Below are 72089 nucleotides of genomic sequence, written 5' to 3' on the forward strand. Positions count from 1 at the left end.
TTTAAATAAAAAAAAATTTATAGAAAAAAACTAAAAAATTTAAAAAAACCCTAATCATTAAAAAAACCAAAGTTAAAAAAAAAAACCCTAAAAAATAAAAATTAAAAAATTTTGATAAAATTCACGTAATATTATAGATTTTAAAATAAAAATTAAAAAAAAACCCTGTAAATCAGTTATAGATAAAAAATACAAAACGTTTAAAATTTTAAAATAAAATTTTTAAAGTAAATGGTAAAAATAAAATAAAAAAACACATAAATTAAAAAAAACAGTAAATAAAAAAATCAAATTTTAAAAAAAAAAAGAATCTTTAGAAAAAAAAAGAAAACGTTTGAAAAAATCAACAGTTTAAAAATAAAAAAACCAAAAACATTATAGTAATACACAATCAGTTATAAAACTAACGAAAACAGTTGATAAAAAAACAGAAATCATTTTTAAAAAAAATACCGAAATATAAAAAAAAAAAACATGTCAATCTTAGGATAAAACTCACGAAAAATTAAAAAAACAACCAATTTTTTTAAAAAAAAAAACCCCTAAATTTAAAAAAAACCAAAAATTTTAAATAAAACAATAAATAATTTTAAAAAAAATATAGTTAAAAAAACTCCCTTTTTAAACAGTTATAGATAAAACTAATAAAACAGTTATAGATAAAAAAACCTCATTAAAAAAATTAAAAAAGTAAAAAAAAAACAAAATTAAAAAAATAATCAATTAAATAATAAAACTTTGTTTAAATAAAAATTTAAAAAATAATAAACATAAAATAAAAAATAAAATAAATAAAATTTTAAAAAAAATTAAAAAAATATAGTAAAAAACAGTCAAATTTTTAAAAAAAAAACAAAATAAAAAAAAGTAAAAAATTTAGAAAAATACAGTAATCAGTTTGATAAAAAAAATTAAAATTTTGTAAAACTGCAAAATTTAAGAAAAAAAAAATAATCGAAGTAAAAAAAGGCAACAGGGAAAAAAACACATAAACAGGGAAAAAAAAAAGAAATGTTTAAAATAAAAAAACGTTAAAAAAATTTAAAAAAAAAAAAAAAAAATAAAAAAAAACAAGTCAAAATAAGAAAAACACAGAAAACAGTTTTGATAAAAAAAAGCAATCAGTTATAGAAAAACTACAGTCAACAGTTTAGATAAACTAACGTAAAAGTTTAGATAAAAACCCAAAACAAAAAAAAAAAAATTTTAAAAAAATTAAATTTAAATAAACCCTAAACGTTATAGAAAAAAATTCACGCAATAAATTTAAGAAAAACACCAACAGTTTGATAAAAAAAAATTAAATCCAAATAAAAAAAACTAACGTAAAACATTAGATAAAAAAATAAAAGAAAATAAAAATTTTTAAATAAATAAAATAAAAAAAAAACCAAAAGTTTAAAAAAAACACAGAAAAACTTTTTAAAAAATACAAGTCAAACAGTTATAGAAAAAAAAAAAGGGAAAATAATCAATTTAAAAAAAAACCAATCAGGGTTATAAAAAAACTACACGTAAAAAAAGTTAATAAAAAAACCCAAAAAAGGTTTTAAAATAAAAACAGTCAATCAGTTATAGATAAAAACAAAATTTTAAAAAAAACTACATTTAAATTTTTAAAAAAAATTAAACATTTAAAATAAAAAAAAAAAAAAAAAAATTTTTAAAAAAATTTTAATAAAAAAACTAATCATTATAGAAAAAAAAATTTTAAAAAAAACCCAAATAAATTTAAAAGATAAAAACAAATTTTTGTAAAATGGGATAACGGAAAAAAAAAAAATAAAAAAAAATTTAAAAAACATTTTAAAAAAAAAAACTACCCTAAATAGTTTTAAGATAAATACAGTCAACAGTTTTATAAAACTAACCTAAATGTTTTAAATAAAAACAGTAATAGTTTTTAAAAAAAAAACAGTAAAATTAAATAAAACGAAACAATCATTTATAAAAAATACCCCCTTTTTTTAAAAAATGTAAATCGTTTTGTAAAATCACTTTAAAATTTAAAAAAAAACCCCTAGTTAGGAAAAAAAAAAGGGAAATTTAAAATTTTTTAAAAAAAATTTGAAAAAAAAAAAATTTTTAATAAAAAAATCCCCCCTTTTAGATAAAATACACAATCGTTTAATAAAACTACACGAAATCAGTTAAAAAAAACTACACGTAAAAGTTAAAAATAAAACTTTCTCGGGAAAAAAACCCCAAAAAAGTTAAAAAAACTACCCTTCAATCAGTTAAGGGAAAAAAACCGTAAACAGTTTAGATAAAAAATACATAAAGTTATGATAAAAATACACGTAATCAGTTATAAAAAATAAAAAAGTTATGATAAAACTACAATAATCATTATAGATAAAAAAATTTTATTAAGATAAATAAGCAATCAGTTTAATTAAAATCAAAATTAGTTTAAAAAAAATACATCTATTTAAAAAAACTACCGAAAAAAGTTTGATAAAAATACGTAATGTTATTAAAAAAAAATTTAAAATTTAGTAAAATTCATTAAAAATTTAAAATTGTTAAAAAGTTTGATAAAAATCCGTTAAAGAAGTAAAAAAAATTAAAAAATTTTAAAAAAAAATATAAAAAAAAAAAAATCAGAAAAATTATAATAAAACAAGTTATTAAGTAAAACCCAAAAAAAAAACTAAACAGTTTGAAAAAAAAAGTTCGTTAAGAAAAAAACACCAAATTTTTTTTAAAACTCATAAAGTTTAAAAAAACAAAAGTCAACGAAGTTTAAAAAAAATTTAAACGATTTAAAAAAACAGAAAAATTTTAAATAAAATACCGTAAATTTTTAAAAAAAACAAAATGTCAATAGTTTAAAAAAAACAAAATTTCGTTTGAAAAAAATTTTTATTGAAATAAAAACCAAAAATTTTAAAATTTTAAAAAAAGTTTCTTTTTAAAAAAAATTTCCGATGAAAAAATAAAAACTTTGATAAAAACCAAAAAACAGTTTAAAAAAACACCCAAAAATTTATAATTTAAAAAAAAATAAAAAAAGTTTTTTAAAATTAAAAATTTTAAAAAACTACTACCCCTTTGATAAAAAAAAAAGGAAAGGTTTAGAAACATTTCATCCCCTTTTAAAAAAAAAAAATTATTAAAAAATCCGTCAACAGGGGGAAAAAATTTTAAACATTTAAAAAACGAATTTAGTTATGATAAAAAATGCGTTTTTAAAAACTTTGTTAAAAAATTAAAAGTTTTTTTTAAAAAAATTTATAACAAAATAGATAGTTTTTTTTTTAAAAAAGATAAATTTTAAAAAAGGCCCCTTTAAATAATCATTATTTTCCCCTTAAATTTTTTTTTTTTTGGGTTTTTTGAATTTCCCACAGTTAAAAAAGTTATAGCAAAACTACACAAAATTTTTTTTAAAAACAAATTTTTATTAAGACAAAAACATATAACCATAGTTTCGATATAATGAATTAAATGTTACGCAACACGTAAACTTCATTATTGATTTATTTATTTACCTGCGATATGTTAGAAAAGTGCATCCCATCCCAACAGTAACACCGGAACAAGCGGATTTTATCTAAATTTAGAACGGGGATTTCTGTACGCACAGAAATAAACTACGTATATACGCATAAAATCTCTTCGTATGCATTCAAATGAATCTGAATTATGACATTTTAAACAGAAAAATACATATATTCCTCGGGGTTCATATAAATAATAAATTCATCTTGACTTGCGACTTTATACACCCAATATTTCAAGTTTGGTACAATATTAGTTTCTTATAGATAGTACCCTGTCTTTTGATACTTCCGATGAGTATGTACCCAGACTTGTGACTTCACACCTTATATTCTGAGTTTGTTACAATATTACTTCCCACGAGTTAGTATCCACACTTGTGACTTCACACCTTATATTCTGAGTTTGGTACAATGTTACTTCCCACGAGTTAGTACCCAGACTACATACTCATCATTGTTCTATTTACCTGGTATGTTTGTGTAGATAATCTATGTTCATAACTGTTACACAAGGAAACTTATCCGACAAAAACAACTTCGGCGTCATGGACCGGTTACTGTTCTTCTATTTCTATATCATATCAAAACTTGAAATATCTGTAGGCATTAGTGATCACGAATGCGTCCAAATTTCTGGGATTTTTTAGAAAAAAAAGTTTGATTTTTGTTGTTGTTGTTTTTAAAAAATTTACTTAGATCTTATCAAGTGTAAACGGTAAATGAAAAAGAATAAATAAAAAAAACTGATTGGAATCTGATTGTAATAAAGTTACATTTAAAACTAATCATTAATGTTTCGGGATTTTCCCATGATATTTTTTATCTAAATATAGAACGGGGATTCCTTTTCAGAAATAGCCTACTAACGCTTTCCACGGTAAAGATGACACAACACTGCCGTATTTAAACGAGCCTGTTTATGTTAAACAAGTATTTATCTAAAGTTCTATGACTTATTTCATAGTAAAATAGTTTACAATCCAAAATATGTATATTAAACCTTGGTATCCAAATGTCAACAAGTAAGAATCACTCGTTCTGTAAAGTTTCACTAAGGTCATCTCATTTTTCAATGCGTCATATGCGAAAAGGAAAACCCACTGAAAACCGCGGTGTCTATATATAGATATACGAACGTATAAATAGGGAAGAGTACAGGGATGCTATATCACAAACACCACTGATACCAGACATGAATACTATTAGTAGTGTAACCAGTAAAGTCGTGAGACCCGTCGTCAAATACACACAGGAGACATTAACACGGGGTCTACAGTCAATGTAAATAGTAACTTTAATTCATTGACACATATTTATTTTATTTGTATTCAAATCCTCAGCTTTTCATCACTTCAGTAAATTATTTTAATATTATATTTAGGGAAATCCCTCCATGTGCTGTATATTTGATATTTATCTATTTCTAATGTTTAAATAATTACATATATTACCGTCTGTATACTTTAATACTGTTATATATATGATAGCTAGAAATATTTCTACATTAAGGACAACGTGTTAAAAAAGAATCGTCATCCTTGTAAGTGTCTGCCTCCTTGAGAACTAGCTAGGTAGAATTTCCCCCTCGGTCTATTACCTCGTCAGACTAAATATTAAATCAGGGGTCACGTATTCGATCTTTAGTGGAGATACTGAATAAAATAATGACCCCCTGATACACCAAGTATACTTGAAAGAGAGAACAGCCATTTTTATTTACGTATCGATTGTATAACAATACATTTTGAAATAAAGTTGAAATATTTTTTTTACTGTAGGACGCAAAACAATGGGCACATACCATCCGCCACAGGAACCCCGCCCCCCTCTGCTGGCATGTTGAGGGCGTGGCAAACGCTACAGGAGGATAGCTGGGTCACCACCCAACGTCATTTGAGACCCCAACCCACGGAAACATTCAATACGATGTCGGCGGAGAGAAGTATACTAGGTAAGATAACATTTCAACTTTACTTGGTGACATATCACACAGCTGAGGACGCTTATACTTCAGAAACGCGTGATCGGATTATCCATATTTCGTTATTGTATCCTCATACTCTGTTGATTTTGATACAAGTCAAATATTTTTCTGCTGTTGTATTGCCAAAATTAAAACGAAATCGATAGTTATTTCACCTTAAATGGATTTTAAAACGTAGTTTACGAAACATTTTAAGTTACATTTCAGTATGAATATTGAAATAGAGAATCGGGAGATCGCAAGATTTATCAAAATAATATCTTTATGTTCATATTACGTCTGATCTAACCCTTTGTTAAGACTCCATCCTCACCACAAATATTTCAGTTAATAGAGTCTGTATTGTGTCTATTTTAGGATCAAGGAATCTCGGCCTTTTTGAGAAAAATTCGAATTCCGAGGATGTGCAATCCAGCGTTCGAGCATTGTTGAAAGGCTTTAAATTTGACTAGAGGACAGTGTGGTATCTTCTCAGGCTTCCACATGGATCTTCAAAGGATTCCACATTGGTATTCCCGGGGTTCTGCGTTGATCTTCCTAGTATTCCGCATTGGTTTCCCCGGGGTTCCATATTGATCTTCTCAGGATTCCACATTGGTATCCCCGGGGTTCCGCGTTGATTTTCCAAGGATTCCACATTGGTATCCCCGGGGTTCCGCGTTGATCTCTCCGGCAAAGGACATTGATCTTCACAGTATTCCATATTGATCTTCCCGGAATTACACATGAATATTCCCAGGATTCCACAGCGATTCTCCCAGGATTCCCCAGTGCAGGCTCCTAGACTCTGAAGTAATATGAATAACTGCTTTGTATTCAATGAATTCTTGTTTAGGTTGTAAGGTATGGAATAGAAAAAATGTTTGTTTTGTATGGAAATGTCTCTGTAGTATTGAGAGTAAATTATTTTAAGTTGTGAATGGGATGATTGTTATTGACGATTGTCGTTATTTATTGTCGTAGACTGATAACACTTTAAATGTAGAACTCTCCGATGTTATCAAAGGAGTCCTATGTGTCAATAGGTTGTGATGGAGTAAACAACATGGCCGAGTATGTTGTGTTTGTTATTGTTCATAAAACGATTGTAAGAAAATGTAAATAAATTGTAATGAAATATAATCGATATTCTATGTTTTCATTATAATGAATCTGTATGGATGCTGAGTATTTAGCCTCGTCAACAGCCAAAAACATTTTGTTTTAGGTGGAATGTCCTTGTAACAAATAACAAATGGTGGAAGCCTCACGGAATACCGTCCATAGCAATCGGAGTTAAATGTCTTGCTCAAGGTCAAATTCACAATCGAACAGGATAGTTAAAGGTCTCAGCCCACTATAAATATTGCGTAAGAATTGTACTAGCTGCCCCAATTGCTTAAATAGTGAGAGGCGACTAAATTTGAGATATTTTCTCTTCTTTCGTAACGACTTTCTTCTTCCTAATGTCTCCCTTGAAAATACCTCACTTCTGGCCTTTAGTTGAGCGTTTACTCTTACTCGAAACGTTTTGGTTCTGTCCCCTGATAAAGTTACAGTTACAGATAAAAACTACACGTCAATCAGTTATAGATAAAACTACACGTAAATCAGTTATAGATAAAACTACACGTAAATCAGTTATAGATAAAACTACACGTCAATCAGTTATAGATAAAACTACATATAAATCATTTATAGATAAAACTACACGTCAATCAGTTATAGATAAAACTACACGTAAATCAGTTATAGATAAAACTACACGTAAATCAGTTATAGATAAAACTACACGTCAATCAGTTATAGATAAAACTACACGTAAATCAGTTATAGATAAAACTACACGTAAATCAGTTATAGATAAAACAACATGTAAATCAGTTATAGATAAAACTACACGTCAATCAGTTATAGATAAAACTACACGTCAATCAGTTATAGATAAAACAACATGTAAATCAGTTATAGATAAAACTACACGTAAATCAGTTATAGATAAAACTACACGTCAATCAGTTATAGATAAAACTACACGTCAATCAGTTATAGATAAAACTACACGTAAATCAGTTATAGATAAAACTACACGTCAATCAGTTATAGATAAAACTACACGTAAATCAGTTATAGATAAAACTACACGTAAATCAGTTATAGATAAAACAACATGTAAATCAGTTATAGATAAAACTACACGTAAATCAGTTATAGATAAAACTACACGTCAATCAGTTATAGATAAAACAACATGTAAATCAGTTATAGATAAAACTACACGTAAATCAGTTATAGATAAAACTACACGTAAATCAGTTATAGATAAAACTACACGTAAATCAGTTATAGATAAAACTACACGTCAATCAGTTATAGATAAAACTACACGTCAATCAGTTATAGATAAAACTACACGTCAATCAGTTATAGATAAAACTACACGTAAATCAGTTATAGATAAAACTACATGTAAATCAGTTATAGATAAAACTACACGTTATATTAACAATATCACTAGTTATATTAACAATATCACTAGTTTTATAAACAATACCACGCGTTATATTAACAATATCACTAGTTTTATTAACAATATTCCGTTTTGTAATTTTGCTATTTACGATAATTGTAATAAAGGCCAGTCTTATAAGTAATGCGAGTTAATTCTTCAAGCCCGACATTCAATTGAACTGTACGAGGTATTTTTGTTGGTAATGTCTGGACCTAAACTTCTCCAGTATATGAATCTTAAGACGCAAGTTCACTAATATTGTTTCTCAAAGCAATGAATTAGATATGATATATTTTCATGTTACATTAATAAAATAAAACATGGTCTTTATAGTGGTAACGACGGTTAATAAATAAGACAAAAAACATATAACAATGGTTTCGATATAATGAATTAAAGGTAAAACAACACGTAAACTTCATTATTGATTTATTTATTTACCTACGATATGTTAGAAAAGTGCACCCCATCCCAACAGTAACACCGGAACAAGCGGATTTTTATCTAAATTTAGAACGGGGATTTCTGTACGCACAGAAATAGACTACGTTTTAACAATAAGGATGATGCAAGTCTTTCTATTGATAACAACGGAAATATGTTGATATTTGAGACCAGTTTTGTACCAAAGTATCTTCTAGTATGAAAATATCTTCGTATGCATTCAAATGAATCTGAATTATGACATTTTAAACAGAAAAATACATATATTCCTCGGGGTTCATATAAATAATAAATTCATCTTGACTTGCGACTTTATACACCCAATATTTCAAGTGTGGTACAATATTAGTTCCTTATAGATAGTACCCTGACTTTTGATATTTCCGATGAGTATGTACCCAGACTTGTGACTTCACACCTTATATTTCAAGTTTGTTACAATATTACTTCCCACGAGTTAGTATCCACACTTGTGACTTCACACCTTATATTCTGAGTTTGGTACAATGTTACTTCCCACGAGTTAGTACCCAGACTTGTGACTTCACACCTTATATTCTGAGTTTGGTACAATGTTACTACCCAGACTACATACTCATCATCGTTTTATTTACCTGGTATGTTTGTGTAGATAATCTATGTTCATAACTTTTACACAAGGAAACTTATCCGACAAAAACAACTTCGGCGTCATGGACCGGTTACTGTTCTTCTATTTCTATATCATATCAAAGCTTGAAATATCTGTAGGCATTAGTGATCACGAATGCGTCCAAATTTCTGGGATTTTTTAGAAAAAAAAGTTTTGATTTTTGTTTTTGTTGTTTTTAAAAATTTTACTTAGATCTTATCAAGTGTAAACGGTAAATGAAAAAGAATAAATAAAAAAAAAAAAACTGATTGGAATCTGATTATAATAAAGTTACATTTAAAACTAATCATTAATCTTTCGGGATTTTCCCATGATATTTTTTTCCAAATATAGAACGGGGATTCCTTTTCAGAAATAGCCTACTAACGCTTTCCACGGTAAATATGACACAACACTGCCGTATTTAAACGAGCCTGTTTATGTTAAACAAGTATTTATCTAAAGTTCTATGACTTATTTCATAGTAACATAGTTTACAATCCGAAATATGTATATTAAACCTTGGTATCCAAATGTCAACAAGTAAAAATCACTCGTTCTGTAAAGTTTCACTAAGGTCATCTCATTTTTCAATGCGTCATAAGGAAAGGAAAACCCACTGAAAAACCGCGGTGTCTATATATAGATATACGAACGTATAAATAGGGAAGAGTACAGGGATGCTATATCACAAACACCACTGATACCAGACATGAATACTATTAGTACCGTAACCAGTAAAGTCGTGAGACCCGTCGTCAAATACACACAGGAGACATTAACACGGGGTCTACAGTCAATGTAAGTAGTAACTTCTCTTTATTTCACTCACATGTTTTTGTTTGTTTTTGTTTTACTTTAAAGCTGTTTTAATTATTCCAGATCATAAGCTTACCATCACTCCCGTTATTTATTTAGATAATATATATATACATGTATATATATATATATATATATATATTGTACATGTTGAAAAATCCTTCCATGTGCTAATATATAATATGTATTTATATATTTTGATTTCTTGAGAATCCGTAGATCCGTAGCTTATCATCGATTCCGTTATTATTTAGTTCAAATATTTTAATGATTATAGTTTCAATATATTGTGGTCTATGTATTAAAGATATGATAGAAATATTTCTAGATAAGAAATGTTAAATAATAAACGTCACCCATGTAGGTATCTGATTTTACAGAACAAGCTAGGGAGAGCTTATCCTCTCGCCATCCGACTATAATTTATTCCAGAGGCCCCGTATCTCTAGTGGAAACGATGAGATAAAGTATACTTTCGTGAGAGAACACTCGAACATACATTTTATTTCAATGCGTCTTTCTGTGAGTTTTATTTCTCTTTGTCTTGTTAATTTAGAAGTATAAATTGTACGCCACGACAATATTAAATAAATCAAAATTATATTTTTTCAACTGTAGGGCGCATCACAATGGCCATATACCGTCCGCCACAGGGACCCCACCACCCTCTGCTGGCATGTTGAGGGCGTGGCAAACGTTACAGGAGGATAGCTGGGTCACCACCCAACGTCATTTGAGACCCCAACCCACGGAAACATTCAATACGATGTCGGCGGAGAGAAGTATACTAGGTATGATTACATTTCAACTTTACTTGGTGACATATCACACAGCTGAGGACGCTTATACTTTAGAAACCTCTGGTCGGATTCTCCTAGTTTCGTTATTGTATCAGTATTTTCTGTTGAGTTTGTTTTGTATAGATAAATATTTTTCTGGAGTTATAATAAATGTTACATTTCAGTATGAATATAGAAATAGGGAATCGGGAAATCTAATTAATAAAAATAATAATATTCATGTTCCTGATACTTCTGAATTAACCCTATGCTAAGGCTCCATCATCACCGCAATCATTTAAGTAATTAGAGTCAGTAGCATGTACAACCAACCACATTTTACAATGTATCCATCTTATTTACTGTGATTATCTATTTTAGGATCACGGAATCTCGGCCTTTTCGAGAAAAGTTCTAATTCTGAGGATTTGCAATCCAGTGTTCGAACATTGCTGAAAGGATTCAAATTTGATTGAAGGTGCTGTGGTATCCTCCCCAGAATTCCTCAGTAATCTTCCTAGGATTCCATAATGATCTTCCGGAGATTTCGGAATAATCTTTCCAGGATTCCACATTGGTTTCCCAGGGATGTCGCGATGATTTTTACAGGATTCCTCATTGATATTAAAGGGATTCCAAAATGACCTTCCTAGGATTCCACAATTGTGGGATCAAACTGGAATCCCTCATTGATCTTCCGTGAATTTCCCAGGATTCCCTAGTGCAAGCACTTGGACTCTGAAATAATACAATATATGAGGATTGACAGTGTTATTGTTAAGATATCAATGATTCTTTGAATTCAATGAGTTCTTGTTTAGGATGTATAAACTTGATTTATATTTGGTATGAATGAAAAGAATTCTTTAGTGTTGAGAGTAATTTATTTCAAGCTGTGTATTGCATGATTGATGTTGATATGTGTGGTTATTTTTGTATCCGTAGTGGATAGATTGTATTTATATATGATAATTGCTATTATTACATTATACCCAACCGATAACTTTATAATGTAGATGTATAGAAAGTTGTATTAACAGGAAATAACTTGAAATGGAATCGGAAACTTTAATTTCATATACGGATCAGTAGATTCCCAAGGTTGTGATGGTTACGTCAGGTCGTTATGGAGATAGGAGTTAACAACATGGCGGTTGTGATGGTTACGCCAGGTCGTTATGGAGATAGGAGTTAACAACATGGCGGTTGTGATGGTTACGCCAGGTCGTTATGGAGATAGGAGTTAACAACATTGCGGTTGTGGCATTGTGTTATGTTTGGTTTGTTAATAGAAACGAAAGTGACTTCAAATAAAATTGTAAATGAAATGTGATAAATACAATCAAGTTCTTTGTTTTTACTATGATGAATCTGTTTTTATATTGGGTTTGTAGCCCCGTAAACAACAAAGGTGGTTTTGAGGAAGATTTTCCTTAAAGCAAATGATGGCAGTCTCACCGACCAGTTCCCGTCAAAGTTATCAGCTGTTCAAATGATATTATAAAAATAAGTACAAATAATAGATTTCGATACTGTATCTGAACCAAACCTGGTCTCGTCAGTGATGCAAAATGTTCAATCCTAAGTGGTAATTGAGTAAATTGAAATAGATCGAATGTAAATGGGGAGTTGTTATAACCCACATGTTCGGATAATGTCTTAACATTCAATTTTGGATTTCAATAGAACGTGTGAATATTCCAAACCGTGTCGCTATTATAATGAATTAAATTTGTGATACCAGGTTATGGAAAACCTTGGGGATTAAAGCCTACCAGCAGTGGCTATCACCTGTAATATCTTAGGATTGTACTAAAGACACACACACATTGTGGTTTCTTTTATCTCCCTTATTTAACCGGTCAGTTTAAAAGAGTTTATTCGGGATTAATTGACCTCTCGTTCAAGAATTAAAAACAATCATTGTTTCTAGACAATGAAAAAAATAAATAAATAAGAAAACGGATGGTTATCCTAAAATTATTCTCAAGATATGGGATTGTATGATATTAAGCAAGTTATGTTTCAATACGACACTTTTAAAGTGCTGACTAAAACCCTATAGAGTTAAGTGTTGCACGACAGCACGAGCATGAAAACCGAACAATATACACAATTTAACGGAAACGAGCATTTCCTTTCATTGAGAAAAACGAGCAGGTCACTTGTGGATGTTACAACACAAACAATACCCATCGCTATATCGTACGATACAAAATTAAAATAACACTTTACACATCAAATGACGTCAGTGAGATGGTAATACCACACATATATCTTTGATGGTATATATGGCGATCAACGACACACCACGTGGGTTTCCCCCGGACATTCCCAGTTACTTCTAACAGTGATACCCCTTCGACCTTCCATCCGGTTAATACACACGAGCAATATCATGTTTTACCTCGTTTTATAAATGTTGTCAAACAAATAATAATCATTAAATTTTATTCTATAAAGACATTTTAACTGGCCTTGACAATGGTTTTTTAAACTTGTCATGTCGATATTTCAGATCACGGTTCATTAATTCAATACCACTCGTTATACCAACAATACCACTCGTTATACCAACAATACCACTCGTTATACCAACAATACCACTCGTTATACCAACAATACCACTCGTTATACCAACAATACAATTCGTTTTATCTTTTTGGGGGATATTGCGACACAAACACTTTTATATTCCAAATGCCCTTTATTCCAAAGGTCTAATAGTTCGAAGGCCCGATATTCAGAAAAAGCTGGTTATTAATACATGTTGATTGATAATTTCATGTCAGCATTACTCGAAATTGTTATTTAAATAATTATTTTAATCTTATTTTTTAAAAATCAGTTATTAGTGTATTACATATTCAATGTCAATTTCTTCAAAAGAAACGTTCACAAAAGGTACCAAAACATAAAAAGAAATGGCGAAAAAAAAAAAAAAAAAGTAAAAATCATGCATGGCCTGCGTAAGAAGAGTTCCCGACATGAGCATCGCTCCGTAATTCAACGCATCGCAACACAAATTGGCCCCATAACAACCACCGTCATCAAGATGGGAGTGGATGGAGCGACAACTCTGTGTAGAGACTGTATATTTCAAATCTTAGCGATGGTCGAACATGTGGTTATGTTGCTTTAGATCAATATTCCTTTTTTATGAAATGCTCACGACGTCAACTATTATACTACTGATCCTCACGACGTCAAATATTATACTACTGATCCTCACGACGTCAAATAGTATACTACTGATCCTCACGACGTCAAATATTATACTACTGATCCTCACGACGTCAAATATTATACTACTGATCCTCACGACGTCAAATATTATACTACTGATCCTCACGACGTCAAATATTATACTACTGATCCGCGCGCTTTAAGGCACATAGCCTTTTTCTTTCGGGGTTAAATTTCATTTTTTCGTATATAATTATCATAATGGTGATAAACATGTTATACTCAATGGGAAGCCATTTATATATGTATATAATGGATAACTATTCATCCTTGTTACAATGTTAACTATTTTCGGACTATCGGGCCTTAGACTATCGGGCCTTTAGACTATCGGGCCCTTAGACTATCGGGCCTTTAGACTATCGGGCCTTTAGACTAACGGGCCTTTAGACTAACGGGCCTTTAGACTATCGGGCCTTTAGACTATCGGGTCTTTAGACTATCGGTCCCTTAGACTATCGGGCCTTTAGACTATCGGGCCTTTAGACTATCGGGCCCTTAGACTATCGGGCCTTTAGACTATCGGGCCTTTAGATTATCGGGCATTTGGACTATTGGGCCTTTAGACTATCGGGCATTTAAACTATCGGGCCTTCGTTATATAAGGCGGTCACTGACATTCGTTATGTAAACAAGACATTACTTTATATCAGTGATACAGATTGTTTAAGTTGTTGTTGACGTCGAGTCCCTTATGCTCCACTTCATCTCCAGGGTTGAAGTGTTGCGTGACAGCGTAAATATTGAAAACACAGCAATATACAATTTAACGGAAACGATCGCATCCTCTACAGGGAAAAAGGAGACGGTCGCTTGTTGATAAATACCGTTCCACAAAGGGAATAGAATACTTATTACACCGTACGATACAGAACGACTATACACTTGGTACACTTCAAATGATGTCACGGAAATGTCTTTTCAGCTTCAGCACATTTTCCTCCATAAGGATGACTTTCCTGTTGATGTCATTAAATTTGTGAAAAGGTTTATGACCAGCATGGATTCATGGTATATAATAATCTTTAAATAAATCGTTATTGAAAAAAACGTTGTTTCACTGAACTTTATTGAAATTTCTTCCATATCGCTGGGATACCGTGATACTTATGTAATGCGTTCATTGATACTATGAACTACACTAAAGGTTCAGTTATACTTTCTGTCTTGTTTGTCACAACATTACACATATCACCAGAGATTTGGTTTGTTTGGTTTGTTTTTGTTTAACATCCTTTTAACAGCAAGGGTCATTTAAGGACGTGCCAGGTTTTAAAGATTGAGGAAAGCCGGAGTACCCGGAGAAAAACATACAACCAGGAAAACATTTCATGACTCATGTGTGCTGCAATATCACGTAAGACTAACCCAGGTCCCTAGAATGTTAACATTTCAAATCAAAAAATCAGTTTTATAATTGTGGTCTCTAAGATATGACTTAAACTAAGTTTTAAACTATGGGGAGATAATCTAGTATTATAATTCAGTTAAAAAATCCTTTATAGAAATCACAACAGTATCCTTTACCTCGGTTGATGTTTGTGTGAGAGACAATTCCCTTCAAACTCTGTAACATTTTCTGATAACCAAGCTTACAAGCTTACATTGTTATACGATTGCTTCCTAAGATAAAGGATCATATACAAACTTGCTTGCATACAAGTTAATCAATGTTTTCATAATATTCATTTACAACATAAGGTTATCTTACTCCCATATATGTAAATCATGATCAATACATTAATAGTGTAGTCAATGTGGTTCTGTAAGTTATAATTTGATATAGCCATTTATACTCTGTTTGCGTATTATATCAAGAATATATATATATTGAAAAGTTCTTCTGATTCTAAATAATTTATGACAAAGGCACAAAGTGAACCAATAATGATATATTTCAATGCACTCATAAATAAATAAAATTGAAATGAAATGGCTTGGACACGATGTACAACCATCGGAAAATCCAGCCGTGATCTGTCGCACTCCAATTAGGCCGAAACTATATGGTAAAACAAGTTCCTAGAGTCCCAGTTAGTGTAATGGTAGTTCGGACATGGAAGTGTTATATTCTTTTCCACGGTGATTTTACTACACCAAGTATTCCAGTTGACAGGTGGCGAGTTGTTATACCGGGTGAGTACAGTAGGTTATATAAATAATAGTGCGTGTATTATCATATCATTGTCTCCGACTCTGACATAATATGGAAACAGTTCATATTACAAAATAATACCTGGTGTTGGAATCACATTAGGCTGTAGTTGTTGATAGAGATGAAGACGTCTCTTCGGTATACAGTATATGAACATAACAATGGATGTAGTATATGGAATAATGTGTCTTCTGTTGAAGATAATATCAATGAAATAAAACGTCTCTTCTCAGATGTTAAAGATGATATGACGTTTTTTCTGTTGTAAATATTGGAACTTCTGTTAATGATACTCCAGTATATGGGAAAACACAGCACATAAACTATTAAATTAAAGTCGACAAAATGTTACAATAAGGATGGGTGTATTACGAATCCTCTTCGAAAACCGGAGGTGGCTTTATGGATTGTAACCGTGGATATATTGGTGTTTGTTGGTACGATGGTGGTATGTCAGTGGGACTGCCGCTGGTGAAGGAACTGGTGATAAACTGGTGACCTGAGAAGAACTTCTTTCATATTTTTCTTGTTTAAAATCTCAAATACTACTATATATAGGCTCTGCTGTTGAGAGTTCTTTAATCGAGGATTCCATAGATATTTGTCCATTTTTTTTGTAATTTACTTGGAATATTTACTCTGGAATAATTTGGATTTTTTTGTTGAAAATTGTGCTCAAATGAGTAACAAGTGATATTTATCCAGATTAAAAATCACTATTCTGTTGCAATTAAACAGAAGTAACTTGACCAAACGTGCAATTTACGCTTGTTTTGCCGAAATTAGCAGGTAGCTTTACAAATTAAATGTCAAAATCAAGACCCAAGGATAGCCATGATATATATTAACAATTGGCCAATTTACTTCTGTTTAACTGCAACAGAATAGTGATTTTGAATCTGGATAAATATCACTTGACTTACTATTTACATAAACCTTTAAAAAGTGCTTTGAATCCATTTTTCGCTCGTCTTTTAACTTGCTCACGAATCGAAATACCGATGGTGCAATGAGGTGTGACGAGTCAAACAGATCTAGAGGTACACACTCGTACGATGACAAACCTTAATTTGTTTGCCCCGATTTAAAACGTTTATTTTACAATTATAAAATCGCTTTTAATATTTTTAGAAAATGTAAATATACAGATATTCACAAAAATCATTATTGATAAAAGAGGTTGTATCAATCGGAAGAAATTGCTAAGAAAAGAAACTATATTAGATTTGAAGGGGACACGTTGGAATACATGAGAAAGTTCGGAATTGTGACAAAGTGTCATCACCTAAAGCTGGTCCCGAAATTAGTAAAAAAAAAAAAATACATAATCATTTTAAAGGATTGGCCGCTGAGGCTAGCGAGGTAACTGGTGTTTGTGAATGATAATTTTGCGCCATTGTTTGAATAATTAGACTGTCCTATCGTAAAAAAAATAAAATAAAGAATCGCCTGATTAAAAATACTGGCAAAAATTAATACAGTTATGCAGTGTAAACAATATCGTTTAGGCATTAACCAAAAAATCCGATCTGTATATCTCTAACCCGTACTCCACGTTGTATCTTAATTGCTGTTTTATATCAATATGATGTATTGTGTTGTTTATAGTATGTACTTATGGCCCGTATGGTCCACCGTCAATACAGAAATTGAAAGAAAACTGAAAATTGTTAAGAATGATACACGGACACAGCCGAATGACGCCACGCGGGTACGAGTGACGTGTCCGCCAAGCGTTCTGCTTACGAAACGGCACTGTACTGTTTATTGGAATAAACAATTGTCATTGTCAATCGAAACATATTCATTGTTGTAGGACCTAATGAATTGTAATGTTATTGATTTGCACTAATTTAGGCATTAAATAAAGAATATTTGTATATGCCATCATGTGACTATGTTATTGTTTATTATTTTGTTATTATTATGGGAGAAGTTGTTTACAATTTGGTAAAACTTGCTAACTAATCCCTTTGTCATGTTTGTATGTCAATAAAATATGTTTAAACTAAAACAATTAAAAATTAAATAAACAGAGATGCGGATAGATTTTCGTCCTAGTCCTAGTTTTATGATATATTAAAGAATGGTATCTATTGATTAATATGTTATAACCTGAAATAGGTATTGCTCGAATAAAGAAATGTAGTCGAATTTGAAATGTATCTCGTGAATCAGAAATGGTGTGAAACCGTGAAACGAATTGATTATGTATGAATAGTGTGTATTTTTAGTTAAATAACAGATGGGTATACAACGACATGTAACTATAGGGACGGGTAAATCACACATGCTGTATCACGCGGAGTCACGGATAGTACTCTGTGAAATCTTTGAGACAGCTGTCTTGCTGTGATCTAACGGTCTATAAAGCTCCCTAATCATTGTTTATTAGTAGCATTACAGAGATACACTTAAAACCTAAACATAAGATGCATGATAAAGTCATAATTTCAATGAACTACACTCAAGTGTAAAGTAATAATCAACAATATTCAACAAACTCCATTGAAAATTTGATTTAATTTGTCTAATTCATTTATCACACTCTCAAGTTATATCAATCACCAGTCATCAGTTAATTCGTCATTTACCAAAGTTATGACACGTTAATTACAAAAAACATACATTTTCACGTACACAATTTAATATAATAATGCTGCTTCTCTGGACCTGGCTTCAAGTATGAAATATTTTCATGTTTATATTGTCGACTTAATAGAGATCCAAACAGTACCGTTACTAGTTACGATAATAACCCTAATTAAGATATAATACTACGATGGCCGACAAAACACATTTTCTGAAATTGGTTTTTGTCATGACAAATGATTAAGTACAAATAATTATGTACAAAGCGCTTTTTCTGAAAAAAAGTTTTTGTCTTGACAAATAAATATGTACAAAACTGACCATGTTGTTCCCCAACCCTCTGTTTTAAAAGAAACCTCCAGATCTGAGGTGTGCAATTTATCCTCATGACCAGGAATTCAAGAATGTTAGAATGAGGCCGCATGGTATTTACACGCATGTGTTTCCTCTGTATCCGTGTGTGTTAATGTTACAATAAATGAATATCGTACGTGTAATTGCGTCTCGCTATATCGATACTTTGTTTCATAACATTACTTATTAGGTCTACATCTGGTCATGATGATAAATTGCACAGCTCATATTTGGAGGGTTCCATTAAAACTAAGGTTTGGGGAACAACCCTGACAGTTTTGAAAATGTTTTCTGTACATAATCATTTGTACATAATTATTTGTCATGACAAAATATGTATTTAGAAAACGTGTTTTGTACACAATTATATAGAATATTTAGGTACAAAAAACCAGTTTGTAGCAGTATGTTTTTGCCGGCCGCTGCCGGCAATCGTATAATACAGTCATTTAAAGACAAATATATGTAAAATGCTTCATTAATTTATTTGTCTATGACGTGTTAAGAAGTATAACCTCACACCATATGTTGGGATTTCCCCGCCATTTCTCTGATCTAAATTTAGAATGAGAATTTCTTTTTAAAGCTGTTTCCCCTTTTCCCCATGCAAGGATAACACAAATTTATATTTCGTATCTCTAAATATTTCAGAAAATTTGAGTTCATATATCTTGTAATAATATGAAATATAGAGATGAGTTTTAATCATTTAACACATGGTGTTGATTTCAATATTAAACTGACTGAATCGATTTAACAGAAACCCACTCGTGATTCACTCGAGTGTAAACTTTCAGTGCCTCAAGTCTATTTATAGCCGAGGAAACACGTCTTGTGTGTGTATATATAAGGTCGCACATGTACATCGTCCTATACTATTGTACAGTAACTCTGGTACACACATCCTCACCATGAACACACAGCGTGCTGTCAGACTGGTTATGAAGATGCCACTACATACACAACAACACAACTCGATACGGAGTCTACAGACGATGTAAGTAGTCTATTTAACGGATCATTTTCGGGGGTTATGTTTTTCTAAGTTTTGTCGTTTTAAGATATTTTGTCCCATGTGTATTGACGTTAGTGTGTGTTTTTTTTGTCCCCACGTTGGTATGTTGTCACCGTATGCAGCTATTTGCTTACGGTTTGGCAAGCCAAGTTGTCATTTATTACGGAGCATCGTTGATCCAGGAATTTTCCAAATTATATCAGATATCTTATAATTTAAGCTTTATAAGATATCTCAAATAATAAATAAGATATCTTATCATTATTTTTTTCTTCTTATAAAGTTTAAATAAGATACCTTATAAACATATACGATATCTCATATATTATATGGGATATCTTATTTAATTTGGTAAGATACTGGATCATCATTGCTCCACGAATAAATGACAACTTGGCTTGCCTTGTTATGCAGTAGTATATTCTCCTTGTGACATTTGATTAAGTATGTGTGGGTAGACCTAATGTTATGAACACAACAACGATTTTTAATTCCTTATGATAAAGACACCGTCCTATTGGTCCTTTAATTCTGAGCTTTGTTGAATTAGATGTTGAAAGGAAATACGAAAACTAACGTAAATTCTATGATATTATATATAATTATGATTTATAATTACATTAATTTCTACGATATTTACAGGGTCACTGTAAACCCTGCCGTGGAGGCCACGCCCCCTACAATGCCCACTATTATGATTTATAATTACATTAATTTCTATGATATTTACAGGGTCACTGTAAACCCTGCTGTGGAGGCCACGCCCCCTACAATGCCCACTATTATGACGACTTGGCGGACGTTACAGGAAAAGAACTGGTATACAACTCAGGGTCACCAACAGTCACAAACCTTTGATACGTTCGGCTCAGCCGGGAAAAAGATTCTAGGTATGTTTAACATGTTATCACTTTATATTTTACACGTCCAATGTTCAGATTGTTGTTGGAGAAGCAGATAATTTTTGTCTTACTTATCAATTATGTCCGTGTAAATCTAAACTTTTATTATGAAAAATGTACATTAACTAAAATAAATTGGCATTAAAACCAAGTCTACATAAAAAGAGACTGACAGATGGAGTATTTACAATGTGACTCCTACTTTTTTTTTATACAGTTAACTAACATTTGTTATTTGCAATTGACTAGTTTTTTTTTAAATTTGTTTTCAGGAACACGGTACCTTGGCGTTTCTGAAGAAATCCCGAGATCTGAAAGTGAACAATTAAGTATGCTACAAAACTTTGGAAGTTTTACATTGAAGTCACAACGGCTGTGATGTGTATTTAGATAAATGTTGTTCTCTGGTTTGGAGTCGCACCAACTGTGAAATGTTTGACCGTTTGGTCCTGCCAATCACTTGGACAAACGGGACTGGCTGTTCAAGACTACCTTGAATTTAAAGTTAAAGCCATTGACAGCCATTGATCTTCAAACCTGACGAAATAATGCGATAAACGGTTGTGAGTGTTTAATGTATTCTGTGATAAAATGGTAAGTATTATTGGAAGTAATGTGACTCGTGAAAATCATCTATTTACATAGTAATTAAATATTGTCTGGTGAAGCTGCGGTTCATTGACATGCATAGACGATGTGTTTTGTAACACAGATTTGTTATATGTAATTGTGTACCATGAATAAAATACACACGTAAACATGTCTTTGTTTGTATTTCATTAAAACTGATATTGTATTATATATCGCCTCTGTATACAAGGATCTTACCTGTATCTGGTTATATGATCAATCAATTAATGCAGTTTACTAAAAAAAAGTTACGTCGGCTAGGAGATGGATCCGAATTGTTCACCTGGAAGGTAGCCATGGTAACTGTTACATCACAGACGGTATAATTAGTTAGTTATAAGGCAGTCATGATCAACGTTACATCACAGACGGTATAATTAGTTAGTTATAAGGCAGTCATGATCAACGTTACATCACAGACGGTATAATTAGTTATAAGGTAGCCATGATAACCGTTACATCACAGACGGTATAATTGGTTATAAGGTAGTCATGATAACAGTTACATCACAGACGGTATAATTAGTTATAAGGTAGTCATGATAACCGTTACATCACAGACGGTATAATTAGTTATAAGGTAGCCATGATAACCGTTACATCACAGACGGTATAATTAGTTAGTTATAAGGTAGTCATGATAACCGTTACATCACAGACGGTATAATTAGTTAGTTATAAGGTAGTCATGATAACCGTTACATCACAGACGGTATAATTAGTTATAAGGTAGCCATGGTAACCGTTACATCACAGACGGTATAATTAGTTAGTTATAAGGTAGTCATGATACCGTTACATCACAGACGGTATAATTAGTTAGTTATAAGGTAGTCATGATAACCGTTACATCACAGACGGTATAATTAGTTATAAGGTAGTCATGATAACCGTTACATCACAGACGGTATAATTAGTTATAAGGTAGACATGATAACCGTTACATCACAGACGGTATGATTAGTTATAAGGTAGCCATGATAACTGTTACATCACAGACGGTATAATTAGTTATAAGGTAGTCATGATAACCGTTACATCACAGACGGTATAATTAGTTATAAGGTAGTCATGATAACCGTTACATCACAGACGGTATAATTAGTTATAAGGTAGTCATGATAACCGTTACATCACAGACGGTATAATTAGTTATAAGGTAGCCATGATAACCGTTACATCACAGACGGTATAATTAGTTATAAGGTAGTCATGATAACCGTTACATCACAGACGGTATAATTAGTTATAAGGTAGCCATGGTAACCTTTACATCACAGACGGTATAATTAGTTATAAGGTAGTCATGATAACCGTTACATCACAGACGGTATAATTAGTTATAAGGTAGTCATGATAACCGTTACATCACAGACGGTATAATTAGTTATAATGTAGTCATGATAACCGTTACATCACAGACGGTATAATTAGTTAGTTATAAGGTAATCATGATAACCGTTACATCACAGACGGTATAATTAGTTATAAGGTAGTCATGATAACCGTTACATCACAGACGGTATAATTAGTTATAAGGTAGTCATGATAACCGTTACATCACAGACGGTATAATTAGTTATAAGGTAGTCATGATAACCGTTACATCACAGACGGTATAATTAGTTATAAGGTAGTCATGATAACCGTTACATCACAGACGGTATAACTAGTTATAAGGTAGCCATGATAACCGTTACATCACAGACGGTATAATTAGTTATAAGGTAGTCATGATAACCGTTACATCACAGACGGTATAATTAGTTACAAGGTAGCCATGATAACTGTTACATCACAGACGGTATAATTAGTTATAAGGTAGCCATGATAACTGTTACATCACAGACGGTATAATTAGTTATAAGGTAGCCATGATAACTGTTACATCACAGACGGTATAATTAGTTATAAGGTAGCCATGATAACATTAACCGTTGCAAATTGCCTCGTTTTTTATGATTTCGTCAAAAATCTGTATCACTATAATGAATGATATTATTAGATTAAACGTGAAAAATGCAGTTGGTGTTACGACAATAAATCTTATTTATTTTTCCAGATCAAACTACCTAAGTGGCAGTTCTACTTCCTAAAATATATAATATAAATTATGTTCTTTACAGAGCATTTTCATAGTGTCACTTGTTTCGCACTTGTTGTAAATTAAACAAAAAATTACATTTAAAAAAAAGAGCAAACTTTAAGGAAATTACGGATTTCTATCTGGTAAAAAAGGAAAAATTAAATGAATAAATTAACAATCATCGAATAAAAAGCGCGCATAATTATGTTTAAATGATGTGAAATAAAACATATGTATCTATCACCGACGAATTTCTGTTGATAGAAATGAAACTGACTAGTCTTCATATTTAACATTTTGACGCCACAAGTTACAATATGAGGTAATAAAAATATAGAGGATAAATAAAAAAGAAGAAAAAGGAAAGTAGAAAAACGGGAAAGATATAATGATGCTGACCATTAAAATGACAAATCAGTGAAGGAGCTAAGGGCTAAGTCATTATATGTTTCATACAGTAAATAAACTGTTTTAAGGTTCGTGTCAGAATCCGAAAATAAAATCTACACTAGAATTTGATAAAGCAAAGTGAATTGTGCTGGGCTTCGATAATAATGATAGTTATTTGGCTTGATATTATAATTTTGTCTCGTGACTACGTCGAGACGGCCAAAACAAAGATTTTCTATTCTGATCACGCGGAATTTTTTGGAAACCAAGATAGTAATTGTATACTAAATTGTGAGGATTTATGTCAACTTTACCATGGAAATAGTGTAAGTGAAGGTGTTAGTAATTTGCGGTAAAAATATCGTGGGGGTTACCTTTTGCAAAATCGCTTCTATTTTTCAGTTTAACATTTATATATGGAAACCATGGTTTTCAGAAATTTTAGGTGTGGGAAAACTCATTTTACATATTACAAAAGTGATATTTTTCACTAGAAAAAACGATCACTTTTTCTGATATTTTTCAATAGTGTAAAAATATCACTTTTTCCGATTTTACCAATCAAAACATTGCTTATGGGAGAAGTTTAAAGCTACCCCGGTAGATTTTGCTATACAATGTAATTAACAGAATTTCAAACAGTATCTTCAGTGATATCAAATAAATTTCACATCTCGATAAATACATTTGGTATTACTGAAAACACGGTTAGATATCCTCTATATATTTCCTGTAAACTACACTAACAATGGTACAGACGGTAACATAGCGATCAATTCTATCTAGGAGTAATATAGTTTTAAACGATTTAAAACAATCTCCTCAAAATATTCTGAAATCGGCTTAATTTCCACCATATACATGATACAGAAATAACAAAACAGGAAAATAACAATTGAGACATTTATTAATAACCCGTATACAATCCCTATAGACAACACTCGACGGTGACTCATTACACCGTAATACAACCTCAAAAAAAAAATAACGGTATAACATAATCACACGAAATCAATCGTTTTACAATCAAGATATTATACAACATTGACACCAAAACACCAAAACACAAATACTTCACAAACATCAATTTCAAACAAATAATCTAAAAGTATAAATATAGATATATATAATCCCCTAAAAAACACACACGCAATTATCTCCACTCTTCAATCCATCGAATACCACCGGTTAATTACAGTGAACATCGCCATAAGTACACAGTACACTCACTAAGTGTATCCGACGATGTCTTCTATTGAATATAAAATCAAATCATGGTTATCTCCCTTTACACCTCACAACCAATAATACTATTTACAGAAAAGTATGTTTACAATATACCCTGACAAGAATAATGTTTGTAAACAATCAGAGAACCCCCTAGATTTGTTTAACCTCAGTACGGATGTACAGTCTCCGGTATGGTCCCCCGTTAACACACACTAGAAGTGTGGAGAGCAGGCGTATAGATTTATAATATAACTTCCCCGTCATTAAATGCTTCCTTATCATACTTAATAAAACAAACATGGGCATGTAAATATATAAATATATTGGCTATATGTATCTGATATGATCGTTTTAACGGTGTCTTGTAAAGAAGATTTAACATAGACGTACATAACTGTTCAACCTCACCCTTGGTTGTATCCCATTATTGTACTGTTTTAAAACACTACATCAAAACTATTTGTAAAAGTTCCTTGTAAGATAGAATTGCACACTTATGGTTACCTAGGCGGTCAGGCTTCGGTTCCCCGATCAGACTGAATAAGTATGTGGTCACCTGCCCGATCACGTCGGGTTTCTCCGTATTCCCTGGTTTCATTCCCCAGTAAGATCCCTCGCGCGCTTCAATCCGGGCCGACAAGGGTGATTAATACCAGTTGATACATTTCATTTTGAAATTGTTGTAAAATAAATAATTTACATTTTAGAATGAAACTTACATCATCCTAAAAGTTCATGTTACTGTTAACGGTACACAACATCTCTAACCTATTACAGCCTACTTTCTACCCTACACTGTAAATGTTAATTGGTTTATACTGTCTTCTTTTGTTTGTAAACGTTTTGTCTTTAATCTTCGCATCATCTTTTTTGTCGCTGTTATCGGTAAATTTGTTGGTGCTGGTTTCAAAATCGACGGCACCTGGGCAACCATAAAATCTCCGAAAATTGGTTGTCTGTCCAATAACACTGGTTCATGTTTTAATAGTTTCCTGAATATTTCCAACTGCTTCGATCCTGAGAGAAAAGGTGAAAATGTGTTATAACAGTGTTTAATTATGTTGTCTCTTTCTGCTTCAGATTTAATATCAACTGTATCTAGAACTAGATATATATTATTTAGATATTTAAAAAAACAAACCTTTAATTGTCTTCCCCACTGTGTTGAAGGTGTCCATTTCACCTGGTCTGACCTGACCGTCCTGACGAAGTGCGCCACACACCCTCAACATATCTTCCGAGGGGGCGTGGTCGCCCTTGTGGATTTTACTTGGTACTTGAGCGGGGAACTGTATGAGTAAAATATTCAGAGTTAATTTACTAATAACAGATATACATAGCAATGTTTTGTCGGGAAATGGTACATAGAATAGCTTCTGTTTTGTTTGGTAGATAATTGTTTAACGTCCTATCAACATCTAAGGCTATTTTATATTGTCCTTTCAATTCAAGATAATTAAAATATTGATATCATGGGGAAATGATCTGATGTAAAATAACATAATCTGAATTGATATAACCACAATAAGAACACTTTAATAGTTGACATACTTACAATGTTTGAAAACGTCTACTGATGTCTTTCCGTGTCGATACGATCATGTGCCTCAATAGATTACTACATGTAGCGTTCATGGTTTACAATTATATCTGAGCTCTCTCGTATATCGTGGTTACAGACAGAAGTGTTCAGTCAAAATAAGCCTAATGGTTTAGTACACAACAGTCTGAATATAAACAATGAATGAACAACAGAAATGATCGTACGATATCGCGTGTCAAGTTAAGCAGCCTCTAAATATGTTGGGGTTTTACCTTCCCTGCCTTGAAGGGATGGACACGTGCGAATATTAAGCTAAAACTCGGAATATCAATATATAAACATGTTCTATGTATAGAATTCTGGCAATTTTTCCAGTTTTCAGCAGAAAAACTATATATAGAGTTTAGAAATACCATGTTTATTTTGATATATCTGTACATAATGATGGTAACATAGAAACATATTAATATGAAACTAGAAATACTGGGATTTTAAATCTAACAATATGTACTTATATTGGTGTTAGATTAAATATATATACATTTGTATGTTGTTAATTCGTGATTGATATTAATATTACTATTCTCGATCCAAGTTTACATAAAATATCACGAATTTACAATCGAACTTCCTTTACATTTCACAACCAATACATGCGACATTGCATATTAAATATTATCTTAATCATTCAGCCTATATAAACATGTATAAGCGTGGGTTTTATGTTAGATTGACAATCATGTGCGTTTGTTCGGAAGATTGATAATCATGTGTGTGTTTGTTTGAGTTAAATAGGACAATCATGAATAGTAAACTGTATAAAACGTCTTTGTTACTGTCATCCGTTTGATGACAAAGCCTTTTCTATACATAAGTTTTGTTAAACGTGTTTTAAATGAATGCGGGATGAGTTACTTATGGGATATATAATAGTCTTCTGAATGTAATCCACTATGGCTAAAAACATTTTATTAAGTTAAGACTTTATGACCAGTACTTACAGAAATGGCAGAGTGATGGACACAATTCATCAAAGGCTATATGTTATAGAGTTTTTAAGGATAACTGTCATTTTAAAAGTTATTTACATACTTTGATAAAGATTGAGTCATTTTTTCGTTAATTTCGTACAACTAACCATCAATTTATCAGATTGAGTGTAAGGAAAGAACATGTTCACATTGTAATCGTCAACAAATTTGTGATGAATTTCATGATTTACTTGAATGTACAATATCATCTGCTCATAGAATTTTATATATAGACAAATACTGTTGGTCAAGACCAAATATCATTAATTTTAACGAACTCATGAATATAACTAAAGTTAAAACACCAATCAAAATGTTACTTTTATCAGAATACTTAATAACATTATATGTCCTGCTTACTAAAAATGAAAATGTTTTATTTTGAAACAGTGCCATGTATCAACTACGAGCACTACTTTAATTGTATATGTTTTATTGTCAATATGTTTTTCTCTATACCTCATGTCAGTACATTTGCCTGTGAAAAGAGAAGAAAACAAATTTGTATTTGATTTGATGTGTTTGTTTGTTTGGGTTACGGATAATCTAGATAGTGTGTGTTTGTTTGGGTAATGTATAATCTAGATAGTGTGTGTTTGTTTGGGTTACGGATAATCAAGATAGTGTGTGTTTGTTTGGGTTACGGATAATCAAGATAGTGTGTGCTTGTTTGGGTAATGTATAATCTAGATAGTGTGTGTTTGTTTGGGTTACGGATAATCTAGATAGTGTGTTTGTTTGGGTTACGGATAATCTTGATAGTGTGTGTTTGTTTGGGTTACGGATAATCAAGATAGTGTGTGTTTGTTTGGGTTATGAGTAATCTAGATAACGTGTGTTTGCTTGGGTTATGTATAATCTAGATGGTGTGTGTTTGTTTGGGTTATGAGTAATCTAGATAGTGTGTGTTTGTTTGGGTTATGGGTAATCTAGATAGTGTGTGTGTTTGTTTTGGTTATGTATAATCTAGATAGTGTGTGTTTGTTTGGGTTACAGACAATCTAAATAGTTTGTGTTTGTTTGGGTTACGGATAATCTAGATAGTGTGTGTTTGTTTGGGTTATGAGTAATCTAGATAACGTGTGTTTGCTTGGGTTATGTATAATCTAGATGGTGTGTGTTTGTTTGGGTTATGAGTAATCTAGATAGTGTGTGTTTGTTTGGGTTATGGGTAATCTAGATAGTGAGTGTGTTTGTTTTGGTTATGTATAATCTAGATAGTGTGTGTTTGTTTGGGTTACAGACAATCTAGATAGTGTGTGTTTGTTTGGGTTATGGGTAATCTAGATAGTGTGTGTTTGTTTGGGTTATGGGTAATCTAGATAGTGTGTGTTTGTTTGGGTTATGGGTAATCTAGATAGTGTGTGCTTGTTTGGGTTATGGGTAATCTAGTGTGTGTACGTGTGTAAACTATCACTGATTTTACCAATCAAAACATTGCTTATGGGAGAACTTTTAAGCTACCACGGTAGACTTTGCTATACAATGAAATTAACAGAATTTCAACCAGTATCTTCAGTGATACCAAATAAATTTCACAACTCGAGAAATACATTTGGTATTACTGAAAACATGGTTAGATATCCTCTATATATATCTCCTATAAACTACACTAACAATAGACAGTAACATAGCGATCAATTCTATCTAGGAGTAATATAGTTTTAAACGATTTAAAGCAATCTCCTCAAAATATTCTGAAATCGGCTTAATTTCGATCATATACATGATACAGAAATAACAAAACAGGAAAATAACAAGTGAGACATTTATTGATCACCCGTATACAATCCCTAAATACAACACTCGACAGTGACTCATTACACCGTAATACAACCTCAAAAAAAATAACGGTATAACATAATCACACGAAATCAATCGTTTTACAATCAAGTTATTATACAACATTGACACCAAAACACAAAATCACAAATACTTCACAAACATCAATTTCAAACAAATAATCTAAAAGTATAAATATAGATATATATAATCCCCTAAAAAAACACACGCAATTATTTCCACTATTCAATCCACCGGATACCACCGGTGGATTACAGTGAACATCGCCATAAACACTAATGACGATGTCTTCTATTGAAGATAAAATCAAATCATGGTTATCTCCCTTTACACCTCACAACCAATAATACTATTTACAGAAAAGCATGTTTACAAAATACCCTGACAAGAATAATGTTTGTAAACAATCAAGGAACCCCCTAGATTTGTTTAACCTCTTCACTACGGATGTACAGTTTCCGATATGGTCCCCCGTTAACACACTAGAAGTGTGGTGAGGAGGCGTATAGATATATAATACAACTTCCCCGTCATTAAATGCTTCCTTATCATACTTAATAAAACAAACATGGGCATGTAAATATATAAATATATTGGCTATATGTATCTGATATGATCGCTTTAACGGTGTCTTGAAAAGAAGATTTAACATAGACGTACATAACTGTTCAACCTCACCTTTGGTTGTATCCCATTATTGTACTGTTTTAAAACACTACATCAAAACTATTTGTGAAAGTTCCTTGTAAGATAGAATTGCACACTTATGGTTACCTAGGCGGTCAGGCTTCGGTTCCCCGATCAGACTGAATAAGTATGTGGTCACCTGCCCGATCACGTCGGATTTCTCCGTATTCCCTGGTTTCATTCCCCAGTAAGATCCCTCGCGCGCTTCAATCCGGGCCGACAAGAGTGATTAATACCAGTTGATATATTTCATTTTGAAATTGTTGTAAAATAAATAATTTACATTTTAGAATGAAACTTACATCATCCTAAAAGTTCATGTTACTGTTAACGGTACACAACATCTCTAACCTATTACAGCCTACTTCGATCCTACACTGTAAATGTTAATTGGTTTAAACTGTCTTCTTTTGTTTGTAAACGTTTTGTCTTTAATCTTCGCATCATCTTTTTTGTCGCTGTTATCGGTAAATTTGTTGGTGCTGGTTTCAAAATCGACGGCACCTGGGCAACCATAAAATCTCCGAAAATTGGTTGTCTGTCCAATAACACTGGTTCATGTTTTAATAGTTTCCTGAATATTTCCAACTGCTTCGATCCTGAGAGAAAAGGTGAAAATGTGTTATAACAGTGTTTGATTATGTTGTTTCTTTCTGCTTTAGATTTAATATCAACTGTATCTAGAACTAGATATATATTATTTAGATATTTTAAAATACAAACCTTTAATTGTCTTCCCCACTGTGCTGAAGGTATCCTTGTCACGTGGTCTGAATTGACCGTCCTGACGAAGTGCGCCACACACCCTCAACATATCTTCCGAGGGGGGCGTGGTCGCCCTTATGGATTTTACTTGGTACTTGAGCGGTGAACTGTATGAGTAAAATATTCAGAGTTAATTTACTAATAACAAATATACATAGCTATGTTTTGTCGGGAAATGGTACATAGAATAGCGATTGTCTGGTTTGGTTTATTATTGTTTAACGTCCTATCAACATATAAGGCTATTTTAAATTGTCCTTTCAATTCAAGATAATTAAAATATTGATATCATGGGGAAATTATCTGATGTAAATTAACATAATCTGAAATAATATAACCACAATAAGAACACTTTAATAGTTGACATACTTACAATGTTTGAAAACGTCTACTGATGTCTTTCCGTGTCGATAAGATCACGTGCCTCAATAGATTACTACATGTAGCGTTCATGGTTTAATATTATATCTGAGCTCTCTCGTGTATCGTGGTTACAGACAGAAGTGTTCAGTCAAAATGAGCCTAATGGCTTAGCACACAACAGTCTGAATATAAACAATGAATGAACAACAGAAATGATCGTACGATATCGCGTGTCAAGTTAAGCAGCCTCTAAATATGTTGGGGTTTTCCTTCCGTGTCGTGAAGGATGGACACGTGCGGATATTAACAGAAACTCGGGATATCATTTTATAAACATGTTCTATGTATAGAATTCTGGCAATTTTTCCAGTTTACAGCAGAAAAGCTATATATAGAGTTTAGAAATACCATGTTTATTTTTATATATCTGTACATAATGATGGTAACATAGAAACATATTAATATGAAACTAGAAATACTTGGATTTTAAATCTTACAATATGTACTTATATTGGTGTTTGATTACGATATATATATATTTGTATGTTGTTAATTCGTGATTGATATTAATATCACATTCTCGATCCAAGTTTACATAAAAGATCACGAATTTTCAATCGCGCTTCCTTTACATTTCACAACCAATATATGCGACATTGCATATTAAATATTATCTTAATCATTCAGCCTATATAAACATGTATAACGTGGGTTTTATGTTAGATTGACAATCATGTGCGTTTGTTCGGGAGATTGATAATCATGTGCGTGTTTGTTTGAGTTAAATAGACAATCATGAATAGTAAACTGTAGAAACGTCTTTGTTACTGTCATCCGTTTGATGACAAACCTTTTCTATACATAAGTTTTGTTAAACGTGTTTTAAATGAATGCGGGATGAGTTACTTATGGGATATATAATATTCTTCTGAATGTAATCCATTATGGCTAAAGCATTTTATTAAGTTAAGACTTTATGACCAGTACTTACAGAAATGGCAGAGTGATGGACACAATTCATCAAAGGCTATATGTTATAGAGTTTTTAAGGATAACTGTCATTTTAAAAGTTATTTACATACTTTAATAAAGATAGTCATTTTTTCGTTAATTTCGTACAACTAACCATCAATTTATCAGATTGAGTGTAAGGAAAGAACATGTTCACATTGTAATCGTCAACAAATTGGTGATGAATTTCATGATTTACTTGAATGTACAATATCGTCTGCTCATAGAATTTTATATATAGACAAATACTGTTGGTCAAGACCAAATATCATTAATTTTAACGAACTCATGAATATAACTAAAGTTAAAACACTAATCAAACTGTTACTTTTATCAGAATACTTAATAACATTATATATCCTCCTTGATAAAAATGAAAATGTTTTATTTTGAAACAGTGCCATGTATCAACTACGAGCACTACTTTAATTGTATATGTTTTATTGTCAATATGTTTTTCTCTATACCTCATGTCAGTACATTTGCATGTGAAAAGAGAAGAAAACGAATTTGTATTTGATTTGATGTGTTTGTTTGTTTGGGTTACGGATAATCTAGATAGTGTGAGTTTGTTTGGGTTACGGATAATCTAGATAGTGTGTGTTTGTTTGGGTTACGGATAATCTAGATAGTGTGTGTTTGTTTGGGTTACGGATAATCTAGATAGTGTGTGTTTGTTTGTTTGGGTTATGTATAATCTAGACAGTGTGTGTTTGTTTGGGTTACGGATAATCTAGATAGTGTGTGTTTGCTTGGGTTACGGATAATCTAGATAGTGTGTGTTTGTTTGGGTAATGTATAATCTAGATAGTCTGTGTTTGGGTTACGGATAATCTAGATAGTGTGTGTTTGTTTGGGTTACGGATAATCTAGATAGTGTGTGTTTGTTTGGGTAATGTATAATCTAGATAGTGTGTGTTTGTTTTGGTTATGATAATCTAGATAGTGTGTGTTTGTTTGGGTTACGGATAATCAAGATAGTGTGTGTTTGTTTGGGTTATGAGTAATCTAAATAACGTGTGTTTGCTTGGGTTATGTATAATCTAGATAGTGTGTGTTTGTTTGGGTTATGAGTAATCTAGATAGTGTGTGTTTGTTTGGGTTATGGGTAATCTAGATAGTGTGTGTGTTTGTTTTGGTTATGTATAATCTAGATAGTGTGTGTTTGTTTGGGTTACAGACAATCTAGATAGTTTGTGTTTGTTTGGGTTACGGATAATCTAGATAGTGTGTGTTTGTTTGGGTTACGGATAATCAAGATAGTGTGTGTTTGTTTGGGTTATGAGTAATCTAAATAACGTGTGTTTGCTTGGGTTATGTTTAATCTAGATAGTGTGTGTTTGGTTGGGTTATGAGTAATCTAGATAGTGTGTGTTTGTTTGGGTTATGGGTAATCTAGATAGTGTGTGTGTTTGTTTTGGTTATGTATAATCTAGATAGTGTGTGTTTGTTTGGGTTACAGACAATCTAGATAGTTTGTGTTTGTTTGGGTTACGGATAATCTAGATAGTGTGTGTTTGTTTGGGTTATGGGTAATATAGATAGTGTGTGTTTGTTTGGGTTATGGGTAATCTAGATAGTGTGTGTTTGTTTGGGTTATGGGTAATCTAGTATGTGTACGTGTGTAAACTATCACTGATTTTCCAATCAAAACATTGCTTATGGGAGAACTTTTAAGCTACCACGGTAGACTTTGCTATACAATGAAATTAACAGAATTTCAACCAGTATCTTCAGTGATACCAAATAAATTCCACAACTCGAGAAATACATTTGGTATTACTGAAAACATGGTAAGATATCCTCTATATATATCTCCTATAAACTACACTGACAATAGATAATAGCATAGCGATCAATTCTATCTAGGAGTAATGTAGTTTTAAACGATTTAAAACAATCTCCTCAAAATATTCTGAAATCGGCTTAATTTCGATCATATACATGATACAGAAATAACAAAACAGGAAAATAACAATTGAGACATTTATTGATCACCCGTATACAATCCCTAAGTACAACACTCGACAGTGACTCATTACACCGTAATACAACCTCAAAAAAAAATAACGGTATGACATAATCACACGAAATCAATCGTTTTACAACCAAGTTACTATAATATATTCAGACAAAAAAAATACGAAAACATGAATACTTTACAAACAACTATTTCAAACAAATAATCTAGAAGTTTATATATATGAAATCCCAAAAGACACACCCAATATTTCCACTCTTCAATCCACCGAATACCACCGGCTGATTACAGTGAACATCGCCATAAGTACATAGTACAATCACTAACGGCGATGTTTTCTATTGAAGATAAAATCAAATCATGGTTATCTCCCTTTACACCTCACAACCAATAATACTATTTACAGAAAAGTATGTTTACAATATACCCTGACAAGAATAATGTTTTTAAACAATCAAGGAACACCCTAGATTTGTTTAACCTCCTCAGTACGGATGTACAGTCTCCGGTATGGTCCCCCGTTAACACACACTAGAAGTGTGGAGAGCAGGCGTATAGATTGATAATATAACTTCCCCGTCATTAAATGCTTCCTTATCATACTTAATAAAACAAACATGGGCATGTAAATATATAAATATATTGGCTATATGTATCTGATATGATCGCTTTAACGGTGTCTTGTAAAGAAGATTTAACATAGACGTACACAACTGTTCAACCTCACCCTTGGTTGTATCCCATTATTGTACTGTTTTAAAACACTACATCAAAACTATTTGTAAAAGTTCCTTGTAAGATAGAATTGCACACTTATGGTTACCTAGGCGGTCAGGCTTCGGTTCCCCGATCAGACGTGAATGAGTATGTGGTCACCTGCCCGACCACGTGAGTTTTCTCCGTATTCCCTGGTTTCCTTCCACATTAAGATTCCTCGCGCGCTTCAATCCGGACCAACAAGAATAATAATACCAGTTGATATTACTCATTTTGCAATTGTTGTAAAATAAATAATTTACATTTTAGAATGAAACTTACATCATCCTAAAAGTTCATGTTACTGTTAACGGTACACAATATATCTAACCTATTTCAGCCTACTTTCGATCCTACACTGTAAATGTTATTTGGTTTAGTCTGTCTTCTTTCGTTTGTAAACGTTTTGTCTTTAATCTTCGCATCATCTTTTTTGTCGTCGTTGTCGGTAAATTTGTTGGTGCTGGTTTCAAAATCGACGGTACCTGGGCAACCATAAAATCTCCGAAAATCGGTTGTCTGTCCATCAACACTGGTTCATGTTTCAATAGTTTCCTGAATATTTCCAACTGCTTCGATCCTGAGAGAAAAGGTGAAAATGTGTTATAACAGTGTTTGATTATATTGTCTCTTTCTGCTTTAGGTTTAATATCAACTGTATCTAGAACTGGATATATATTATTTAGATAATTTTTATTACAAACCTTTAATTGTCTTCCCCACTGTGTTGAAGGTGTCCATTTCACCTGGTCTGACTTGACCGTCCTGACGAAGTGCGTCCCACACCCTCAACGTATCTTCCAAAGGGGCCTTGGTCGCCCTTGTGGATTTTACTTGGTACTTGAGCGGTGAACTGTATGAGTAAAATACAGAAAAATAAGTTAATTTACTATTCTACCATGTTTGCTATGTAACGCCAGTTTTGATTGGTTTAAAACCATGTATTATTTCGTCGAGTCACGGCTGTTACAATTTTATATATCTAAATTTCTCCCGTTTTATGAAAGGTTACTATAGCCGAGTGGGCTAATGGGTTAGTCTTTCAATACATTTTTATCAAGACGCGAGTTCGAATCCTACGGAGGCCCCCTTTTTTAACTTTTTTTTTATCCCTTTTTTAAATTTTCAAAATCAATGCCATATGATAGATGCTCTTGATCGTAGTACTGTATTGCCTGTACATTTCATCAACAAATAATGCAATACTCAGGAAATAAATTACAAGGTTTTCTCGGGGTTTCTTTGCTGTTTTTCTATTAAAAGAGGTCGATCTCAGAACTAAACAGTACATGGTAGAATAGAAATAATCAACTTTGACTCGTGTATTGTTGCAGGATATACAACTCGGACTCGGATATTTTGCAATTTTAATTAATAACAATTGCAAAATATCCTCGTTCTCGTTCTATATTCTGCAACAATACACGAATCATCGTTAATTATTTCTTAAACAACAAATATACATAGCTATGTTTTGTCGGGAAATGGTACATAGAATAGCGATTGTCTGGTTTGGTTGATCATTGTTTAACGTCCTATCAACATCTAAGGCTATTTTAAATTGTCCTTTCAATTCAAGATAATTAAAATATTGATATCATGGGGAAATGATCTGATGTAAATTAACATAATCTGAAATAATATAACCACAATAAGAACACTTTAATAGTTGACATACTTACAATGTTTGAAAACGTCTACTGATGTTTTTCCGTGTCGATACGATCACGTGCCTCAATAGATTACTACAAGTAGCGTTCATGGTTTACAATTAGATCTGAGCTCTCTCGTGTATCGTGGTTACAGACAGAAGTGTTCAGTCAAAATGAGCCTAATGGCTTAGTACACAACAGCCTGAATATAAACAATGAATGAACAACAGAAATGATCGTACGATATCGCGTGTCAAGTTAAGCAGCCTCTAAATATGTTGGGGTTTACCTTCCGTGTCGTGAAGGGATGGACACGTGCGAATGTTAACTAAAACTCGGAATATCAATATATAAACATGTTCTATGTATAGAATTCTGGCAATTTTTCCAGTTTTCAGCAGAAAAACTATATATAGAGTTTAGAAATACCATGTTTATTTTTATATATCTGTACATAATGATGGTAACATAGAAACATATTAATATGAAACTAGAAATACTGGGATTTAAATCTAACAATATGTACTTATATTTGTGTTTGATTAAAATATATATACATTTGTATGTTGTTAATTCGTGATTGATATTAATATTATATTCTCGATCCAAGTTTACATAAAAGATCACGACTTTACAATCGAACTTCCTTTACATTTCACAACCAATACATGCGACATTGCATATTAAATATTATCTTAATCATTCAGCCTATATAAACATGTATAGCGTGGGTTTTCTGTTAGATTGACAATCATGTGCGTTTGTTCGGGAGATTGACAATCATGTGTGTGTTTGTTTGGGTTAAATGGACAATCATGAATAGTAAACTGTATAAACGTCTTTGTTACTGTCATCCTTTTGATGACAAAGCTGTTCTATACATAAGTTTTGTTAAACGTGTTTTAAATGAATGCGGGATGAGTTACTTATGGGATATATAATATTCTTCTGAATGTAATCCATTATGGCAAAAACATTTTATTAAGTTAAGACTTTATGACCAGTACTTACAGAAATGGCAGAGTGATGGACACAATTCATCAAAGGCTATATGTTATAGAGTTTTTAAGGATAACTGTCATTTTAAAAGTTATTTACATACTTTAATAAAGATAGTCATTTTTTCGTTAATTTCGTACAACTAACCATCAATTTATCAGATTGAGTATAAGGAAAGAACATGTTCACATTGTAATCGTCAACAAATTGGTGATGAATTTCATGATTTACTTGAATGTACAATATCGTCTGCTCATAGAATTTTATATATAGACAAATACGGTTGGTCAAGACCAAATATCATTAATTTTAACGAACTCATGAATATAACTAAAGTTAAAACACTAATCAAACTGTTACTTTTATCAGAATACTTAATAACATTATATGTCCTGCTTGCTAAAAATGAAAATGTTTTATTTTGAAACAGTGCCATGTATCAACTACGAGCACTACTTTAATTGTATATGTTTTATTGTCAATATGTTTTTCTCTATACCTCATGTCAGTACATTTGCCTGTGAAAAAAGAAGAAAACAAATTTGTATTTGATTTTATGTGTTTGTTTGTTTGGGTTACGGATAATCTAGATAGTGTGTGTTTGTTTGGGTAATGTATAATCTAGATAGTGTGTGTTTGTTTGGGTTACGGATAATCAAGATAGTGTGTGTTTGTTTGGGTTACGGATAATCTAGATAGTGTGTGCTTGTTTGGGTAATGTATAATCTAGATAGTGTGTGTTTGTTTGGGTTACGGATAATCTAGATAGTGTGTTTGTTTGGGTTACGGGTAATCTAGATAGTGTGTGTTTGTTTGGGTTATGGGTAATCTAGATAGTGTGTGCTTGTTTGGGTTACGGATAATCTAGATAGTGTGTGTTTGTTTGGTTACGGGTAATCTAGATAGTGTGTGTTTGTTTGGTTACGGGTAATCTAGATAGTGTGTGTTTGTTTGGGTTACGGGTAATCTAGATAGTGTGTGTTTGTTTGGGTTATGGATAATCTAGATAGTGTGTGTTTGTTTGGGTTATGGGTAATCTAGATAGTGTGTGTTTGTTTGGGTTATGGGTAATCTAGATAGTGTGTGTTTGTTAGGGTTATGGGTAATCTAGTGTGTGTACGTGTGTAAACTATCACTGATTTTACCAATAAAAACATTGCTTATGGGAGAACTTTTAAGCTACAACGGTAGACTTTGCTATACAATGTAATTAACAGAATTTCAACCAGTATCTTCAGTGATACCAAATAAATTTCACAACTCGAGAAATACATTTGGTATTACTGAAAACCCGGTTAGATATCCTCTATATATATCTCCTATCAACTACACTAACAATGGTACAGACAGTAACATAGCGATCAATTCTATCTAGGAGTAATATAGTTTTAAACGATTTAAAACAATCTCCTCAAAATATTCTGAAATCGGCTTAATTTCCACCATATACATGATACAGAAATAACAAAACAGAAAAATAACAATTGAGACATTTATTGATAAGCCGTATACAATCCCTAAATACAACACTCGACAGTGACTCATTACACCGTAATACAACCTCAAAACAATAACGGTATAGCGGAATCACACGAATATCAATCGTTTTACAAACAAGTTATTATACAACATTTACACCAAAACACAAAAACACAAATACTTCACAAACATCAATTTCAAACAAATAATCTAAAAGTATAAATATAGATATATATAATCCCCTAAAAAACACACACGCAATTATTTCCACTATTCAATCCACCGGATACCAACGGTGGATTACAGTGAACATCGCCATAAGCACTAATGACGATGTTTTCTATTGAAGATAAAATCAAATCATGGTTATCTCCCTTTACACCTCACAACCAATAATACTATTTACAGAAAAGCATGTTTACAAAATACCCTGACAAGAATAATGTTTGTAAGCAATCAAGGAACCCCCTAGATTTGTTTAACCTCTTCACTACGGATGTACAGTTTCCGATATGGTCCCCCGTTAACACACTAGAAGTGTGGTGAGGAGGCGTATAGATATATAATACAACTTCCCCGTCATTAAATGCTTCCTTATCATACTAAATCAAACAAACATGGGCATGTAAATATATAAATATATTGGCTATATGTATCTGATATGATCGTTTTAACGGTGTCTTGTAAAGAAGATTTAACATAGACGTACACAACTTTTAAACCTGGCCCTTGGGTGTATCCCATTATTGTACTGTTTTTAAACACTACATAAAACAAATATTTGTAAAAGTTCCTTGTAAGATAGAATTGCACACTTAAGTTTCACCTAGGCGGCCGGGGTTCGGTTCCCCGATCAGACGTGAATGAGTATGTGGTCACCTGGCCGACCACGTGGGTTTTCTCCGTATTCCCTGGTTTCCTTCCCCAGTAAGATCCCTCGCGCGCTTCCATCCGGGCCAACAAGAGTGATTAATACCAGTTGATATATTTCATTTTGCAATTGTTGTAAAATAAATAATTTACATTTTAGAATGAAACTTACATCATCCTAAAAGTTCATGTTACTGTTAACGGTACACAACATCTCTAACCTATTTCAGCCTACTTTCGACCCTACACTGTAAATGTTAATTGGTTTATACTGTCTTCTTTCGTTTGTAAACGTTTTGTCTTTAATCTTCGCATCATCTTTTTTGTCGCTGTTATCGGTAAATTTGTTGGTGCTGGTTTCAAAATCGACGGCACCTGGGCAACCATAAAATCTCCGAAAATTGGTTGTCTGTCCAATAACACTGGTTCATGTTTTAATAGTTTCTTGAATATTTCCAACTGCTTCGATCCTGAGAGAAAAGGTGAAAATGTGTTATAACAGTGTTTGATTATGTTGTTTCTTTCTGCTTTAGATTTAATATCAACTGTATCTAGAACTGGATATATATATTATTTAGATATTTAAAAAAACAAACCTTTAATTGTCTTCCCCACTGTGTTGAAGGTGTCCATTTCACCTGGTCTGACCTGACCGTCCTGACGAAGTGCGCCACACACCCTCAACATATCTTCCGAGGGGGGCGTGGTCGCCCTTGTTGATTTTACTTGGTACTTGAGCGGGGAACTGTATGAGTAAAATATTCAGAGTTAATTTACTAATAACAAATATACATAGCAATGTTTTGTCGGGAAATGGTACATAAAATAGCTTTTGTTTTGTTTGGTTGATAATTGTTTAACGTCCTATCAACATCTAGGGCTATTTTAAATTGTCCTTTCAATTCAAGATAATTAAAATATTGATATCATGGGGGAATTATCTGATGTAAATTAACATAATCTGAAATAATATAATCACAATAAGAACACTTTATTAGTTGACATACTTACAATGTTTGAAAACGTCTACTGATGTCTTTCCGTGTCGATACGATCACGTGCCTCAATAGATTACTACATGAAGCGTTCATGGTTTACAATTAGATCTGAGCTCTCTCGTATATCGTGGTTACAGACAGAAGTGTTCAGTCAAAATAAGCCTAATGGCTTAGTACACAACAGCTTGAATAAGCAATGAATGAAAAACAGAAATGATCGCACGATATCGCGTGTCAAGTTAAGCAGCCTCTAAATATGTTGGGGTTTTCCTTCCGTGCCGTGAAGGGTGGACACGTGCGGATATTAACAGAAACTCGGAATATCATTTGATAAACATGTTGTTTGTATAGAATTCTGGCAATTTTTCCAGTTTTAGGCAGAAAAACTATATATAGAGTTTAGAAATACCATGTTTATTTTTATATATCTGTACATAATGATGGTAACATAGAAACCTTTTAAAATGAAAATAGAAATACTTGGATTTTAAATCTTACAATATATACTTATATTGGTGTTAGATTACGATATATATACATTTGTATGTTGTTAATTCGTGATTGATATTAATATCACATTCTCGATCCAAGTTTACATAAAATATCACGAATTTCCAATCGCGCTTCCTTTACATTTCACAACCAATACATGCGACATTGCATATTAAATATTATCTTAATCATTCAGCCTATATAAACATGTATAACGTGGGTTTTATGTAAGATTGACAATCATGTGCGTTTGTTCGGAAGATTGATAATCATGTGTGTGTTTGTTTGAGTTAAATAGACAATCATGAATAGTAAACTGTAGAAACGTCTTTGTTACTGTCATCCGTTTGATGACAAACCTTTTCTATACATAAGTTTTGTTAAACGTGTTTTAAATGAATGCGGGATGAGTTACTTATGGGATATATAATATTCTTCTGAATGTAATCCATTATGGCTAAAACATTTTATTAAGTTAAGACTTTATGACCAGTACTTACAGAAATGGCAGAGTGATGGACACAATTCATCAAAGGCTATATGTTATAGAGTTTTTAAGGATAACTGTCATTTTAAAAGTTATTTACATACTTTGATAAAGATAGAGTCATTTTTTCGTTAATTTCGTACAACTAACCATCAATTTATCAGATTGAGTGTAAGGAAAGAACATGTTCACATTGTAATCGTCAACAAATTGGTGATGAATTTCATGATTTACTTGAATGTACAATATCGTCTGCTTATAGACAAATACTGTTGGTCAAGACCAAATATCATTAATTTTAACGAACTCATGAATATAACTAAAGTTAAAACACTAATCAAACTGTTACTTTTGTATTTGATTTTATGTGTTTGTTTGTTTGGGTTACGGATAATCTAGATAGTGTGTGTTTGTTTGGGTTACGGATACTCTAGATAGTGTGTGTTTGTTTGGGTAAAGTATAATCTAGATAGTGTGTGTTTGTTTGGGTTACGGATAATCTTGATAGTGTGTGTTTGTTTGGGTTACGGATAATCAAGATAGTGTGTGTTTGTTTGGTTTATGTATAATCTAGATAGTGTGTATTTGTTTGGGTTACGGATAATCTAGATAGTGTGTGTTTGTTTGGGGTACGGATAATCTTGATAGTGTGTGTTTGTTTGGGTTACGGATAATCAAGATAGTGTGTGTTTGTTTGGGTTACAGATAATCTAGATAGTGTGTGTTTGTTTGGGTTATGAGTAATCTAGATAACGTGTGTTTGCTTGGGTTATGTATAATCTAGATAGTGTGTGTTTGTTTGGGTTATGAGTAATCTAGATAGTGTTTGTTTGTTTGGGTTATGGGTAATCTAGATAGTGTGTGTGTTTGTTTTGGTTATGTATAATCTAGATAGTGTGTGTTTGTTTGGGTTACAGACAATCTAGATAGTTTGTGTTTGTTTGGGTTACGGATAATCTAGATAGTGTGTGTTTGTTTGGGTTATGGGTAATCTAGATAGTGTGTGTTTGTTTGGGTTATGGGTAATCTAGATAGTGTGTGTTTGTTTGGGTTATGGGTAATCTAGATAGTGTGTGCTTGTTTGGGTTATGGGTAATCTAGTGTGTGTACGTGTGTAAACTATCACTGATTTTACCAATCAAAACATTGCTTATGGGAGAACTTTTAAGCTACCACGGTAGACTTTGCTATACAATGAAATTAACAGAATTTCAACCAGTATCTTCAGTGATACCAAATAAATTTCACAACTCGAGAAATACATTTGGTATTACTGAAAACATGGTTAGATATCCTCTATATATATCTCCTATAAACTACACTGACAATAGATAGTAACATAGCGATCAATTCTATCTAGGAGTAATATAGTTTTAAACGATTTAAAACAATCTCCTCAAAATATTCTGAAATCGGCTTAATTTCGATCATATACATGATACAGAAATAACAAAACAGGAAAATAACAAGTGAGACATTTATTGATCACCCGTATACAATCCCTAAATACAACACTCGACAGTGACTCATTACACCGTAATACAACCTCAAAAAAAAAAAACGGTATAACATAATCACACGAAATCAATCGTTTTACAACCAAGTTACTATAATATATTCAGACAAAAAAAAAAAAAAACGAAAACATGAATACTTTACAAACAACTATTTCAAACAAATAATCTAGAAGTTTATATATATGAAATCCCAAAAGACACACGCAATTATTTCCACTCTTCAATCCACCGGATACCACCGGCTGATTACACTGAACATCGCCATAAGTACATAGTACAATCACTAACGGCGATGTTTTCTATTGAAGATAAAATCAAATCATGGTTATCTCCCTTTACACCTCACAACCAATAATACTATTTACAGAAAAGTATGTTTACACTATACCCTGACAAGAATAATGTTTGTAAACAATCAGAGAACCCCCTAGATTTGTTTAACCTCCTCAGTACGGATGTACAGTCTCCGGTATGGTCCCCCGTTAACACACACTAGAAGTGTGGAGAGCAGGCGTATAGATTGATAATATAACTTCCCCGTCATTAAATGCTTCCTTATCATACTTAATAAAACAAACATGGGCATGTAAATATATAAATATATTGGCTATATGTATCTGATATGATCGCTTTAACGGTGTCTTGTAAAGAAGATTTAACATAGACGTACATAACTGTTCAACCTCACCCTTGGTTGTATCCCATTATTGTACTGTTTTAAAACACTACATCAAAACTATTTGTGAAAGTTCCTTGTAAGATAGAATTGCACACTTATGGTTACCTAGGCGGTCAGGCTTCGGTTCCCCGATCAGACTGAATAAGTATGTGGTCACCTGCCCGATCACGTCGGGTTTCTCCGTATTCCCTGGTTTCATTCCTCAGTAAGATCCCTCGCGCGCTTCAATCCGGGCCGACAAGAGTGATTAATACCAGTTGATACATTTCATTTTGAAATTGTTGTAAAATAAATAATTTACATTTTAGAATGAAACTTACATCATCCTAAAAGTTCATGTTACTGTTAACGGTACACAACATCTCTAACCTATTACAGCCTACTTTCTACCCTACACTGTAAATGTTAATTGGTTTATACTGTCTTCTTTTGTTTGTAAACGTTTTGTCTTTAATCTTCGCATCATCTTTTTTGTCGCTGTTATCGGTAAATTTGTTGGTGCTGGTTTCAAAATCGACGGCACCTGGGCAACCATAAAATCTCCGAAAATTGGTTGTCTGTCCAATAACACTGGTTCATGTTTTAATAGTTTCCTGAATATTTCCAACTGCTTCGATCCTGAGAGAAAAGGTGAAAATGTGTTATAACAGTGTTTGATTATGTTGTTTCTTTCTGCTTTAGATTTAATATCAACTGTATCTAGAACTGGATATATATTATTTAGATATTTGAAAATACAAACCTTTAATTGTCTTCCCCACTGTGTTGAAGGTATCCTTGTCACGTGGTCTGAATTGACCGTCCTGACGAAGTGCGCCCAACACCCTCAACATATCTTCCGAGGGGGGCGTGGTCGCCCTTATGGATTTTACTTGGTACTTGAGCGGTGAACTGTATGAGTAAAATATTCAGAGTTAATTTACTAATAACAAATATACATAGCAATGTTTTGTCGGGAAATGGTACATAGAATAGCGATTGTCTGGTTTGGTTTATTATTGTTTAACGTCCTATCAACATATAAGGCTATTTTAAATTGTCCTTTCAATTCAAGATAATTAAAATATTGATATCATGGGGAAATTATCTGATGTAAAATAACATTATCTGAATTGATATAACCACAATAAGAACACTTTAATAGTTGACATACTTACAATGTTTGAAAACGTCTACTGATGTCTTTTCGTGTCGATAAGATCACGTGCCTCAATAGATTACTACATGTAGCGTTCATGGTTTAATATTATATCTGAGCTCTCTCGTATATCGTGGTTACAGACAGAAGTGTTCAGTCAAAATGAGCCTAATGGCTTAGTACACAACAGCCTGAATATAAACAATGAATGAAAAACGGAAATGATCGTACGATATCGCGTGTCAAGTTAAGCAGCCTCTAAATATGTTGGGGTTTTCCTTCCGTGTCGTGAAGGATGGACACGTGCGAATGTTAAGTAAAAATCTGAATATCAATTTATAAACATGTTGTTTGTATAGAATTCTGGCAATTTTTCCAGTTTACAGCAGAAAAACTATATATAGAGTTTAGAAATACCATGTTTATTTTTATATATCTGTACATAATGATGGTAACATAGAAACATATTAATATGAAACTAGAAATACTTGGATTTTAAATCTTACAATATATACTTATATTGGTGTTAGATTACGATATATATAAATTTGTATGTTGTTAATTCGTGATTGATATTAATATCACATTCTCGATCCAAGTTTACATAAAATATCACGAATTTTCAATCGCGCTTCCTTACATTTCACAACCAATACATGCGACATTGCATATTAAATATTATCTTAATCATTCAGCCTATATAAACATGTATAACGCGGGTTTTATGTAAGATTGACAATCATGTGCGTTTGTTCGGAAGATTGATAATCATGTGTGTGTTTGTTTGAGTTAAATAGACAATCATGAATAGTAAACTGTAAAAACGTCTTTGTTACTGTCATCCGTTTGATGACAAACCTTTTCTATACATAAGTTTTGTTAAACGTGTTTTAAATGAATGCGGGATGAGTTACTTATGGGATATATAATATTCTTCTGAATGTAATCCACTATGGCTAAAACATTTTATTAAGTTAAGACTTTATGACCAGTACTTACAGAAATGGCAGAGTGATGGACACAATTCATCAAAGGCTATATGTTATAGAGTTTTTAAGGATAACTGTCATTTTAAAAGTTATTTACATACTTTGATAAAGATAGAGTCATTTTTTCGTTAATTTCGTACAACTAACCATCAATTTATCAGATTGAGTGTAAGGAAAGAACATGTTCACATTGTAATCGTCAACAAATTGGTGATGAATTTCATGATTTACTTGAATGTACAATATCGTCTGCTTATAGACAAATACTGTTGGTCAAGACCAAATATCATTAATTTTAACGAACTCATGAATATAACTAAAGTTAAAACACTAATCAAACTGTTACTTTTGTATTTGATTTTATGTGTGTGTTTGTTTGGGTTACGGATAATCTAGATAGTGTGTGTTTGTTTGGGTTACGGATAATCTAGATAGTGTGTGTTTGTTTGGGTAAAGTATAATCTAGATGGTGTGTGTTTGTTTGGGTTACGGATAATCTAGATAGTGTGTGTTTGTTTGGGTTACGGATAATCTAGATAATCTAGATAGTGTGTGTTTGTTTGGGTTACGGATAATCTAGATAGTGTGTGTTTGTTTGGGTAAAGTATAATCTAGATAGTGTGTGTTTGTTTGGGTTACGGATAATCAAGATAGTGTGTGTTTGTTTGGTTTATGTATAATCTAGATAGTGTGTATTTGTTTGGGTTACGGATAATCTAGATAGTGTGTGTTTGTTTGGGTTAGGGATAATCAAGATAGTGTGTGTTTGTTTGGGTTAGGGATAATCTAGATAGTGTGTGTTTGTTTGGGTTACGGATAATCTAGATAGTGTGTGTTTGTTTGGGGTACGGATAATCTTGATAGTGTGTGTTTGTTTGGGTTACGGATAATCAAGATAGTGTGTGTTTGTTTGGGTTACAGATAATCTAGATAGTGTGTGTTTGTTTGGGTTATGAGTAATCTAGATAACGTGTGTTTGCTTGGGTTATGTATAATCTAGATAGTGTGTGTTTGTTTGGGTTATGAGTAATCTAGATAGTGTTTGTTTGTTTGGGTTATGGGTAATCTAGATAGTGTGTGTGTTTGTTTTGGTTATGTATAATCTAGATAGTGTGTGTTTGTTTGGGTTACAGACAATCTAGATAGTTTGTGTTTGTTTGGGTTACGGATAATCTAGATAGTGTGTGTTTGTTTGGGTTATGGGTAATCTAGATAGTGTGTGTTTGTTTGGGTTATGGGTAATCTAGATAGTGTGTGCTTGTTTGGGTTATGGGTAATCTAGTGTGTGTACGTGTGTAAACTATCACTGATTTTACCAATCAAAACATTGCTTATGGGAGAACTTTTAAGCTACCACGGTAGACTTTGCTATACAATGAAATTAACAGAATTTCAACCAGTATCCTCAGTGATACCAATATAACCACAATAAGAACACTTTAATAGTTGACATAGTTACAATGTTTGAAAACGTCTACTGATGTCTTTCCGTGTCGATAAGATCACGTGCCTCAATAGATTACTACATGTAGCGTTCATGGTTTAATATTATATCTGAGCTCTCTCGTATATCGTGGTTACAGACAGAAGTGTTCAGTCAAAATGAGCCTAATGGCTTAGTACACAACAGCCTGAATATAAACAATGAATGAAAAACGGAAATGATCGTACGATATCGCGTGTCAAGTTAAGCAGCCTCTAAATATATTGGGGTTTTCCTTCCGTGTCGTGAAGGATGGACACGTGCGAATGTTAAGTAAAAATCTGAATATCAATTTATAAACATGTTGTTTGTATAGAATCCTGGCAATTTTTCCAGTTTACAGCAGAAAAACTATATATAGAGTTTAGAAATACCATGTTTATTTTTATATATCTGTACATAATGATGGTAACATAGAAACATATTAATATGAAACTAGAAATACTTGGATTTTAAATCTTACAATATATACTTATATTGGTGTTAGATTACGATATATATACATTTGTATGTTGTTAATTCGTGATTGATATTAATATCACATTCTCGATCCAAGTTTACATAAAATATCACGAATTTTCAATCGCGCTTCCTTTACATTTCACAACCAATACATGCGACATTGCATATTAAATATTATCTTAATCATTCAGCCTATATAAACATGTATAACGCGGGTTTTATGTAAGATTGACAATCATGTGCGTTTGTTCGGAAGATTGATAATCATGTGTGTGTTTGTTTGAGTTAAATAGACAATCATGAATAGTAAACTGTAAAAACGTCTTTGTTACTGTCATCCGTTTGATGACAAACCTTTTCTATACATAAGTTTTGTTAAACGTGTTTTAAATGAATGCGGGATGAGTTACTTATGGGATATATAATATTCTTCTGAATGTAATCCACTATGGCTAAAACATTTTATTAAGTTAAGACTTTATGACCAGTACTTACAGAAATGGCAGAGTGATGGACACAATTCATCAAAGGCTATATGTTATAGAGTTTTTAAGGATAACTGTCATTTTAAAAGTTATTTACATACTTTGATAAAGATAGAGTCATTTTTTCGTTAATTTCGTACAACTAACCATCAATTTATCAGATTGAGTGTAAGCAAAGAACATGTTCACATTGTAATCGTCAACAAATTGGTGATGAATTTCATGATTTACTTGAATGTACAATATCGTCTGCTTATAGACAAATACTGTTGGTCAAGACCAAATATCATTAATTTTAACGAACTCATGAATATAACTAAAGTTAAAACACTAATCAAACTGTTACTTTTGTATTTGATTTTATGTGTTTGTTTGTTTGGGTTACGGATAATCTAGATAGTGTGTGTTTGTTTGTTTGGGTTACGGATAATCTAGATAGTGTGTGTTTGTTTGGGTTACGGATAATCTAGATAGTGTGTGTTTGTTTGGGTTACGGATAATCTAGATAGTGTGTGTTTGTTTGGGTAAAGTATAATCTAGATGGTGTGTGTTTGTTTGGGTTACGGATAATCTAGATAGTGTGTGTTTGTTTGGGTTACGGATAATCTAGATAGTGTGTGTTTGTTTGGGTTACGGATAATCTAGATAGTGTGTGTTTGTTTGGGTAAAGTATAATCTAGATAGTGTGTGTTTGTTTGGGTTACGGATAATCAAGATAGTGTGTGTTTGTTTGGTTTATGTATAATCTAGATAGTGTGTATTTGTTTGGGTTACGGATAATCTAGATAGTGTGTGTTTGTTTGGGTTAGGGATAATCAAGATAGTGTGTGTTTGTTTGGGTTAGGGATAATCTAGATAGTGTGTGTTTGTTTGGGTTACGGATAATCTAGATAGTGTGTGTTTGTTTGGGGTACGGATAATCTTGATAGTGTGTGTTTGTTTGGGTTACGGATAATCAAGATAGTGTGTGTTTGTTTGGGTTACAGATAATCTAGATAGTGTGTGTTTGTTTGGGTTATGAGTAATCTAGATAACGTGTGTTTGCTTGGGTTATGTATAATCTAGATAGTGTGTGTTTGTTTGGGTTATGAGTAATCTAGATAGTGTTTGTTTGTTTGGGTTATGGGTAATCTAGATAGTGTGTGTGTTTGTTTTGGTTATGTATAATCTAGATAGTGTGTGTTTGTTTGGGTTACAGACAATCTAGATAGTTTGTGTTTGTTTGGGTTACGGATAATCTAGATAGTGTGTGTTTGTTTGGGTTATGGGTAATCTAGATAGTGTGTGTTTGTTTGGGTTATGGGTAATCTAGATAGTGTGTGCTTGTTTGGGTTATGGGTAATCTAGTGTGTGTACGTGTGTAAACTATCACTGATTTTACCAATCAAAACATTGCTTATGGGAGAACTTTTAAGCTACCACGGTAGACTTTGCTATACAATGAAATTAACAGAATTTCAACCAGTATCCTCAGTGATACCAATATAACCACAATAAGAACACTTTAATAGTTGACATAGTTACAATGTTTGAAAACGTCTACTGATGTCTTTCCGTGTCGATAAGATCACGTGCCTCAATAGATTACTACATGTAGCGTTCATGGTTTAATATTATATCTGAGCTCTCTCGTATATCGTGGTTACAGACAGAAGTGTTCAGTCAAAATGAGCCTAATGGCTTAGAACACAACAGCCTGAATATAAACAATGAATGAAAAACGGAAATGATCGTACGATATCGCGTGTCAAGTTAAGCAGCCTCTAAATATGTTGGGGTTTTCCTTCCGTGTCGTGAAGGATGGACACGTGCGAATGTTAAGTAAAAATCTGAATATCAATTTATAAACATGTTGTTTGTATAGAATTCTGGCAATTTTTCCAGTTTACAGCAGAAAAACTATATATAGAGTTTAGAAATACCATGTTTATTTTTATATATCTGTACATAATGATGGTAACATAGAAACATATTAATATGAAACTAGAAATACTTGGATTTTAAATCTTACAATATATACTTATATTGGTGTTAGATTACGATATATATACATTTGTATGTTGTTAATTCGTGATTGATATTAATATCACATTCTCGATCCAAGTTTACATAAAATATCACGAATTTTCAATCGCGCTTCCTTTACATTTCACAACCAATACATGCGACATTGCATATTAAATATTATCTTAATCATTCAGCCTATATAAACATGTATAACGCGGGTTTTATGTAAGATTGACAGTCATGTGCGTTTGTTCGGAAGATTGATAATCATGTGTGTGTTTGTTTGAGTTAAATAGACAATCATGAATAGTAAACTGTAAAAACGTCTTTGTTACTGTCATCCGTTTGATGACAAACCTTTTCTATACATAAGTTTTGTTAAACGTGTTTTAAATGAATGCGGGATGAGTTACTTATGGGATATATAATAGTCTTCTGAATGTAATCCACTATGGCTAAAACATTTTATTAAGTTAAGACTTTATGACCAGTACTTACAGAAATGGCAGAGTGATGGACACAATTCATCAAAGGCTATATGTTATAGAGTTTTTAAGGATAACTGTCATTTTAAAAGTTATTTACATACTTTGATAAAGATAGAGTCATTTTTTCGTTAATTTCGTACAACTAACCATCAATTTATCAGATTGAGTGTAAGGAAAGAACATGTTCACATTGTAATCGTCAACAAATTGGTGATGAATTTCATGATTTACTTGAATGTACAATATCGTCTGCTTATAGACAAATACTGTTGGTCAAGACCAAATATCATTAATTTTAACGAACTCATGAATATAACTAAAGTTAAAACACTAATCAAACTGTTACTTTTGTATTTGATTTTATGTGTTTGTTTGTTTGGGTTACGGATAATCTAGATAGTGTGTGTTTGTTTGGGTTACGGATAATCTAGATAGTGTGTGTTTGTTTGGGTTACGGATAATCTAGATAGTGTGTGTTTGTTTGGGTAAAGTATAATCTAGATAGTGTGTGTTTGTTTGGGTTACGGATAATCAAGATATTGTGTGTTTGTTTGGTTTATGTATAATCTAGATAGTGTGTATTTGTTTGGGTTACGGATAATCTAGATAGTGTGTGTTTGTTTGGGTTAGGGATAATCAAGATAGTGTGTGTTTGTTTGGGTTAGGGATAATCTAGATAGTGTGTGTTTGTTTGGGTTACGGATAATCTAGATAGTGTGTGTTTGTTTGGGGTACGGATAATCTTGATAGTGTGTGTTTGTTTGGGTTACGGATAATCAAGATAGTGTGTGTTTGTTTGGGTTACAGATAATCTAGATAGTGTGTGTTTGTTTGGGTTATGAGTAATCTAGATAACGTGTGTTTGCTTGGGTTATGTATAATCTAGATAGTGTGTGTTTGTTTGGGTTATGAGTAATCTAGATAGTGTTTGTTTGTTTGGGTTATGGGTAATCTAGATAGTGTGTGTGTTTGTTTTGGTTATGTATAATCTAGATAGTGTGTGTTTGTTTGGGTTACAGACAATCTAGATAGTTTGTGTTTGTTTGGGTTACGGATAATCTAGATAGTGTGTGTTTGTTTGGGTTATGGGTAATCTAGATAGTGTGTGTTTGTTTGGGTTATGGGTAATCTAGATAGTGTGTGCTTGTTTGGGTTATGGGTAATCTAGTGTGTGTACGTGTGTAAACTATCACTGATTTTACCAATCAAAACATTGCTTATGGGAGAACTTTTAAGCTACCACGGTAGACTTTGCTATACAATGAAAAAACAGAATTTCAACCAGTATCCTCAGTGATACCAATATAACCACAATAAGAACACTTTAATAGTTGACATAGTTACAATGTTTGAAAACGTCTACTGATGTCTTTCCGTGTCGATAAGATCACGTGCCTCAATAGATTACTACATGTAGCGTTCATGGTTTAATATTATATCTGAGCTCTCTCGTATATCGTGGTTACAGACAGAAGTGTTCAGTCAAAATGAGCCTAATGGCTTAGTACACAACAGCCTGAATATAAACAATGAATGAAAAACGGAAATGATCGTACGATATCGCGTGTCAAGTTAAGCAGCCTCTAAATATGTTGGGGTTTTCCTTCCCTGCCTTGAAGGGATGGACACGTGCGAATATTAACTAAAACTCAGAATATCAATTGATAAACATGTTGTTTGTATAGAATTCTGGCAATTTTTCCAGTTTACAGCAGAAAAGCTATATATAGAGTTTAGAAATACCATGTTTATTTTTATATATCTGTACATAATGATGGTAACATAGAAACATATTAATATGAAACTAGAAATACTTGGATTTTAAATCTTACAATATATACTTATATTGGTGTTAGATTACGATATATATACATTTGTATGTTGTTAATTCGTGATTGATATTAATATTATATTCTCGATCCAAGTTTACATAAAATATCACGAATTTTCAATCGCGCTTCCTTTACATTTCACAACCAATACTTGCGACATTGCATATTAAATATCTTAATCATTCAGCCTATATAAACATGTATAACGTGGGTTTTATGTAAGATTGACAATCATGTGCGTTTGTTCGGGAGATTGATAATCATGTGTGTGTTTGTTTGGTTTAAATGGACAATCATGAATAGTAAACTGTATAAACGTCTTTGTTACTGTCATCCGTTTGATGACAAAGCTGTTCCATACATAAGTTTTGTTAAACGTGTTTTAAATGAATGTGGGGTGAGTTACTTATGGGATATACAATATTCTTCTGAATGTAATCCATTATGGCTAAAACATTTTATTAAGTTAAGACTTTATGACTAGTACTTACAGAAATGGCAGAGTGAAGTACACAATTCCTCAAAGGCTATATGTAATCGAGTTTTTAAGGATAACTGTAATGGCAGAGTGATGTACACAATTCATCACAGGCTATATGTTATAGAGTTTTTAAGGATAACTGTAAGTTACTTACCTACTTTGATAAAGATAGAGTCATATTTTTTGTTAATTTCCTACAACTAACCATCAATTTATTGTTGAAACTTGCAGACGGCACCAGCTTCAGTATAAGGAAAGAACATGTTCACATTGTAAACGTCAACAAATTGGTGATGAATGTCATTATCTACTTGAATGTACAATATCATCTGCTCATAGAATTTTATATATAGACAAATACTGTTGGTCAAGACCAAATATCATTAATTTTAACGAACTCATGAATATAACTAAAGTTAAAACACTAATCAAACTGTTACTTTTATCAGAATACTTAATAACATTATATGTCCTTGATAAAAATAAAAATGTTTTATTTTGAAACAGTGCCATGTATTAACTACGAACACTACTTTAATTGTATATATTATGTTGTTAATATGTTTTTCTCTATACCTCATATCAGTATGTGTATTTGATTTTGTGTGTGTGTTTGTTAGGGTTATGGATAATCTAGAGAGTGTGTGTGTTTGTTAGTTTGGGTTATGGATAATCGTGTATGTATTTGTTTGTTTGGGAGATAGTGTACGTGTTTGTTTGTGAGATTGTGGACGTGTTTGTTTGGTAGATAGTGTATATGTTTGTTTGGGAGATTGTGTACGTGTTTGTTTGGGAGATTGTGTACGTGTTTGTTTGGGAGATAGTGTACGTGTTTGTTTGGGAGATAGTGTACGTGTTTGTTTGGGAGATAGTGTACGTGTTTGTTTGGGAGTTTGTGTACGTGTTTGTTTAGGAGATTGTGTACGTGTTTGTTTGGGAGATAGTGTACGTGTTTGTTTGGGAGATTGTGTACGTGTTTGGGAGATAGTGTACGTGTTTGGGAGATTGTGTACGTGTTTGTTTGGGAGATTGTGTACGTGTTTGGGAGATTGTGTACGTGTTTGTTTGGGAGATAGTGTACGTGTTTGTTTGGGAGATAGTGTACGTGTTTGTTTGGGAGTTTGTGTACGTGTTTGTTTGGGAGATTGTGTACGTGTTTGTTTGGGAGATTGTGTACGTGTTTGTTTGGGAGATTGTGTACGTGTTTGGGAGATAGTGTACGTGTTTGGGATATTGTGTACGTGTTTGTTTGGGAGATAGTGTACGTGTTTTGGAGATTTTGTACGTGTTTGTTTGGGAGATAGTGTACGTGTTTGTTTGGGAGATTGTGTACGTGTAAGTTTAGGAGATAGTGTACGTGTTTGTGAGATAGTGTACGTGTTTGTTTGTGAGATTGTGTATGTGTTTGTTTGGGAGATAGTGTACGTGTTTGGGAGATTGTGTACGTGTTTGTTTGGGAGATTGTGTACGTGTTTGTTTGAGAGATTGTGTACGTGTTTGGGAGCTTGTGTACGTGTTTGTTTGGTAGATAGTGTATATGTTTGTTTGGGAGATTGTGTACGTGTTTGTTTGGGAGATAGTGTACGTGTTTGGGAGATAGTGTACGTGTTTGTTTGTGAAATTGTGTACGTGTTTGTTTGGGAGATAGTGTACGTGTTTGTTTGGGAGATTGTGTACGTGTTTGTTTAGGAGTTTGTGTACGTGTTTGTTTGGGAGATTGTGTACGTGTTTGTGAGATAGTGTACGTGGTTGTTTGGGAGATTGTGTACGTGTTTGTTTAGGAGATTGTGTACGTGTTTGTTTGTGAGATAGTGTACGTGTTTGTTTGTGAGATAGTGTACGTGTTTGTTTGTGAGATAGTGTACGTGTTTGTTTGTGAGATAGTGTACGTGTTTGTTTGTGAGATAGTGTACGTGTTTGTTTGGGAGATAGTGTACGTGTTTGTTTGTGAGATTGTGTACGTGTTTGTGAGATAGTGTACGTGTTTGTTTGTGAGATTGTGTACGTGTTTGCTTGTGAGATTATGTACGTGTTTGTTTGGGAGATAGTGTACGTGTTTGTGAGATTGTGTACGTGTTTGTTTGGGAGATAGTGTACGTGTTTGTTGAGGAGATTGTGTACGTGTTTGTTTGGGAGCTTTTGTACGTGTTTGTTTGAGAGATTGTGTACGTGTTTGTTTGGGAGATAGTGTACGTGTTTGTATGGGAGATAGTGTACGTGTTTGTTTGGGAGATATTGTACGTGTTTGTTTGGGAGATTGTGTACGTGTTTGTTTGGGAGATAGTGTACGTGTTTGTTTGGGAGATAGTGTACGTGTTTGTTTGGGAGATAGTGTACGTGTTTGTTTGGGAGATAGTGTACGTGTTTGGGATATTGTGTACGTGTTTGTTTGGGAGATTATGTACGTGTTTGTTTGGGAGATAGTGTACGTGTTTTTTTTGGGAGTTTGTGTACGTGTTTGTTTGGGAGATTGTGTACGTGTTTGGGATATTGTGTACGTGTTTGTTTGGGAGATAGTGTACGTGTTTGTTTGGGAGATTGTGTACGTGTTTGCTTGGGAGATTGTGTACGTGTTTGGGATATTGCGTACGTGTTTGTTTGGGAGATAGTGTACGTGTTTGTTTGGGAGATAGTGTACGTGTTTGTTTGGGAGATAGTGTACGTGTTTGGGATATTGCGTACGTGTTTGTTTGGGAGATAGTGTACGTGTTTGTTTGGGAGATAGTGTACATGTTTGGGATATTGCGTACGTGTTTGTTTGGGAGATAGTGTACGTGTTTGTTAGGGAGATTGTGTACGTGTTTGTTTGGGAGATTGTGTACGTGTTTGTTTGGGAGATTGTGTACGTGTTTGTTTGGGAGATAGTGTACGGGTTTGTTTAGGAGATTGTGTACGTGTTTGGGAGATTGTGTACGTGTTTGGGAGATTGTGTACGTGTTTGTTTGGGAGATAGTGTACGTGTTTGTTTGGGAGATAGTGTACGGGTTTGTTCTATTGATAAACACATACACAACACGCCAATACATCAGGGTACAGTTACAATACACAACCACACGTAAATAACAAACTTTTGATAAAATACAATATCCTTATCTAGCCATCCTATGTAACATCTTCCCTCAATCCTAAATAAGTCAGATTGAGAGTATTGCATTAACGACAATAATAATGCTATCAGTATATCGTAAGGAAATCCCCGTTATAGTTACTACGGCCGCCAGTCACTGACGGCTACCAAAATCCCAGGTATATCAGTTCTGGGATTTCCACTGTTTGCTTATAATCTAGGAATGTAGATCACGTGACGGTGCATTATTGCAACATTAACATGGGCTGGTATCAATTATGATGTCTTCTTTATTTAAAAAACCCACACAAACACAATGTTAGATTTAAATCCCACTATTTCTAGTTTCATTTTAATTGGTTTCTATGTTACCGTCTTTATGTACAGACATATAAAAATAAATCTATATTGATGCCCCTCCACATATATCAAGAATAACTCCGACAAGTATATGAAATTGAAATGGCCACCCACCAGGGTGACATTTAAATTTATTACTGAGAAAGCCACCTAGTGGCTTCTAACATGAAATGATTGTTTATGATTGCAAAGGGTTGACATAAAAACCGCCGCCATGCTAGCCTTAGTAGGGTTGAAAACCGCCACAAAACATGACATAAAGATCCAGTCCTGGGCTAAAACCCAGAGATAAAAAGACGATATGAAAAACTCTGGAAAACCGTGGACTGAACTGAAAGTAGGGTGTACATTTGAAAAAATTGAATTAACTTGTACATAAACATTAAACAACATTAAAGGAATAATACATGTCGCCAATATGGCACCCGCTACACGAATATAATCAACACATAATAAACTACAACATTTTCATCATATCAATTATCAATGTGACAATCTAGTACCACTTATTTATTGCAACCCCAAACAAGGGGAGGATGAGGGTGGGTTTGAAAAAACTTTGCCAGTATGTATGTGTGATCTAATAAATCCAATATGGCTGCTGAAGGGAGAAAAGGGATGCGTCCCCTCAGGCCAATTCAACCAATCAGAAGTCAGATATTGAATTCCGTCATCAGCAGCCAATGAGAAATTAATAGCTACCAGTATTAAGGATACATGTTCCCATAAATATTATCCTAGAAATATTGGCATAATTAAAGAGTCACGTACCATTAAATTATACAAAATAAAGACACGAAAAAGAATTAAAGAAAAGACCTTGATATGAGTTACGAGCATAAAATAAGCTAATTGCTTAGCTAGCATTTAGCTTTCCTGCTGTAAACTGGAAACATTACCAGAATTCTATACATAGAACATGTTTATAAAATGATATCCCGAGTTTCTGTTAATATCCGCACGTGTCCACCCTTCACGACAGGGAAGGAAAACCCCAACATATTTAGAGGCTGCTTAACTTGACACGCGATATCGTACGATCATTTCCGTTGTTCATTCAGTGTTTATATTCAGGCTGTTGTGTACTAAGCCATTAGGCTTATTTTGACTGAACACTTCTGTCTGTAACCACGATACACGAGAGGTCAGATATAATAGTAAACCATGAACGTTGCATGTAGTAATCTATTGAGGCACGTGATCGTATCGACACGGAAAGACATAAGTAGACGTTTTCAAACATTGTAAGTATGTCAACAATTTAAATATGCTTATTTCAGATCATGCTATTTTACATAAGACTATTTTTTGTAAAATCATTTTCCCCACGAAATTAATGTAGTGATTATCTTGAAGTTGAAAGGACAATTCAAAAGTATTCTATGTACCATTTCCCCGACAAAATGCAGTTATATATATGCTTGGTACTAATAAATTACCCATACAGTTCACCGCTCAAGTACCAAGTAAAATCCATAAGGGCGACCAAGGCCCCTTCGGAAGATATGTTGAGGGTGTGGGGCGCACTTCGTCAGGACGGTCAAGTCAGACCAAGTGACATGGACACCTTCAACTCATTGGGGAAGACAACTAAAGGTTTGTATTTATAAATATCTAAAAAAACATGTATCCAGTTGATGAAAAGCTGAGTTGATATTTTGATTCAAAAGCATAAAGCCGACAACATAATCAAACACTGTTATAACACATTTTCACCTTTTCTCTCAGGATCGAAGCAGTTGGAAATATTCAGGAAACGATTGAAACATGAACCAGTGTTGATGGACAGACAACCGATTTTCGGAGATTTTATGGTTGCCCAGGTACCGTCGATTTTGAAACCAGCACCAACAAATTTTCCGATAACAGCGACAAAAAAGATGATGCGAAGATTAAAGACAAAACATTTACAAACGAAAGAAGACAGTATAAACCAATTAACATTTACAGTGTAGGATCGAAGTAGGCTGTAATAAGTTAGATATATTTTGTACTGTTAAGATATTTAAAGATGATGTAAGTTTCATTCTAAAATGTAAATTATTTATTTTACAACAATTGCAAAATGAGTAATATCAACTGGTATTAATCACTCTTGTTGGCCCGGATGGAAGCGCGCGAGGGATCTTACTGGGGAAGAAAACCAGGGAATACGGAGAAAACCCACGTGATCGGGCAGGTGACCACATACTTATTCAGTCTGATCGGGGAACCGAAGCCTGACCGCCTAGGTGAATGATAAGTGTGCAATTCTATCTTACAAGGAAGTTTCACGAATATTTCAACACGTTGTGTGAAATAGTACATGCATAGGGTTGATTCTGTAATTTAAAAAAAAAAAATTTATGTTTTAAACCTGTACGCCTCCACATAGTCGGACGCTGGAACTTCACACACTTCTCATTCATGTTACCGAGAAAAAATATCGGAAACTGTACATCCGTAATGAAGAGGTTAAAACATTACTGTTGTCATCATACTTTTTAGCATACTTTTAAGTAAACAATATTTGTATGTGCAATGTCAGCACACATTGGTTGTGAGGTGTAAAGGGAGATAGTATGTTTGAACTGTCTCGTGGAATCTTGGATTGGAGACATCTGATACACAGGGTTGATTGCACAACACTAAGTTCCTATGGCGAAGTGTAGTGCAATACTCTCAGATTATTTATTTAAAATCGTTGTTTGTAGAGTATTCATGTTTTCGTTTTTTTTTTTGTCTGAATATATTACAGTAACTTAATTTGTTTTAATTTGTTGTACAACGATTTCGTGTGATTACGTTATACTGCTATTGTTTTGAGGTTGTATTACGGTGTAATGAGTCACTGTCGAGTGTTGTATTTAGGGATTGTATACGGGTTATTAATAAATGTCTCAATTGTTATTTTCCTGTTTTGTTATTTCTGTATCATGTACAGGGTGTCCCAAAAAAACATGTCCCGAGTTTGACGCTTTATAAAAAATGTTTTAATAGATGGAGGAATTCGATGTATATACCATAAGAAAGGTAATGATCTGCTCAGTACAACGATATATAACAACCCTACAAAATATCTTTTTGTTAGTACTTATATTGAAATTCATGAGAAAGTGATATTTCGCTAATTTTGCAATTTGTTCAGAAAATTGATAATTTCAGTCAAAGAATGTGTTCGAGGTGTCCGCCCTTCTTTTCGATGACATGCTGAATTCTGTCCCTGAAATTCCTCACCACCTCCCTGCATGTGTCTGGCCGGATGTTCCTGATTTCCCTGTTGATGGCAGTATTGAGTTCTTGGAGATTAGATGGAAGAGGGGTGTAAACACGGTCATTGAGGTAGCCCCAAAGGTAAACAAATCTAACGGGTTCAGGTCTGGAGAATGAGGTGGCCACTCAATGTCAGTACGCAACGATATCAGCCTATTGCCAAAAGTGTCTGCTGGCCAGGTCAACACTCGATTTGCTGTGTGGGTTGCCGCCCCATCTTGCTGATACCACACACCATTTAGTTCATGTCCTTTTCTCCTCAGTGCTGGTATGAACCTCTTGCTGAGGATTTGAAGGTATCGATCTGACGTCACAGTAGCCGTTTCGCCTGCCGACTCATAGAAAAAGGGTCCAATGATCCCATGTCTGCTTAAAGCTGCCCATACAGTTGGAAATGGTGGAAATTAAGCCGATTTCAGAATAAATTTATTTTGAGGAGATTGTTTTAAATCGTTTAAAACTATATTACCTTAAATATATAATTGATCACTATGTTATGTTACTGTCTGTACCATTTACCTTTCCAAGGGGACGTTTATAGTCAACACAGTATAACTTACTAGTAATATCGAATCAATTTAACTATATTAATAATTATCCAAGCGGGTGTCCCAATGGGGTCATTCGCCATTCCTATGTCTTTTTTTAGATACAGGGTTGTGTAGATACAGGGTTTGTAGATACAGGGTTGTGTAGATACAGGGTTTGTAGATACAGGGTTTGTAGATACAGTGTTTTATAGATACAGGGTTGTGTAGATACCGGGTTTTGTAGATACAGGGTTTTGTAGATACAGTGTTTTGTAGATACAGTGTTTTGTAGATACAGGTTTTGTAGATACAGGGTTTTATAGATACAGAGTTTGTAGATACAGTGTTTTGTAGATACAGGGTTTTGTAGATACAGGGTTTTGTAGATACAGGGTTTTGTAGATACAGTGTTTTGAAGATACAGGGTTGTGTAGATACAGAGTTTGTAGATACAGGGTTTTGTAGATACAGGGTTTTGTAGATACAGGGTTTTATAGATACAGGGTTTTGTAGATACAGGGTTTGTAGATACAGTGTTTTGTAGATACAGAGTTTGTAGATACAATGTTTTGTAGATACAGGTTTTGTCGATACAGTGTTTTGTAGATACAGGGTTTGTAGATACAGGGTTGTGTAGATACAGGGTTGTGTAGATACAGGGTTTGTAGATACAGGGTTTGTAGATACAGGGTTTGTAGATACAGGGTTTTGTAGATACAGGGTTTTGTAGATACAGTGTTTTGTAGATACAGTGTTTTGTAGATACAGGTTTTGTAGATACAGGGTTTTATAGATACAGAGTTTGTAGATACAGTGTTTTGTAGATACAGGGTTTTGTAGATACAGGGTTTTGTAGATACAGGGTTTTGTAGATACAGTGTTTTGAAGATACAGGGTTGTGTAGATACAGAGTTTGTAGATACAGGGTTTTGTAGATACAGGGTTTTGTAGATACAGGGTTTTGTAGATACAGGGTTTTATAGATACAGGGTTTTGTAGATACAGGGTTTGTAGATACAGTGTTTTGTAGATACAGAGTTTGTAGATACAATGTTTTGTAGATACAGGTTTTGTCGATACAGTGTTTTGTAGATACAGGGTTGTGTAGATACAGGGTTGTGTAGATACAGGGTTTGTAGATACAGGGTTTGTAGATACAGGGTTTGTAGATACAGGGTTTTGTAGATACAGGGTTGTGTAGATACAGTGTTTTGAAGATACAGGGTTTTATAGATACAGTGTTTTGTAGATACAGGTTTTGTCGATACAGTGTTTTGTAGATACAGAGTTTGTAGATACAGGTTTTGTAGATACAGGGTTTGTAGATACAGGGTTGTGTAGATACAGTGTTTGTAGATACAGTGTTTGTAGATACAGTGTTTTGTAGATACATGGTTTGTAGATACAGTGTTTTGTAGATACAGTGTTTTGTAGATACAGGGTTTGTAGATACAGGGTTTGTAGATACAGGGTTGTGTAGATACAGGGTTTGTAGTCACAGGGTTTGTAGATACAGGGTTGTGTAGATACAGTGTTTTGTAGATACAGTGTTTTGTAGATACAGTGTTTATAGATACAGGGTTTGTAGATACAGTGTTTGTAGATACAGTGTTTTGTAGATACAGGGTTTGTAGATACAGTGTTTGTAGATATAGGGTTTTGTAGATACAGGGTTTTGTAGATACAGGGTTTTGTAGATACAGGGTTTTATAGATACCAGGGTTTTATAGATACACTGTTTTGTAGATACAGGGTTTGTAGATACAGAGTTTGTAGATACAGGGTTTGTAGATACAGTGTTTTGTAGATACAGTGTTTGTATATACAGTGTTTGTAGATACAGGGTTTGTAGATACAGGGCTTTGTAGATACAGTGTTTGTAGATACAGGGTTTGTAGATACAGTGTTTTGTAGATACAGGGCTTTGTAGATACAGTGTTTTTAGATACAGTGTTTTATAGATACAGGGTTTGTAGATACAGGGTTTGTAGATACAGTGTTTTGTAGATACAGTGTTTTGTAGATACAGGGTTTGTAGATACAGTGTTTTGTAGATACAGGGTTTGTAGATACAGTGTTTGTAGATACAGTGTTTGTAGATACAGTGTTTTGTAGATACAGTGTTTGTAGAAACAGTGTTTTGTAGATACAGGGTTTGTAGATACAGGGTTTGTTGATACAGTGTTTGTAGATAATGGGTTTGTAGATACAGTTGTAGATACAGGGTTATGTAAATACAGGGTTTGTAGATACAGGGTTTGTAGATACAGTGTTTGTAGATACAGTGTTTGTAGATACAGTGTTTTGTAGATACAGAGTTTGTAGATGCAGGGTTTGTAGATACAGGGTTTGTAGATACAGGGTTTGTAGATACAGAGTTTTAGATACAGGGTTTTGTACATACAGTGTTTGTAGATACATGGTTTGTAGATACAGTGCTTTGTAGATACAGGGTTATGTAGATACAGGGTTTTGTAGATACAGGGTTGTGTAGATACAGGGTTTGTAGATACAGAGTTTGTAGATACAGAGTTTGTAGATACAGTGTTTTGTAGATACAGTGTTTGTAGATACTGGGTTTTATAGATACAGGGTTTGTAGATACAGTGTTTGTAGATACAATGTTTTGTAGATACAGTGTTTTGTAGATACAGAGTTTGTAGATACAGTGTTTGTAGATACAGGGTTGTGTAGATACAGGGTTATGCAGATACAGTGTTTTATAGATACAGGGTTTGTAGATACAGGGTTGTGTAGATACAGGGTTTGTAGATACAGGGTTGTTGATACAATGTTTTGTAGATACAGTGTTTGTAGATACAGTGTTTTGTAGATACATGGTTTGTAGATACAGTGTTTTGTAGATACAGTGTTTTGTAGATACAGAGTTTGTAGATACAGTGTTTGTAGATACAATGTTTTATAGATACAGTGTTTTGTAGATACAGGGTTGTGTAGATACAGGGTTTGTAGATACAGTGTTTGTAGATACAGGGTTTGTAGATACAGGGTTGTGTAGATACAGGGTTTGTAGATACAGTGTTTTGTAGATACAGTGTTTTGTAGATACAGTGTTGTGTAGATACAGTGTTTTGTAGATACAGTGTTTTGTAGATACAGTGTTTTGTAGATACAGTGTTTTGTAGATACAGGGTTTGTAGATACAGTGTTTTGTAGATACAATGTTTTGTAGATACAGTGTTTTGTAGATACAGTGTTTGTAGATACATGGTTTGTAGATACAGAGTTTGTAGATACAGGGTTTGTAGATACAGGTTGTGTAGATACAGGGTTGTGTAGATACAGGGTTTGTAGATACAGGGTTTGTAGATACAGTGTTTGTAGATACAGGGTTTTGTAGATACAGTGTTTTGTAGATACAATGTTTTGTAGATACAATGTTTTGTAGATACAGTGTTTTGTAGATACAGTGTTTGTAGATACAGGGTTTGTATATACAGTGTTTGTAGATACAGGGTTGTGTAGATACAGGGTTGTGTAGATACAGTGTTTTGTAGATACAGTGTTTGTAGATACAGTGTTTGTAGATACAGTGTTGTGTAGATACAGGGTTTGTAGATACAGGGTTGTGTAGATACAGGGTTATGTAGATACAGTGTTTTATAGATACAGGGTTTGTAGATACAGGGTTGTGTAGATACAGGGTTTGTAGATACAGGGTTATGTTGATACAATGTTTTGTAGATACAGTGTTTGTAGATACAGTGATTTGTAGATACAGTGTTTGTAGATACAGGGTTTGTAGATACAGTGTTTTGTAGATACAGTGTTGTGTAGATACAGTGTTTGTAGATACAGTGTTGTGTAGATACAGGGTTATGTAGATACAGTGTTTGTAGATACAGGGGTTGTGTAGATACAGGGTTTGTAGATACAGGGTTTGTAGATACAGTGTTTGTAGATACAGTGTTTGTAGATACAGGGTTTGTAGATACAGTGTTTTGTAGATACAGTGTTTGTAGATACAGGGTTTGTAGATACAGTGTTTTATAGATACAGGGTTTGTAGATACAGTGTTTTGTAGATACAGTGTTTTGTAGATACAGGGTTTGTAGATACAGTGTTTTATAGATACAGGGTTTTGTAGATACAATGTTTGTAGATACAGTGTTTGTAGATACAGTGTTTGTAGATACAGGGTTTGTAGATACAGTGTTTTATAGATACAGTGTTTTATAGATACAGTGTTTGTAGATACAGTGTTTGTAGATACAGGGTTTGTAGATACAGTGTTTTATAGATACAGTGTTTTATAGATACAGTGTTTGTAGATACAGTGTTTGTAGATACAGGGTTTGTAGATACAGTGTTTTGTAGATACAGTGTTTGTAGATACAGGGTTTGTAGATACAGTGTTTTATAGATACAGGGTTTGTAGATGCAGTGTTTTATAGATACAGGGTTTGTAGATACAGTGTTTTGTAGATACAGTGTTTTGTAGATACAGGGTTTGTAGATACAGTGTTTTATAGATACAGGGTTTTGTAGATACAATGTTTGTAGATACAGTGTTTGTAGATACAGTGTTTGTAGATACAGGGTTTGTAGATACAGGGTTTGTAGATACAGTGTTTGTAGATACAGTGTTTGTAGATACAGGGTTTGTAGATACAGGGTTTGTAGATACAGTGTTTTATAGATACAGGGTTTTGTAGATACAGTGCTTGTAGATACAGGGTTTGTAGATACAGTGTTTTGTAGATACAGTGTTTTGTAGATACAATGTTTGTAGATACAGTGTTTGTAGATACAGGGTTTGTAGATACAGTGTTTGTAGATACAATGTTTTGTAGATACAGGGTTTGTAGATACAGTGTTTGTAGATACAGGGTTTGTAGATACAGTGTTTGTAGATACAGGGTTTGTAGATACAGTGTTTTGTAGATACAGTGTTTTGTAGATACAGGGTTTGTAGATACAGGGTTTGTAGATACAGTGTTTGTAGATACAGGGTTTGTAGATACAGTGTTTGTAGATACAATGTTTTGTAGATACAGTGTTTGTAGATACAGTGTTTTGTAGATACAGGGTTTGTAGATACAGGGTTTGTAGATACAGTGTTTTGTAGATACAGGGTTTGTAGATACAGTGTTTGTAGATACAGGGTTTGTAGATACAGTGTTTTGTAGATACAGGGTTTGTAGATACAGGGTTTGTAGATACAGTGTTTGTAGATACAGTGTTTGTAGATACAGGGTTTGTTGATACAGTGTTTGTAGATACAGTGTTTGTAGATACAGGGTTTGTTGATACAGTGTTTGTAGATACAGTGTTTTGTAGATACAGAGTTTGTAGATACAGGGTTTGTAGATACAGTGTTTGTAGATACAGGGTTTGTAGATACAGGGTTTGTAGATACAGTGTTTGTAGATACAGGGTTTGTAGATACAGTGTTTGTAGATACAATGTTTTGTAGATACAGTGTTTGTAGATACAGTGTTTGTAGATACAGGGTTTGTAGATACAGTGTTTGTAGATACAGGGTTTGTAGATACAGTGTTTTGTAGATACAGTGTTTTGTAGATACAGGGTTTGTTGATACAGTGTTTGTAGATACAGGGTTTGTTGATACAGTGTTTGTAGATACAGTGTTTTGTAGATACAGAGTTTGTAGATACAGGGTTTGTAGATACAGTGTTTGTAGATACAGTGTTTGTAGATACAGTGTTTGTAGATACAGTGTTTGTAGATACAGTGTTTGCAGATACAGGGTTATATAGATACAGTGTTTTGTAGATACAGGGTTTGCAGATACAGTGTTTGTAGATACAGTGTTTGTAGATACAGGTTTTGTAGATACAGTGTTTTGTAGATACAGGGTTTTGTAGATACAGTGTTTGTAGATACAGTGTTTTGTAGATACAGAGTTTGTAGATACAGGGTTTGTAGATAGAGGGTTGTGTAGATACAGGGTTTGTAGATACAGGGTTTGTAGATACAGGGTTGTGTAGATACAGGGTTTGTAGATACAGTGTTTGTAGATACAGTGTTTTGTAGATACAGGGTTTGTAGATACATGGCTTGTAGATACAGGGTTTGTAGATACAGTGTTTTATAGATACAGGGTATTGTAGATACAGGGTTTGTAGATACAGTGGTTTGTAGATACAGTGTTTTGTAGATACAGGGTTTTGTAGATACACTGTTTAGTAGATACACGGTTTTTAGATACAGTGTTTTGTAGATACAGGGTTTGTAGATACAGTGTTTGTAGATATAGGGTTTTGTAGATACAGGGTTTTGTAGATACAGGGTTTTGTAGATACAGGGTTTTGTAGATACAGGGTTTTATAGATACCAGGGTTTTATAGATACACTGTTTTGTAGATACAGGGTTTGTAGATACAGAGTTTGTAGATACATGGTTTTGTAGATACAGTGTTTGTAGATACTTGGTTTGTAGATACAGTGCTTTGTAGATACAGGGTTATGTAGATACAGGGTTTTGTAGATACAGGGTTGTGTAGATACAGGGTTTGTAGATACAGAGTTTGTAGATACAGAGTTTGTGGATACAGTGTTTGTGGATACAGTGTTTGTAGATACAGTGTTTTGTAGATACATGGTTTTGTAGATACAGGGTTTGTAGATACAGGGTTTGTAGATACAGTGTTTGTAGATACTGGGTTTTGTACATACAGGGTTATGTAGATACAGTGTTGTGTAGATACAGTGTTTGTAGATACAGGGTTTGTAGATACAGGGTTGTGTAGATACAGGGTTTGTAGATACAGGGTTTGTAGATACAGTGTTTTATAGATACAGGGTTTTGTAGATACAGGGTTTGTAGATACAGGGTTTTGTAGATACAGTGTTTTGTAGATACAGTGTTTGTAGATACAGTGTTTGTAGATACAGGGTTTTGTAGATACAGGGGTTTGTAGATACAGGGTTGTGTAGATACAGGGTTTGTAGATACAGGGTTATGTTGATACAATGTTTTGTAGATACAGTGTTTGTAGATACAGTGTTTTGTAGATACAGGGTTTGTAGATACAGTGTTTTGTAGATACATGGTTTGTAGATACAGTGTTTTGTAGATACAGTGTTTTGTAGATACAGGGTTTTGTAGATACAGTGTTTTGTAGATACAGTGTTTGTAGATACAGTGTTTGTAGATACAGTGTTTGTAGATACAGGGTTTTGTAGATACAGTGTTTTGTAGATACAGGGTTTTGTAGATACAGTGTTTTGTAGATACAGTGTTTTGTAGATACAGGGTTTGTAGATACCGGGTTTTGTAGATACAGGGTTTGTAGAGACAGGGTTATATAGATACAGTGTTTTGTAGATACAGTGTTTTGTAGATACAGTGTTTTGTAGATACAATGTTTTGTAGATACAATGTTTTGTAGATACAGTGTTTTGTAGATACAGTGTTTTGTAGATACAGAGTTTGTAGATACAGTGTTTTGTAGATACAGTGTTTGTAGATACAGGGTTTGTAGATACAGTGTTTGTAGATACAGGGTTTGTAGATACAGTGTTTGTAGATACAGGGTTTGTAGATACAGTGTTTTGTAGATACAGTGTTTTGTAGATACAGGGTTTGTAGATACAGGGTTTGTAGATACAGTGTTTGTAGATACAGGGTTTGTAGATACAGTGTTTGTAGATACAATGTTTTGTAGATACAGTGTTTGTAGATACAGTGTTTTGTAGATACAGGGTTTGTAGATACAGGGTTTGTAGATACAGTGTTTGTAGATACAGTGTTTGTAGATACAGGGTTTGTTGATACAGTGTTTGTAGATACAGGGTTTGTTGATACAGTGTTTGTAGATACAGTGTTTTGTAGATACAGAGTTTGTAGATACAGGGTTTGTAGATACAGTGTTTGTAGCTACAGTGTTTGTAGATACAGTGTTTGTAGATACAGTGTTTATAGATACAGTGTTTGCAGATACAAGGTTATATAGATACAGTGTTTTGTAGATACAGGGTTTGCAGATACAGTGTTTGTAGATACAGTGTTTGTAGATACAGGTTTTGTAGATACAGTGTTTTGTAGATACAGGGTTTTGTAGATACAGTGTTTGTAGATACAGTGTTTTGTAGATACAGAGTTTGTAGATACAGGGTTTGTAGATACAGGGTTGTGTAGATACAGGGTTTGTAGATACAGGGTTTGTAGATACAGGGTTGTGTAGATACAGGGTTTGTAGATACAGTGTTTGTAGATACAGTGTTTTGTAGATACAGGGTTTGTAGATACATGGTTTGTAGATACAGGGTTTGTAGATACAGTGTTTTATAGATACAGGGTATTGTAGATACAGGGTTTGTAGATACAGTGTTTTGTAGATACAGTGTTTTGTAGATACAGGGTTTTGTAGATACACTGTTTAGTAGATACACGGTTTTTAGATACAGTGTTTTGTAGATACAGGGTTTGTAGATACAGTGGTTGTAGATATAGGGTTTTGTAGATACAGGGTTTTGTAGATACAGGGTTTTGTAGATACAGGGTTTTGTAGATACAGGGTTTTATAGATACCAGGGTTTTATAGATACACTGTTTTGTAGATACAGGGTTTGTAGATACAGAGTTTGTAGATACATGGTTTTGTAGATACAGTGTTTGTAGATACTTGGTTTGTAGATACAGTGCTTTGTAGATACAGGGTTATGTAGATACAGGGTTTTGTAGATACAGGGTTGTGTAGATACAGGGTTTGTAGATACAGAGTTTGTAGATACAGAGTTTGTGGATACAGTGTTTGTGGATACAGTGTTTGTAGATACAGTGTTTTGTAGATACATGGTTTTGTAGATACAGGGTTTGTAGATACAGGGTTTGTAGATACAGTGTTTGTAGATACTGGGTTTTGTACATACAGGGTTATGTAGATACAGTGTTGTGTAGATACAGTGTTTGTAGATACAGGGTTTGTAGATACAGGGTTTGTAGATACAGTGTTTTATAGATACAGGGTATTGTAGATACAGGGTTTGTAGATACAGGGTTTTGTAGATACAGTGTTTTGTAGATACAGTGTTTGTAGATACAGTGTTTGTAGATACAGGGTTTTGTAGATACAGGGGTTTGTAGATACAGGGTTGTGTAGATACAGTGTTTTGTAGATACAGTGTTTGTAGATACAGTGTTTGTAGATACAGTGTTTGTAGATACAGGGTTTTGTAGATACAGTGTTTTGTAGATACAGGGTTTTGTAGATACAGTGTTTTGTAGATACAGTGTTTTGTAGATACAGGGTTTGTAGATACCGGGTTTTGTAGATACAGGGTTTGTAGAGACAGGGTTATATAGATACAGTGTTTTGTAGATACAGTGTTTTGTAGATACAGTGTTTTGTAGATACAATGTTTTGTAGATACAATGTTTTGTAGATACAGTGTTTTGTAGATACAGTGTTTTGTAGATACAGTGTTTTGTAGATACAGTGTTTGTAGATACAGGGTTTGTAGATACAGTGTTTTATAGATACAGGGTTTGTAGATACAGGGTTTGTATATACAGTGTTTGTAGATACAGGGTTGTGTAGATACAGGGTTATGTAGATACAGTGTTTTATAGATACAGGGTTTGTAGATACAGGGTTGTGTAGATACAGGGTTTGTAGATACAGAGTTGTGTAGATACAGGGTTTGTAGATACAGTGTTTTGTAGATACAGTGTTTGTAGATACAGTGATTTGTAGATACATGGTTTGTAGATACAGTGTTTGTAGATACAGTGTTTGTAGATACAGGGTTTGTAGATACAGTGTTTTGTAGATACAGGGTTTTGTAGATACAGGGTTTTGTAGATACAGTGTTTGTAGATACAGTGTTTTGTAGATACAGAGTTTGTAGATACAGGGTTTGTAGATACAGGGTTTGTAGATACAGGGTTGTGTAGATACAGGGTTTGTAGATACAGGGTTTGTAGATACAGGGTTATGTAGATACAGGGTTTGTAGATACAGAGTTTGTAGATACAGTGTTTTGTAGATACAGGGTTTTGTAGATACAGTGTTTGTAGATACAGTGTTTGTAGATACAGTGTTTTGTAGATACAGAGTTTGTAGATACAGGGTTTGTAGATACAGGGTTGTGTAGATACAGGGTTTGTAGATACAGGGTTTGTAGATACAGGGTTGTGTAGATACAGGGTTTGTAGATACAGAGTTTGTAGATACAGTGTTTTGTAGATACAGGGTTTTGTAGGTACAGTGTTTGTAGATACAGTGTTTGTAGATACAGTGTTTTATAGATACAGTGTTTTGTCGATACAGTGTTTGTAGATACAGGGTTTGTAGATACAGTGTTTTATAGATACAGGGTATTGTAGAGACAGTGTTTTATAGATACAGGGTATTGTAGATACAGGGTTTGTAGATACAGTGTTTTGTAGAGACAGTGTTTTGTAGATACAGTGATTTGTAGATACATGGTTTGTAGATACAGTGTTTGTAGATACAGGGTTATGTAGATACAGTGTTTTGTAGATACAGGGTTTGTAGATACAGTGTTTTGTAGATACATGGTTTGTAGATACAGGGTTTGTAGATACAGTGTTTGTAGATACATGGTTTGTAGATACAGGGTTTGTAGATACAGGGTTTGTAGATACAGGGTTGTGTAGATACAGGGTTTGTAGATACAGAGTTTGTAGATACAGTGTTTTGTAGATACAGGGTTTTGTAGATACAGTGTTTGTAGATACAGTGTTTGTAGATACAGGGTTATGTAGATACAGGGTTTGTAGATACAGGGTTTGTAGATACAGTGTTTTATAGATACAGTGTTTTGTAGATACAGTGTTTGTAGATACAGTGTTTTGTAGATACATGGTTTGTAGATACAGGGTTTGTAGATACAGTGTTTGTAGATACAGGGTTTGTAGATACAGTGTTTTGTAGAGACAGTGTTTTGTAGATACAGTGTTTGTAGATACATGGTTTGTAGATACAGTGTTTGTAGATACAGGGTTTGTAGATACAGTGTTTTGTAGAGACAGTGTTTTGTAGATACAGTGATTTGTAGATACATGGTTTGTAGATACAGTGTTTGTAGATACAGTGTTTTGTAGATACAGGGTTTTGTAGATACAGGGTTTTGTAGATACAGTGTTTGTAGATACAGTGTTTTGTAGATACAGAGTTTGTAGATACAGGGTTTGTA

General features: G+C 33.2%; 8 protein-coding genes and 1 long non-coding RNA gene across 11 annotated transcripts in view; 4 read left to right on the forward strand and 5 right to left on the reverse strand.

The window, feature by feature from the left end:
- The window catches only part of LOC117340768, a 10966-nt gene extending 4354 nt beyond the window's left edge, over window positions 1-6612 (forward strand). The window contains exons 1-3 of one of the 2 annotated variants that reach the window (XM_033902531.1): window positions 4655-4787; window positions 5285-5457; window positions 5848-6612. In XM_033902531.1, the coding sequence (XP_033758422.1) occupies window positions 4699-4787; window positions 5285-5457; window positions 5848-5942 (357 nt within the window). In that variant the 5' untranslated portion in view covers window positions 4655-4698 and the 3' untranslated portion in view covers window positions 5943-6612. Of the gene's footprint in view, window positions 1-4654; window positions 4788-5284; window positions 5458-5847 lie in introns of those variants that run through there. The other variant, XM_033902532.1, reaches the window with a different exon arrangement.
- A 3112-nt stretch (window positions 6613-9724) lies between these two features.
- On the forward strand, window positions 9725-11996 carry LOC117340770. Its single transcript, XM_033902533.1, has 3 exons — window positions 9725-9857; window positions 10494-10666; window positions 11036-11996. The coding sequence occupies exons 1-3, from the start codon at window positions 9769-9771 to the stop codon at window positions 11128-11130; spliced, it is 357 nt and encodes a 118-aa protein (XP_033758424.1). The 5' UTR covers window positions 9725-9768; the 3' UTR covers window positions 11131-11996.
- Window positions 11997-19877: 7881 nt separating this feature from the next.
- Window positions 19878-21679, forward strand: LOC117340771. The gene is made up of 3 exons (XM_033902534.1): window positions 19878-19998; window positions 20749-20906; window positions 21191-21679. The coding sequence occupies exons 1-3, from the start codon at window positions 19913-19915 to the stop codon at window positions 21295-21297; spliced, it is 351 nt and encodes a 116-aa protein (XP_033758425.1). The 5' UTR covers window positions 19878-19912; the 3' UTR covers window positions 21298-21679.
- Window positions 21680-24913: 3234 nt separating this feature from the next.
- On the reverse strand, window positions 24914-26497 carry LOC117340154. Its single transcript, XR_004535373.1, has 2 exons — window positions 26396-26497; window positions 24914-26271 (listed from the first exon to the last, which is right to left on the reverse strand). It is a non-coding gene; the product is annotated as an uncharacterized LOC117340154 (long non-coding RNA).
- A 3085-nt stretch (window positions 26498-29582) lies between these two features.
- On the reverse strand, window positions 29583-31749 carry LOC117341157. The gene is made up of 3 exons (XM_033903003.1): window positions 31457-31749; window positions 31042-31190; window positions 29583-30917 (listed from the first exon to the last, which is right to left on the reverse strand). Exons 1-3 carry the CDS (start codon window positions 31534-31536, stop codon window positions 30691-30693), a joined length of 456 nt encoding a protein of 151 aa, XP_033758894.1. The 5' UTR covers window positions 31537-31749; the 3' UTR covers window positions 29583-30690.
- Window positions 31750-34429: 2680 nt separating this feature from the next.
- On the reverse strand, window positions 34430-37093 carry LOC117341159. Its single transcript, XM_033903004.1, has 3 exons — window positions 36877-37093; window positions 35899-36047; window positions 34430-35774 (listed from the first exon to the last, which is right to left on the reverse strand). Exons 1-3 carry the CDS (start codon window positions 36954-36956, stop codon window positions 35548-35550), a joined length of 456 nt encoding a protein of 151 aa, XP_033758895.1. The 5' UTR covers window positions 36957-37093; the 3' UTR covers window positions 34430-35547.
- Window positions 37094-39329: 2236 nt separating this feature from the next.
- LOC117341160 lies at window positions 39330-41393 on the reverse strand. Its single transcript, XM_033903005.1, has 3 exons — window positions 41206-41393; window positions 40791-40939; window positions 39330-40664 (listed from the first exon to the last, which is right to left on the reverse strand). Exons 1-3 carry the CDS (start codon window positions 41283-41285, stop codon window positions 40438-40440), a joined length of 456 nt encoding a protein of 151 aa, XP_033758896.1. The 5' UTR covers window positions 41286-41393; the 3' UTR covers window positions 39330-40437.
- Window positions 41394-43634: 2241 nt separating this feature from the next.
- Window positions 43635-48161, reverse strand: LOC117341156. Of its 2 annotated transcripts, none has more exons than XM_033903002.1 (3): window positions 47954-48161; window positions 45110-45258; window positions 43635-44985 (listed from the first exon to the last, which is right to left on the reverse strand). In XM_033903002.1, exons 1-3 carry the CDS (start codon window positions 48031-48033, stop codon window positions 44759-44761), a joined length of 456 nt encoding a protein of 151 aa, XP_033758893.1. In that variant the 5' UTR covers window positions 48034-48161; the 3' UTR covers window positions 43635-44758. The 2 variants fall into 2 exon arrangements, with proteins under 2 accessions (XP_033758893.1, XP_033758892.1); XM_033903001.1 differs by lacking the exon at window positions 47954-48161 and adding an exon at window positions 45525-45812.
- Window positions 48162-58224: 10063 nt separating this feature from the next.
- LOC117341237 lies at window positions 58225-60036 on the forward strand. Its single transcript, XM_033903089.1, has 3 exons — window positions 58225-58403; window positions 58607-58755; window positions 58888-60036. Exons 1-3 carry the CDS (start codon window positions 58324-58326, stop codon window positions 59112-59114), a joined length of 456 nt encoding a protein of 151 aa, XP_033758980.1. The 5' UTR covers window positions 58225-58323; the 3' UTR covers window positions 59115-60036.
- Window positions 60037-72089: the final 12053 nt, after the last annotated feature.

Source organism: Pecten maximus, chromosome 13 (genome assembly GCF_902652985.1).
Source record: "Pecten maximus chromosome 13, xPecMax1.1, whole genome shotgun sequence".
Classification (NCBI taxonomy): domain Eukaryota; kingdom Metazoa; phylum Mollusca; class Bivalvia; order Pectinida; family Pectinidae; genus Pecten; species Pecten maximus.

Bases quoted from the DNA above. Each gene is read 5' to 3' on its own strand.
- LOC117341159 (XM_033903004.1), bottom strand. From the start codon at position 36,956: ATGAACGCTACTTGTAGTAATCTATTGAGGCACGTGATCGTATCGACA. The intron at 36,048-36,876 runs GTAAGTATGTCA...TTACTCATACAG, and splicing joins AGTAGACGTTTTCAAACATT to TTCACCGCTCAAGTACCAAG. The intron at 35,775-35,898 runs GTTTGTAATAAA...CTTTTCTCTCAG, and splicing joins AGTGGGGAAGACAATTAAAG to GATCGAAGCAGTTGGAAATA.
- LOC117340770 (XM_033902533.1), top strand. From the start codon at position 9,769: ATGAATACTATTAGTACCGTAACCAGTAAAGTCGTGAGACCCGTCGTC. The intron at 9,858-10,493 runs GTAAGTAGTAAC...TTTCAACTGTAG, and splicing joins ACACGGGGTCTACAGTCAAT to GGCGCATCACAATGGCCATA. The intron at 10,667-11,035 runs GTATGATTACAT...TATCTATTTTAG, and splicing joins GGCGGAGAGAAGTATACTAG to GATCACGGAATCTCGGCCTT.
- LOC117340771 (XM_033902534.1), top strand. From the start codon at position 19,913: ATGAACACACAGCGTGCTGTCAGACTGGTTATGAAGATGCCACTACAT. The intron at 19,999-20,748 runs GTAAGTAGTCTA...TGATATTTACAG, and splicing joins ATACGGAGTCTACAGACGAT to GGTCACTGTAAACCCTGCTG. The intron at 20,907-21,190 runs GTATGTTTAACA...ATTTGTTTTCAG, and splicing joins AGCCGGGAAAAAGATTCTAG to GAACACGGTACCTTGGCGTT.
- LOC117341160 (XM_033903005.1), bottom strand. From the start codon at position 41,285: ATGAACGCTTCATGTAGTAATCTATTGAGGCACGTGATCGTATCGACA. The intron at 40,940-41,205 runs GTAAGTATGTCA...TTACTCATACAG, and splicing joins AGTAGACGTTTTCAAACATT to TTCCCCGCTCAAGTACCAAG. The intron at 40,665-40,790 runs GTTTGTTTTTTT...CTTTTCTCTCAG, and splicing joins AGTGGGGAAGACAATTAAAG to GATCGAAGCAGTTGGAAATA.
- LOC117341156 (XM_033903002.1), bottom strand. From the start codon at position 48,033: ATGAACGCTACATGTAGTAATCTATTGAGGCACGTGATCTTATCGACA. The intron at 45,259-47,953 runs GTAACTATGTCA...TTACTCATACAG, and splicing joins AGTAGACGTTTTCAAACATT to TTCACCGCTCAAGTACCAAG. The intron at 44,986-45,109 runs GTTTGTATTTTC...CTTTTCTCTCAG, and splicing joins AGTGGGGAAGACAATTAAAG to GATCGAAGCAGTTGGAAATA.
- LOC117341237 (XM_033903089.1), top strand. From the start codon at position 58,324: ATGAACGTTGCATGTAGTAATCTATTGAGGCACGTGATCGTATCGACA. The intron at 58,404-58,606 runs GTAAGTATGTCA...TTACCCATACAG, and splicing joins AGTAGACGTTTTCAAACATT to TTCACCGCTCAAGTACCAAG. The intron at 58,756-58,887 runs GTTTGTATTTAT...CTTTTCTCTCAG, and splicing joins ATTGGGGAAGACAACTAAAG to GATCGAAGCAGTTGGAAATA.
- LOC117341157 (XM_033903003.1), bottom strand. From the start codon at position 31,536: ATGAACGCTACATGTAGTAATCTATTGAGGCACGTGATCTTATCGACA. The intron at 31,191-31,456 runs GTAAGTATGTCA...TTACTCATACAG, and splicing joins AGTAGACGTTTTCAAACATT to TTCACCGCTCAAGTACCAAG. The intron at 30,918-31,041 runs GTTTGTATTTTA...CTTTTCTCTCAG, and splicing joins AGTGGGGAAGACAATTAAAG to GATCGAAGCAGTTGGAAATA.